The sequence below is a fragment of the Sesamum indicum genome, linkage group LG4 (assembly GCF_026168435.1).
Source record: "Sesamum indicum cultivar Baizhima isolate 11 linkage group LG4, ASM2616843v1, whole genome shotgun sequence".
NCBI lineage: Eukaryota > Viridiplantae > Streptophyta > Magnoliopsida > Lamiales > Pedaliaceae > Sesamum > Sesamum indicum.
The window spans coordinates 10,728,531-10,800,619 of NC_142660.1; the positions used below are offsets into that span (position 1 = coordinate 10,728,531).

The 72,089-nt window shown below is 37.1% G+C and overlaps 5 protein-coding genes and 1 pseudogene across 6 annotated transcripts; 5 read left to right on the forward strand and 1 right to left on the reverse strand.

The window, feature by feature from the left end:
• Positions 1-2,965: 2,965 nt before the first annotated feature.
• Positions 2,966-10,770, forward strand: LOC105160173 (polygalacturonase inhibitor (DUF639)). The gene is made up of 10 exons (XM_011077441.2): positions 2,966-3,267; positions 4,369-4,603; positions 4,833-4,919; positions 5,053-5,222; positions 5,699-5,841; positions 6,009-6,183; positions 6,257-6,839; positions 7,610-7,722; positions 9,964-10,207; positions 10,358-10,770. Exons 1-10 carry the CDS (start codon positions 3,083-3,085, stop codon positions 10,580-10,582), a joined length of 2,160 nt encoding a protein of 719 aa, XP_011075743.1. The 5' UTR covers positions 2,966-3,082; the 3' UTR covers positions 10,583-10,770.
• Positions 10,771-21,111: 10,341 nt separating this feature from the next.
• On the forward strand, positions 21,112-22,038 carry LOC148788450 (uncharacterized). Its single transcript, XM_088880086.1, has one exon. It carries the CDS (start codon positions 21,112-21,114, stop codon positions 22,036-22,038), a length of 927 nt encoding a protein of 308 aa, XP_088736212.1.
• Positions 22,039-42,648: 20,610 nt separating this feature from the next.
• On the forward strand, positions 42,649-47,594 carry LOC105160185 (peptidyl-prolyl cis-trans isomerase FKBP43-like). The gene is made up of 13 exons (XM_088880087.1): positions 42,649-42,927; positions 43,465-43,532; positions 43,954-44,189; positions 44,364-44,479; positions 44,930-45,104; positions 45,416-45,628; positions 45,747-45,893; positions 46,021-46,233; positions 46,481-46,796; positions 46,900-46,987; positions 47,081-47,122; positions 47,235-47,283; positions 47,373-47,594. The coding sequence occupies exons 1-13, from the start codon at positions 42,915-42,917 to the stop codon at positions 47,491-47,493; spliced, it is 1,797 nt and encodes a 598-aa protein (XP_088736213.1). The 5' UTR covers positions 42,649-42,914; the 3' UTR covers positions 47,494-47,594.
• Positions 47,595-51,519: 3,925 nt separating this feature from the next.
• LOC148788451 (uncharacterized) lies at positions 51,520-53,350 on the forward strand. Its single transcript, XM_088880088.1, has 3 exons — positions 51,520-51,749; positions 52,278-52,400; positions 52,501-53,350. The coding sequence occupies exons 1-3, from the start codon at positions 51,520-51,522 to the stop codon at positions 53,348-53,350; spliced, it is 1,203 nt and encodes a 400-aa protein (XP_088736214.1).
• A 2,799-nt stretch (positions 53,351-56,149) lies between these two features.
• LOC105160175 (alpha-galactosidase 1) lies at positions 56,150-63,689 on the reverse strand. 2 transcript variants are annotated; one of them, XM_011077442.3, is made up of 15 exons: positions 63,281-63,689; positions 61,604-61,662; positions 61,268-61,324; positions 60,763-60,797; positions 60,576-60,679; positions 60,430-60,505; positions 58,534-58,592; positions 58,395-58,460; positions 58,223-58,306; positions 58,062-58,126; positions 57,776-57,858; positions 57,581-57,671; positions 57,279-57,328; positions 57,043-57,183; positions 56,150-56,385 (listed from the first exon to the last, which is right to left on the reverse strand). In XM_011077442.3, exons 1-15 carry the CDS (start codon positions 63,448-63,450, stop codon positions 56,293-56,295), a joined length of 1,233 nt encoding a protein of 410 aa, XP_011075744.1. In that variant the 5' UTR covers positions 63,451-63,689; the 3' UTR covers positions 56,150-56,292. The 2 variants fall into 2 exon arrangements, with proteins under 2 accessions (XP_011075744.1, XP_020548760.1); XM_020693101.2 differs by lacking the exon at positions 61,604-61,662 and having other exon boundaries at positions 63,281-63,421.
• A 4,174-nt stretch (positions 63,690-67,863) lies between these two features.
• Positions 67,864-72,089, forward strand: part of LOC148788452 (uncharacterized) — a 7,647-nt pseudogene continuing 3,421 nt past the window's right edge.

The window sequence follows — 72,089 nt, forward strand, 5'->3', positions numbered from 1 at the left end:
GAGCAGAAAAACTTTTTTCTCTTTTTTGCAAGATAATCACCTACTCCAATAATCCAGCTCTACGATCTGCACTTCTAGAGGTGGGGGAGCGATGATGCCCCGTAAAATTATTAGACCGAACCCACCAGTAGGGAGGCAAAGCCCATAAACTAAGCATACCAGACCAACCAATCAAGAGCCTAGCCGGCCCATCAGCAAGAAGGCAAGGCTCGTCAGGAGGAAGGAAATACCCATAGGCCTACCTCTTACTTTACTAAACTGGCAGGCCGAAGAAGTAGGCTCATTTCAAGTGAACACGTCATCATACACCTGGGTGCACACGACATATGACTTGCCAACACCTTTGTATACATCATCCTATTATATCTCCAGGTAGTCCCGAGCAAATTGGTAACAAATGAGCTAGGAAATCCATAAACAACCAATTTCCAGATTTTAGACAGACATGGCAGGGTTCAGACCAACACAAGTATCTCAATCAAATATAGTCCAAATCCTAAACGGTTTATTGTGGATGATAGCCAACTCGAAGAGATTCCCAACGGCGTATAACACTCCACAACAACCCTTGTATTTTGCTCTATGCATGCCTATAAATAGAGATCTTGTGCAGTCATTTGGTAACATCATTCTTCATTCTAAAACTCACTCTCTCTCATTATTTTTCCTCGATTTTTGAGCTATTCTAAGCTTATATTTTACGCTCCACGAATACATACACCTTATCACCATTTTATACCATTATTCTCACTTTAATTCAAATTTTTTCTTTTATTTTTTTTTCATAAATCATTACTACCTTAAATATCGGAGTGCTAACCTTTTTTTGCAGAGTTAGTCCTATGATAATCTTGGGATTTTCTCAAGGATCTTTCGACTATTATGGCGTGGTAAAAAATCTGATATGCATCAATCATAAAAAACAAATCCACATATACACATTATTTTTAACACATACTTATTATCTATGTTTTCTCTCTCTAGGAGTTTCAAAGGGTAGGGTATTACCCTACCCAGGCCCATGGATTAAAATAGAGGCTCATGGTGTTGGAATAAACTTATACGGTTAAGGGCATGGCTGCAATCGGAGGTTGTTTACCGCATCGGTGATGGGCGGGATTTTTATTTATGGAGGGACCCTTGGCACCATCTAGGCGCTCTTATTCAGAGAGTTCTGCATGGACCTAGTGTTACGGGATTGCAGGAATCCAACAAGTTGTGGGCTGTCATTCACGAGGGTCAATAGCAATGACCTTATATCACTGACTTCGAATGTTTGGAGATCTTGCAGGTACTACCTGTCATTCACGGAGGTAATGACCGAATTTTGTGGCGGTTCTCGGGCAATATTGTCACCACACAAGCCCTCTATCGCTTATTTGATCCCCCGAGTCCAAAAATAGACTGGTATTCACTACTTTCTAGACCTCTTAAAATTCCTCGGCACATGTTTATTCTCTGACTCGCTATTCAGAAAAAGCTTGCTACGACGGACAAGCAATGGTTATCACATTTAGGAGGATGCGTCCTATGTACTGAGGACAACTTGGAAACACACGCATTTTTTCTTTCATTGTCAATATAGTAGACGTTGTTTGACTATTATCAGACGAACTATTCAATTTCTCTGGCCTAACAGATAGTGGAGAATGAATATTAAATGGGCTTCAAGAAAGTGGAGGGGCAAACACATTATTAACATGGCATACCGTGCGCTACTTGGGGCATACGTTTACCACATTTGGAGGGAACGCAACATGAGACGGTTCGAGCACACTTTGAGGTCGCCAGCTAGCTAGCTAGCTTAATCATAGAGGACGTCAGACTACGGATTCTTGGCAAAAATCTTCCTAGTTCTATTAGCTCTAGTGCACTTTATAGAGTATGGCATATCCCTTGGCATGTCGAGGGATAACATATCATACGAGCACTGTTGTATTATACCTCCTTTTTCTATTTATGAAATTTACCTTTCCCCAAAAAATACCCTACCCAAGCCTATAGATTAATACCTAGATTCAGACATGGACCCAACAAATATTATTAAGTCCCAGACCTATTAGAAAAATATATATTGTGTTTTGGTTGAGTCTCTACCCATCAGTACCCATGGATCTAATTATCCAATTTGAACCCAAAAAATATTTCTTTTACCCAATTCAATTACATTATTAGTTTTGAATTGATGTACATTCAAGTGAAGAAATCTAAAAAATTTAAGACATCATAACATTATTTATCGTGTAATTCTTCAACTAAGTATATTTTTTTAATCAATAAATAATCAGTTATATAAATATTTTATCATCCTAGCCTTGCTAGGTATATTTTCAATATCTTGATTGGCAATAATGCTTGCTTGAAGTGATAAAATTGAATTTTAAAATTTTATAATATTAGATTCAATTGCCATAAAATATGTAGATTTAATAATTTCATTAGATTATTTTATAAACGGTATTATAAATGATATATTATTTTAAAAAATTATCAAAAAAGTGTTATTTGTGAATTGATCACAATAATTCTGAATTTATTGATAAATTATGGTAAAAATAGAAAATAAAAAAAGAAATTTAATTTAATATTTAGTTTTTTTAACTATTTTATCTTAAATAAAAATATCAAATATTATCCAACAACATCATGAAGAAAAAAGAAAAAAAAAATTAGGTTTAAACCCTACTCAGACCCAAAATCTTGGGTTCAAAACAACGACATTGGATTTAGAGGGTCTTGAGCGGGTAGGGTAGGGTATGAGTATTATTTGATAGGATGAGTTTTTCATGCATATAAGATCCTCTCCATTGACACCGCTACTTATTTTATCTTAAAAAACAAAACAAAATATTTCAAAAATAAAATAAATATATTTTTGTATTTTGAGTATAACACGGAGGGCGAACATGGAATTTACCCCTTTTTTAATCGTAAATGTGAATTATGCACACGGATTGCGTGGTGCTTCCATCACTAGTTTAGTTTAATGTAAAGGCTGATATGTTTGGGCAAAGAGAAAAGAACATCTGTAATTTGGGTTTTCGCTTTCTCCGACGATTTTCAAATCAAATCGAAGCGATCAATGGAGACCGAAGACGCAGAAACGGCGCCAAGAAACGACAACTTGTGGTTGTTGAAATCCATTTTTTCTAAGAAGACTAAAGTCCAAGGGGACGCTGATGCCGACTCCAAACACTCGGGGAACGAGAATCTCCCCATTCCTTTCCTCTCTCCTCACGCTAATTCTGTAGTCTCGCACTGCTCCAAGTAATTGATTTCAACTTCTGGGGTTCCTTTCAATTGAGTTTCATTCTTGTGGGATTATTTGCTTTTAATTCTTTTTCAGGTTTGTGGTTTAGGATTATCTTAGGCATAAGAGCTCCATATGATTGTCGTAGTTTTTTTTTTTTATGTGAGAGGTCGAGTATAGTGTGGTTAAGAGGAAAATGGTTTTGGGATTCCATGTCTGGAGGCAATCACAAGGAATAATATGCTAAAATTTGGTAACCTATCATCTCTATGTATGTGTCCGTGTTTTTTCTTCAGTCAAGACATGCATGTAGCCCTGAAACTCTTTGCAATTGTCAGTATTCAAAATATATCAAGGTACAGTACATACATCATAATAGAGAAACTATTTTGCATGGTTAGCTGACTTCAGTTGAATGAAATAAGAAGGCTAGCGAGTTAGAGCATGTCCCTAGCAACATTAGGAACTTCCTGTTTTGTTTTCTTGTTTGGTTGCTTGTTGCCTTCTTCTGTAAATGTAAAGATCTGTTTACTTTTCACTTCTTCTATTGGCAAGTGAGTATAAGCACAAGTTTGATCCTAATTGCCTTGCTAGACTCGAGTGCGCATTTATTTGGTGTTGTGTGATGATGTTATTCCAAAATTTCCAGATCTGCTTGATATCTACATCACCTTATAATTATACCAAGCTATGTCACGTGAGAAGAAATACAATGATAATATTTATTCTGTTATTATAACTATATTAAGCTTGGTTATGCATGAAAAAGCATGTGAAACCATCTGTTATGTTGGCAAAAGAATTTTTTTTCTACATTATGCTTTATGTTGATAATATTTGATGAGGATACAATTGTTTGGAGTTTTACTTTTTGTTGTTTTCTAGAAAAAAAATATGAGTGCGAATCTTAGTTGCAAAGCCCCATAGTTTCTCTGAAGATCGTATTACTTCGTAGAACTAAGATATAAGATGGTCATGTGTCGTTCTTCTGAAGATACCTCCCCAAACTCTTGGTGCTCAGCATAAGTTCAGCTTGTAGAACAAGGTGTATTTTGCGACAAGCACAAATTCTTCCTCCTCTGAATGTTGATATGTAACTGTGTATCAACTTTTTGTAGGATCCTCGGCATATCAACCAATGAGTTACAGGACCGATTTAATGAGGAGCTACCTGATAATGTTAAGCAACCTCCGTCCTATGCTAGGAACTTTCTGGAATTCTGCTCGTTTAAAGCACTGCATCTTGCCATAACTCGGCCTAATTATTTGAATGATAAGGAATTTCGCCGTCTAACTTTTGACATGATGATTGCATGGGAGGTCCCTGGCGTTGATAGTGACCTGATAGATAAAGTAAGATGGATCTGATCCTCTTTTTCCTCTTCGAAATTATAGTCAAGTCTTTTAAAAAATGTAGTTTACATTTCCCTAGTTCTGGTGAATGAACAAAGAGAAAAAGACACGATGTGCTAATAGTTGTACTAATTAAACTTGCAATATAGGATGGTGTGGAGACTCATATTTCTGCTGCTTTCGCACTGCTCTTTCATGTTTTTATGCTGATCATGTTACGCAATTGCAGGAAACTGCTTCTTGCAGCAATCAGGACATTGAGGGTGAGGATGGTTGGTCACTGTTTTATTCCAATTCGACAAAAATGGCTGTTCAGGTGGTTTTATAATTTGAAGTTCACCTTTGATTTTACATATGACAATAATGGACTCTAGATGATATTACTGTCCTAGAATCATTTACTTCAAAAGTTCATTTATTTCTGTGAGTTATCTTCTTGAAAACTTAAGGTTGATGACAAGAAAACTGTTGGACCAGAGGCCTTTGCTCGGATAGCTCCTGCCTGTCCAGTTATTGCTGATATAACTACAGTTCAGAATCTTTTTGACGTTTTGACAAGTTCTTCAGGTCACCGACTTCATTTTCTAATATACGACAAGTACCTACGGAGTCTTGAAAAGTATGCATCACTTCTTTTAGTTAATTCCTGTAAACTCATTGATCCTTTAAATCATTTCTGTTATGGAACTTGGTCTGAGGCAAATGGCAAGTGGTTGTTGGTAGTCCCTTACCTCTGAACTTATATCCGATTTATGCAAAGAGGAATCTAATGGTTCTTTTCTCCTCAACCTTTTCATTTTGATGCATCAAAGTCATGTAATTAACTTTGTTGGTGTTTCTTCTTTTGCTCTCACTCATGCAGAGAACCTCTCTTACATGGCCTTGAAAATTTGTAATTTGCTTCAACTTAAGCACAAGAGCATCAATAAAATTCTCTCAGAGATGTTGGATATTTTTTGAAATTTACGATATGATACATGCAGTCCTTTGAGTTTTCAATGGATTAGTCGCTAGCTCTTGACAGGACTGAAGGTGATAAGGGGTGCACATGTGCTGGAACTTGTAATAATTGTTGACCACCTACTTCTCGTGTAGGATAATAAAATTTGTGCAAAATGCAATGGGGCCACAAGTTATTGCCAATCTTTCACTTGCTCAGGATGAAATTGTTATAGATGTAGATGGCACAGTTCCCACCCAACCGGTTCTGCAGCATACTGGAATGTCCGCATGGCCAGGTATGGATAGTATAGTTTCTCCTTCTGGTGCTGAATCTGCTGATTGGGTAGGTCAAATTGGTAAACATTTTTTTAAGACTAGTTTCAACTTTCAATCAGAATAAAGTTTATCATCTTGTCACTATTTCTTATATTGCTACTCAGTTTTGTTTGTCTTACCATTTTAGGGCGGTTGACATTGACAAACTATGCTCTTTACTTCGAGTCTGGCGTGGGATTATATGATAAAGCTGTAAGATATGATTTGGCAACAGAAATGAAACAAGTTATAAAGCCTGAATTAACTGGACCCTTGGGCGCTCGTCTATTTGATAAAGCTGTGATGTACAAGTCAACATCCATGTATGTTCTCTTGCTAATTTGAAATTCTGTGATAAACAATGTGATTTATCTCTTGACTATAGTCTTTGTATAGAGCAGAGCCTGTCTATTTGGAATTTCCTGAATTCAAAGGTTGCTCAAGGAGGGACTACTGGTTGGATATCTGTCTAGAGATTCTCAGAGCTCACAAGTTCACTAGGAAGTATAATATGAGAGGAACTCAGCAATCTGAAGCAATTGCTCGGGCAATTATTGGAATATTTCGATTCCGTGCAGTTAGAGAAGCCTTCAGTGTCTCATCATCCAATTACAAAACTCTGTTGTGTTTTAACTTGGCTGAGAGTATTCCTGGGGGAGATATGATAATGGAAACTCTATCAAATCGGTTGAAACTCATAAGTTCCAGTGCTGGACAACGTGATGTTGTAAGCTCTCCTAAGGGGAATAGACCAGCTGCCTATATGACTCTTATTGCACTCAAAATTGTTTCATCCAAAGAGGCAGCATTGAATAGTGAAGCTACATATGAGGGCGGAGATGTCTGTGTGGGTGAATCAGATCCATTAGAAGCTCTGCTGAAGCAGTTGAAACAAGATACTGGAATGGCTGAAGCTGCTCAAGCAACTGTTGATCAAGTGAAAGTGGAAGGGATTGATACCAACATAGCTGTGATGAAGGTTTCCTGGTTATATGCTTTGTCATTTGGGTGTTCCTAAGTCTTTCTCTTCATGCATGTAGCTGCATCATAGTGAAGATTTCTGTTCTCCAACAAAATAGGGATTAAATGATTTGGATGAAAATGATGCACTGTGACATTATTTGGAACCCTCAACCAACTCTTGGATGATTTATTGCCTGTTACACCATTATGTATTACTCTCCAAATTTATAATATTCACCTACAAATAATTGTCCTTGTTTGGCTTGATTGGTTGTTTTAGATGAGAACTTAAAAAGTGATAGTTTGATTTTATCTTTTCTGTTTTACCCTTGAAAATAGTGGTTAGGGAGAAGACTTATTTCCAGGCAGACTATTACTAGACTTAGGTTTTTGTGGGCGGAACAATCTTTTTAATTTTGGAGGTGTACTGACATGCAAAGTAGGAAATTAGGGTTGTTTGTGCCACAGAAAACCAGACTGTAAAATGTGCTGCCCCAATGACAAGAAGACGGTAAAGATTCTGCCAAATTGCCCTTTATGTATTCTACTACCTGCTTATGCGTATTTTGACTTTGTTCCTACATATGTAATCTGCAAATTAAGTTTTTACATTGTGATTCTGTTGCATGGGTTTAGATGGAATATCTGCTAGTAACTACAGTAGCTGGTTATCATTCTAGTTATCCAGAGTAACATTTTCCAAATTTTTAATTATTCTTTAAGATGACTAGTCTGCTATTTGTTCTTTCTTTTTTTCTTGATGAGTTATTCCTTGTTTATTTGTAGGAGTTGCTTTTTCCTCTGATTGAAACATATAACCGCTTGCAACGTTTGGCTTCATGGAATGATCCCTATAAATCAATGATGTTTGTGTTATTCTTCAGCTATATGATAATTAGGTATGAATTTTTTATTATTTCTTTGCTCTATGCTGCAATAATGTAACTTCCCATTTTTCTGCATGAAAGTTTAGCTACATATATATATATGTGTGTGTGTGTATCTCAATTTGAATATATTTTATACTGGTATCTGAAAGTTAAGTTGGCATCTTATGTTGTATTAAATTTCCTTACCTCAATTGAAGAAGAAACGGACAACTTTAATGAAATATAACAATGATAATGCAGTAGTGTGAGTATTACATCACATCATCATGAGATTGAAGTATGGAAAGATAATTCTTTTCTTTTGCAATCATTCTCTGTTCCTCAGCAACCTCATCATTAAATTTAGGGAGTAGAGGTGACATAATCGACATAGCTTCTCAAGCTGGTCAGGTTTTCTGGAAGGAGCCAAACTATCTCTAGCATTGAAGTGGGTGATGCCAATCTTTAAATTAATGATCTGCTTTCATTTTCAAAGCTAAGATGTCCGTTTAGTTTTGTTTTTTAACCACGTTCCCCTGTAGTCATAACTGAGCTTGCCATCCCATTGACAGAATTTTGATGTCTACTGAAACATAGAATTTAAAGCTTAATCACCTGGCGAGACATAGGTTCTCTAGCTAATGGAACACCATTAATTTGTTATTTTTATAATCTTTCCTATGTGGCTGACGAGTTGGACAAGTTATTTGCTCCTCACTGTCTTACATTTGATTATTTCCTTAAGTATTCAATGTCTAATTAAGTTTAGGTTTAACAGTCACTTATTTTCAAATGCTAACCTTTTAAATCTCCTTTAATTTTGTCATAATTATCTGTAGTTTAAGCTATTCAATTTATTATTATTGTGCAAAAATATCTCAGTTTAATTTGTAGAAATTAATTAATTTTAGTAATTCATAATTTTCGTGGTCAATGATTAATTGATAATGTTATTAATAATTTTTCCAACTTATACGGTCAAATGAATTATCAAGATCATCATCTTTTTTGTTATTTATTTTGGTATACTCGGCTCTAGTTCTGATAAATTGCTTATAGTTTAATTTTATTCAAATTCGTTTTCATACAGCCAGATATAATGTTTTCAATATAGTAAAAGTCAAAATAGATATGTGCAACTATGGTAATATATATATATATATATTTGTGTATATATTAGGTAATAAATTTGAAATGCAGCATCAATGATGCGGATGAAGTATAATACTGTAATTGACTTAGTTTGACGAAAACAATCTCATTTCAATTTTTTAACCAGTAACAAATTGAAACCATATTTTAATTGGAAAAATTTGAGAAAACATGTCAGAAATCTGCGAGTTCTCTTTTTATTCTCAACTTTGCTACTTTTTTTTTTTCACATAATATCAAAAAGCATCCGTCTTCTCCAAAGTATACTGGAGATCATATTTTTGCCTGATACTATATCCACATTTTTACATTTCAGATACTCCAAATGCATATCTGCACATATCCAGCTTGTACCCCATCCACTCCATATCTAAACTGTATCTGCTACTACAAAAAACTTTAGAAATGTGCATTGTAGCTCTACATTGTATCTCAACCATTTGTTTTGCTATCTTTTATGTAGTCTATCAAACGAGTCAATATAAATGAGGGAAACAGTTGTTGAGTATCGAACTTGGTTGTATTTGTATTTTACCTAAAAAACCTGAGCTATACAAGTTACAAGAAATAGTATTCGGGTAAGGAGGTTGCCCCTTTGGCTGCATATTCTTTGGTAATACAACATTGCAATCCTTGTCTGAATTTCCTTTCATGGGTTTTTCTACTTGCATCATTGATCTAAGGTACCAAAATCCTATAATATACATCTGAAGTTTATATTCTTTTTCTTCCTCAAACGAACTTGTTATTTTGAAGTTGGATTGATGTAATGTAATATAAAATTTCCTTTCTTGGGTCTTTGTACTTGCAATTTTGGGAAAATACTGTAAATATTCAGCAGAAACGTATCTTCTTCTCTGTCTCAAATGAGGTTTATGTTTCTGAAGTAGGATATAGTATTGAAATGATGCTTTACAATCCAAAATGATTGCAATGAAATTTAGTGATTTTCTTTTTTATTCCATTGACTGCCATACTTCATTGTTTCGTTGACCATATGATGACTTTTACAAGTTTGTTAATTTGCCTAGTCTTTACCGATTATATCTTATTATAAGTCTATTTTGTATTAAAACTGAAAATTGCATAGTATCTGACAAGTTACATTATGACTTTCAGGGACTGGATCAAGTACATTTTACCATCCATTTTCGTATTTTTGGCACTAGTCATGCTCTGGCGCAGGTATGCTTGGAAAAGGAGGCAACTGGAAGCTTTCAAAATTGTACCACCCCCTGCTAAGAATCCAGTGGAGCAGCTGTTAACATTGCAAGAAGCTGTAACTCAAGTTGAGTCTCTCATCCGAAATGGCAACATTATTCTTCTCAAAATACGAGCACTTCTATTTGCTGTTCCTCCGCAGGTATTTCTCATATACTCTCCACATTATGTGCTGCTTGATTCCGAAACTATGTTCTCAAGGCTGATAATTAGGAGTTCCCTTATTATGAATTTTACTATGAACCACTGTTGCCAACATCTAGCATAACAAATTTCATATTCTAATTTTCAGGCAACAGGGAAGGTGGCTCTGTTATTGTTTTTGACGGCTCTGGCTATTACCTTTTTGCCATTGAAATATCTTTTGTTATTAGCATTTTTGGAGTTTTTTACAAGGAACATGGCCGCGAGAAAGGAAAGCAGTGAAAGAGGGATGAGACGCGTTAGAGAATGGTGGACCAGGATACCCGCTGCGCCTGTTGAGGTTATGAAGCTCGATGACAAAAAGAGGAAATGACTGAGGGAATGTCCCAAAGAAACATATGAATCATCCATAGTTTCATATGCTTGTGAGTTGCTGCTCAGTTTTGTGTACATAACCCGAGCGCTCTCAGCTCTTGATTTAGATTCCACTTTATTGCATTTCGCTATAGCCCACTGAAAGAAGCCTCGCTCTTTCTCGCTAATGATTTCGCTTCGTTTTAATTTTGTTGCTCTGCTGCTTTACATGCTCCTGCTCATCATCACATCAAAAAAGGGTTTTGATAAATTATAGGAATAATTATACGTAGATTTCTTGTGATTTGGGAAATTACATCTAATACTTTTGATATTTGCTTTCGTCTAACAAATAAGTCTCTTTATTAGTTAAAATTCATTAAATTTACTGATTTTTACAAAAAAGAATGGTTTAGTTCAACGAGGTCTATTTTTATCATTATAAGGATAGTTTAGTTAGAATGGTGTTGTCTTCATGTGTTAATGAACGCGATGAGGTTTATTTTTATCGTTATAAGGATAGTTTAGTTCGAAAAAAAAATTTTTGACCTACAATAAGTCAGTACTAAGTCAATCGAGGATAAATATAAATTTTATTCAATCTTTTTGTTAATATCAGCAAATTCAATGAATTTTGACCAACGAGTAACTTATTAATTAGATAGAAGTAAATTTTGTAGGTGTTAGATGTAATTTTTTAAATCACATGAAATTTAATATAATTACACTAAATCTCATAGGAGGAGAGTGAATAATCCCTAAATTATATATATTAGAGAAGGAAAATTATATTTTCTCAGTCGGTCCAAGTACACACAATGCAAAATGTCATTTGGTTTTAAGAAAATCAGGAAAACGAAAAAATTATAAAATGGAAAACTGTTAATTATGCACCACCAGATACGTAAGTATATTTAAATTTTTTTATTATATTTGTTTAATGATAAAATGAAATACTAATGAAAAAGACTAAAAAATATATATTTTATGCACTTAAAATATAAGGTTAAGTATATGTGAAATATTTAGATGTGTAATAATACTTAACTGTAAATGAAATCTATATATTATAATTGTGTATGTAGGTCTTTTCTTTTTCTAATGAAACCGGAGTTCATATATTATATAATCCGAACAGACTCGCTACAAAACTGGATATAGATTTTATTAATTTGAAAAATGAAAAAAATTCTGCTAAGTGTGCTTTTTATATTAGAGCTTTGGAACGGCTATAGATCGTTTCAAAACGAGTTACTATGTATATAAAGTTGTTCCTAATAGAGTTTCAATATTTTTATATATTATTTTTCATAAATCAAAACGACCTCATATTGCTATTGGTTAGCCGTTCATAAAGTCGTCCCAACAGAAATTTCAAATAAAAATATTTTTTAAAAAATTAATAAAAATATGTACTGGACAATTTAATGTTGAAGAAAGCATCCATTGTGTGGAATAATACAATTGAAGTACATAAAATATTTGAAACTAAGGTTGATCTATGTTCGCAATATGAAATAAATTTGTATATTCATAATTGTTAGTATTACACTGATGTAACCATCATCTTATATTGTTCTACTGCATGGCTTAATCGGACTATCAAAATTTAGATCAAACTGTTATATATGATCAAATTGAGAAAAGAATACATCCAATGAAGGTCTAGACTAATTGAGCATAAATGTCGAGATTTCATATTCAAAACATAAGAGTAGTCTTTCAATTCGGTGCATAATTGAATCGGACCATATGATTTTGAATTACACTGGCAAATGTTACTAAATAGACATGGTCTTATACATATTTAAGTTCGGTATGAATCCGTGTACAGATTTTAAAATATCGTACCTGAAAATATAAGTTTTAAAATTTAAACGCATATTGTAACGGATTTTTGCACGGTTTCGGATATTAACATATTGAAACAACTTTTGTAACTACATTACCGTTCCAAATATACGAAATTCTTCTGGCAAAAAGCGTGACGTCAGCTAATATTTTTCATTCCAAAGTTACTACAAAAATAGTTCATATTAGGCCTTTTCAGAAAAATCGTTATAAATCCCACATTCTTTATAGTATGATTACGGAGGGGACATTGATCTAAAAATACCTACACAAGCAACAATTAATGCGATAAATATTATGTGAAAACGATATTTATCCAAAATTTCAAAACTTCAAATTCCCAAGGTGGCATCTCCGGGGACTGTTGTGCAACTATGCCCTTACACTCCATGCTTTTATGCTTGGAGGAAAATGCTCGATTATCTCAAGTAATTGGTGAAGGCCAGCGGTGTCGGGCGCCATTTTTGCCTGCACTGTTGCAAGAGTTGCAGCAAACGGCAGTACCTGTTATCTGTTATGGTGGAAACATGGTTAAAAATGGAGGGCAGTTCTGGACAATGTAGCAGCACAGATGCGCTGAGGTTATTTCGGCCGAGTGCGTCAACAGTATAGTGGAGTTCTTTGTTGATGGGTCCTCTTAAAATACCAAGGAATATATTCATGTTGTGGTTGGCTAGTTAAAGTCGCTTACCGACTTTGGATAAACCTTGTGTTGAAACTACAAGAAGAAACAGAGCATCCTCGTGGAAGAGAAGCAGCAGCAGTGTTTGCTGTAGTTCTGACTGTTTGATTTAAAAAGATTGAAAAAAAACATTCTTTTGAAAATTGGCCCTTTTAAATTGTTTGACAATTTGTTAGTTAAGTTAGTTGGGTCTTTGCCTTATATATTTTTCCCTTCACCCTCTCTGTAAATCGACTGAATTGCAAGTACTGCATTTAGTGTGTTTTCTTGTTCTATGCATTGTGCTTCCTTTTCTTGATTCTCAACACCTTGGTTGCAACATCATGGGTGGGTATGTGTATTACGTCTCTTGAATGCCATGATCACCTCTTTAAAATGTCAGCTACCCCCTCCCCCAATTTTAAAAATAGGTAAAAAAATTCCCTCCTATTTAATTGAACTCAGCTCACTTACCCTTTTCTTAACCTAGTATTAACGGCATCAGCATTTTGCATGACCTAACTATTATACCCATACCCTTCCGATTGTTGATGTTTTCTTAGATTGCACGAGATCTTTAAATGAAGAAATTCAACGATAAAACAAGAGCGAGCCAGAGAGAAAAAGAGCTCTTCCAAATCAAATAGAATATAGTTATGTTGGGGTCAGAAGGTCCGACCAGACTACGGCTACGGCTCCGAGTGAGGATGGCGTCCTTTTCTTCTGATTAGAAATTATGAGCTGGGGTCAGTCTCAAGCTATCGGTTCAGTACCGGACATTAGCCATCCCCTTTACGGCATTAGAGCTCAAAAAATATAGAACTACCTTGGCCTATTCCTAAGCCTATCTTGGACTCCTCTCTGTTTAGTTATCAATTACATCGATTCTTATTGATTGGAAATGATTGAAATTGTATCATTTACTAGAGATCCTAATAAGTTGTCAAAGCAAAAATGGAAGAGAGAGCAAAAATAGTTACAAGGTAAAGTTAAAGAGGGATGGAAATTAGGATTATTTTTGTGAGCAAAAAACACAACTTGAAGGGATTTTAGGGTTGATTGACAGCCAAGTGGGAAGAAAATTTGTTGGAGGAGTAAAAAATCTGCGTTGATGGTGTTTGGGTTCTTCAAGAACCAGTAAATTTTTCTTTTCTTTAAAAAAAAATTTGAAGTGGGTTTTGTTTTAATTTGTGAGAAATTAGTTTTTCAACTTTTGTTATTTGTATTGGTTAAAATTAATGTGGGGTTTTGTAGTCATAGTGACTAAATATTGTATGTTTCTTTGTCATTTTACTTAAATTGTTTACATTTGTTTGTGGAAGAAAATGAATTCCGAATCACACTATTAATTAGTGTATCCGAATTTTCCTCATTCTTAACTTGAATTTAATTGAAGGAGAACACAAAAAGCATACGTGGAGGAGAAGAATTTTTTTAGATTTTCCTCTTGAAAATGGTAGACTCAAAAGTGTGAAAAGAGAGAGAGAGTTGTTGAGAGATTTCACGCATTCTCACAATCTAAAATCGTGTGCATGTATTTGAGAATTAGAGAGAGAATTCGAGGGAAATCAATCTCCACAATCAGCAACTAACTCTCATGTAGGTAGCTTAAAATTAGAATTTTTGGATCGGGTCGCTAGGTCGGATCGCTGGGTTGAGATCGTTAAATCCCTCTTTTAAGTTATCTAAAGTGGATCCTAAGAACACAGCAAACGTAGGACTAGCCGAGAAGCCCTCGGCGATGGCCCTCCAATACTTAAGTTAGAAAAGGTGGGGTCAAAAATAAGATAGTGAGATCGAATGAGAACACAAATGTGGCGGTAAAAGTAAGTGGTGAAAATGTGTTTGAATAATCATAAATGAGGCTATTTATACTTGTACGGTACCCTCTATATGTGCGACACGTGACTCCAATGAAAACGGGTCACGTCACCCTCTGTATGAACCTGCTGCTGCCGCTGCTGCCTCTGCGCACTGAGCCCGCCTGCGCTGCCATAGGGTGCAGTCATAGGGTGCCTGTAACTTACTAAAAATAGGGGGATATTTCTGTAATTATGCAATTTTCCTGGTCAAACTCCCTTTAATCCTTAATCCTTAAAATTGAAATACTCTCACCACAAAAAGAGGTGATCTGGTCGAGCGGTTCCTCCTAGAGGCTCTAGTATATTTTATTGGGGTTTGTTTTAATTTATTAAATTAATTAATCAAGCCTAATTCTTAATTCACATAGCTTATTATTTAATCCAATTAATTATATATTTGATAGAAAATCCATGTGATTATATTAAATATACACAAGCCTAAATATAGTCGATTCATAAATTTAATTTAGTAATCAAGTTGAAACAGCTAGTTAGTCCAACTAATTAATTTTAGCCCATCTCCATTAATTAATGAATCCAATTCATTAATTAAACAAGCCCATATACTAATTAATTAATGAATCCAATCCATAAATTAATTAGTTCAACTAATTTTAAATTAATTCAATTAATTTAAAATGCTAAGCCCTATATTTAATCAATCCAATTAATTAAGTTCTTGGCTATCCATTCAATGGATTATCCCAAATAAATGATCCAATTATTTATCTTCTCGTCTCCATGAATTAATTTAATCTAATTAAATTAATTTATTTTTTCAAAATTAATTATAAATTAATTCCATCACATCCACAATGATTTGTGTGTTACCATTTAGGTTTACCCTCAACTAGACTTGGACGTGTGTGACCAACACAATGAATTAAATCTAATTTAATTAATTATTTCTAATTATCCCATAACTAGAAATGGCCCGTTACCATAGGCGGCTATCTAGCAACAGTCCATGGCACTAGGTACTAGGTGAATATTGGCGTGAGCATTTAGGCTCTGAATCCATACGAGTACAGTTCTATTGTCAACTGTCTCACAATCTTAGTCTAGGGCATGGAATTGGGCGCAGGTCCCATCCTTAACTAGGCAACTATGCTTAATACTCGAGACGCGTTTACTCTACTGACCCGATCTAGAAAACCTATCCCTGATCGATCAATCACTTTGGCCAAAAACTTTTAGAGTCTAAACCATCTAGAGCACATGGGAGAACTCACTGTCATATATTAACAGGGGATTAATCTTCAACTGGAATCCACCGTTCTCGCTACATACTCCGACTGTACTGGATAAGGCTTATGATAACCATGCCTCATCACACAGCCACCGCTCGCCATATCCAAGATACAGTCTTCGTATGCAAGCGACTACCATATTTCCTCAAGTCCGAGGATTGATCTCGTACTATTGAAACCCAGAATCCTAGTCATACCGACCAAGCCTTAAGAGGTTTCCATATGACGATTCTTGCGAGTCAGTTCAGTCAGTCGACTACCTTGCCAACTAACCTACTAAAACTGCACAAACGACCTACGCCACCTACTGATGAAATATGGCTACAATACTTTGTGCAGGTCTCTATTGTTAGAATAAGTGACCAGAAAACCAATTAGATGAGAATCGACGCCCAATTCCATGCCATAGACTAAGGTCGGAAGGTGGTCGATGGAAGGATCGTACCTGTATGAAACTCGAGAGTCTAAATGTTCACGCCAACTTTCACCTAGTCTCTAGTGCCATGGACCGTTGCTATAGGACCACCCATGGTAACAAGCGTTTTTTATTAATGGTTAATTGGATTTAATTAATTATTTGTGTTGGACACAATGCCCAAGTCTAGCTGAGGGTGAACCTAAAGAGTCACACACAAATCACTATGGAATTGATAGAATTAATTTGGAATTAATTTGAAAAGAAACGAATTATTTAATTAGATTAAATTAATTCAGGGAGAATATATAAACGATTGGATCATTTATTTTGATGGATGGATCAAGAATTAATTAATTGAATTAATTAATTTTGAGCTTAACACCTTTAAATTAATTGAATTAATTTATTAGGTTTGACTTAATTGATTGGATCAATTAATTAGTGTTTGGGCTTAGATTCATCTAATTGGATTAAATGAATCTTTGGACTTTGTTAGGCTAAAATTAATTTAATTAATTATCGTCGAATGGACTTTGATTGGGCTTGGTTTAATTTGATTAAATCAAGCCCATCAAGCCCAGTGCATACTTGTAGTCCAAGCCCATTTGAGGGAGGTTGGAGCAAGTTAAGAAGAAGTTGAAACTCCTCACCATGATGAACATGATGGAGTGGTTATTTCATCATGGTTGGAGGTTATATGCATGTGTGTGTATAGATTGCCTTGGAGGCAAACTTGATAGTTATTGAATTTTGAATTCAATTGTGTTTATTATACAAAATACACACATAATCATGTATAACCACCACCTAAGCCACAAAATTTTCTCTCTTTTCTCTCCAAAAATGTTCTCTTTCTTTGAACTACATTGAATTGGAGTCAAGTTAGAACATAAAACATTCCAAAAGTACTAAACAATAGTGTTAGTTCAGAGTTGTTTTTCTTCTTGTTCTTTATTCTATCTAGCAATAGAAAAAGAACTATATTTCTTCTTTAGTGTGGTGTGGACAAATTAAAGGAGTTCTAATTTGGATCCTGAAGTGAACGAAAGATAAACGAAAAGGGAAACAACGCATGTTGTTGCTCAACTATAAAAAAACAAAAAGGTAAAGTTTCATATTTTGTTCTATATTTTTTTTTCATCCTCAAGCCACTTTTCTAGCATGTTTATACATTTATTATTATGCTTTTGACAAACACCAAAAATTCGAAAATCTCAAAGAGAACACCCATTTGAACTGTTAAATAATTTTTTTTATTTCATGTTTCCGCTGAGTTTCCGAGCCATATCGATTCTTTCATACAAGCTAGGAGGCCAAAGCTCTAGCTATAGTTCATTAACAAGGATCATATCAAGTTGTTTTGATAGACCATGCGAGCCCTCCCTACGATTATCCAAGAGAACCAAGCTGCACGCATAGGGCGCTTTGTGAGACCAGCTTCAAGAAGACATTGAGTGAATTCACCCATTGTCTGCTCATGATCCGCAGAGTATCCATAGATTTCACTTTGGTCGAGGGTGGTGTTAAAGTCCCCCAAATGCCATCCTCTGATATTCGATTAAGGCCCTGCCATAATCCCCTTCTTGGAATAAGCTCATAGTCTCTGTACACAACTTTTAATGAATAAATTGTCGATCTACTTCCAAAACCTCAACATCAAGCTAAGAGTCATCCCATACCAACCATATACGATGCCCTAGAGTGGGATATTCCGCAAATCAAGAAAAATAAGGAGTGATAGTACCTTGAATACGCTGGGCATTACCTTGAGCAACTTGCATTTCAACTAAACCGTAGAATCCAATTTTGCTTCCTGAATTAGAGCTTTGCGGTGATCACTCTGGTAAGGGAAGTGTCGAGTGAATGCTTATCATGACACAAACCCCGAGCAAAGTCTAAACGGCTATATTGCCTAGTGATGGCATCTTGATACAATGGCTTTCCAATACCACTTGCTACCAAACTTAACCCTTCATCCGTCCAATATTCAACGGACAGATATTTCAGTTATGGGCATGTTTATGCATTACTATTCTCGATGCCTATTTCTGTAACACTATAGGTTGTCCTTGAAGAGCCATGGCCTACCATCTGTAACCTCTTCCATGACCACGGACGTTTTAAACATAATAAAGAAAAAACCCTCCGCCGTAGCTATGACCTCTTTAACAGCAGGACAAGTAGCATGAGCAAACGAATTAAAGGCTTCTTCCCCATAAAGTAGCCCACTTCCAAATTGATCCATCTCTGTGCAGCTTCCTCAACTAGTGCATGTGTTGGCCGGACACTAACCTCTCCGTTTTGAACTTGTGGTACAACATAATGCAGCGTACGACGTGTTGAATTAGAAAAACCTTTCACCAATTAAATTTGCCGCAGCCATAGCGATGAATATTTCTGGCCGTACAGATTGCCCTCTACTTTTAGAATAATTTATTATTTTTCTCTTTAAAATAATATATTATTTATCATATAATAATAATAATTTATTTGAATTATAAAATTTTTTGGTGATGCTTTTTTTTTCTTTATTAAACCACGCTTTTTTTTTCTTTATTAAACCACCCAGGATTGGAGAACCTTTCCGAAGTCCCCAACCCTTCTTTATTAAGATCAAAAAACGAGCAAATTTACAATGGGGAGTACTGTAAGATAAAAATTTATCTCTTTATATAATAATAATATATTATTTATCTGTTTATAATAATATTATTTTAATTATATATGATAAATAATATTTTTACGTATTTATATAGTAATAATTTATTATTTATCTTACTCAAATACTTATTTTAATTTAAAATGATTGTGATGGGTATACATATAATCCCCCTACAAAAAGACTGAAATGCCCTTCATTAAGGGCATTATGGTCATTTCCGCGATCGGGATCCGCGTGTTTTGTAACGGGCGGGTCGCAGAGGACCCGACCCGGGTCGCATGAACCAACGGAAGACCCGGACAATGACAACCGTTCGATCAGAATGTGAATCAGCAAGATGAGGCCACGTGGCCCAGTACTTGCCGTACAACTGTGTACTATAAGTAGACCCCGATACGCCATAAATGAGGTAACTGTTATGCATTAATTGAGATCGAACTTTGAGATCGCATACATTTCACTCGATCAACCTAACTTGAGCGTCGGAGGGTCATTGTCGGGAACGTGCCCGACGAGCTCACGGTTCGTGTTTTATTCTCAGGGGATCCGAAATCTGATTGGGAGGAGTTAATCAATCTGTGGTGAGACCGTCTCAGGAGATCGAATAATTCGACCCGGATCAGTTGGCGCCGTCTGTGGGAACATCTGAGAATTCTTTATCATTATGGAAGGTTCATCGAGGAGAAATGCTGCGGAAGAGGAGACACCCAGGAAAGGAACAGGTGCAACCATTCAAATCACTCAAGACGAGTTGCAAAGAATGATAGAGGAGGCAAGTCGAAATGCAATCGTGGAACACGAAAGGAGAACAGCGACCCCCCTGGTCAAGGAAACTGCTAGAAGGCAGTTATTTGAGAATGTGGAAGCAATAAGAGAATCAAGGGTGCAGGGGGAACAGGAACATCGGAGCAAGCGACCGGAGTCATCCGATGCAGGTTCTAGCAGCCACGGATGCATGAAGAGAAGGGAGCCCGTGATATCCCGGGCCGAAGTAGAAAGCGTGGGCAAACAAATACACAGCTTGAATAAGCAGATCGATGAGCTGAAGAAGCGAGGGGAGATTGTCTCGCAGAACAAGAACTCCCCTTTCTGTAACGACATCCTCGTTCAAACAGTCGAGCTGGAGTTCAGGGTACCCGATCTGAGGAGATATGATGGGATGAGAGACCCCCAGGAGCATGTGGCCGCCTTCGAAATGGTGATGAATCTTTACGGACAATCAGCCCCGATAATGGCAAAATTGTTTGCGACCACACTCACGGGGAAAGCTCAAGAGTGGTTCACAAACCTGCCCCGAGGAAGCATCGAATCCTACGAACAGCTCGTGCAAAAATTCAACTTCCATTTTGTGAGCAAGAAGAAACAAAAGAGGTCCGCTACACATCTATTCAACATCCGGCAGAGAGAAGATGAAGCGCTGAAAAATTTCATGGAGGTGCAAGAGTTAAGGATTGATATGCTCGTGAGCATTCTCATTCACGGACTCAGGAAGGGCTCTTTCGCTTTCGCCCTCGCATGAGATCCGCCCTTCGATGTCGAGCAATTGATGGCGCTAGCATAGAAATATATCGACGAAGAGGAGATGAATGCGATGAAAGACTCGGAACGAAGGGAGCGAGAGAACATCCCTAGGCGACCTCAAGAGGGCAGGGGAGGAGCAAACGACAAGCCTAAAACAGAGAAACGGAAGGAGCCCAAGTACGTGCCGAAGTATCACAATTACACTCCTTTAGCTATGTCTCGAGAGAAAGCCCTGATGATGGTAGAGAACGCCGACGTGCTGAAGTGGCCAAGACACACGAGATACACGAGATTCGAGCCGAACACGGAAGAGATGCGCTCGAATGGCCGGATCAGTTCGAGAAAAGGAATTCGTGCTGAAAGTGGAGGACGAAGAGGCCATCTCATTCAACAGTTCGGACAGATTGGAGGATGGTGGAGAACAGAACGACCCCATGGTCGTCAAGCTAGATATTGCGAACTTCACCGTTCACAAAGTGTTGATTGACAGCGGGAGCTCAGCGGACATAATCTTCAAAAATGTGGTAGATCGAATGGGGCTGGAGAACGCGAGGCTCGAACCCGTAAAGACCCCATTAGTCGGCTTTGGAGGAAGTGAAGTGGCCTCGCTAGGGACGATTGAGCTGCCAGTGTCCATGGGTGAGGAGCCGAAAAGAAAAACTTTGATGGTCAAATTCTTGGTGGTAGATACCCCTTTCACATACAATGTTATACTGGGTCGGCCGGGACTGAACTCATTCCGGGCGGTCATCTCCACGTACCATATGAAGATGAAATTTCCCACTGAATACGGAATCGGGGAAGTGTCATGCGACCAAAAGGAGGCTCGAAAATGCTACAACTTGTTAATAAAAGGAGAGCCGAGGTCGAAGAAGCAAAAAGTCAGGGAAGACGCAGAACCCCGACCGTACGAAGCCGAACACTTGAAGCCCAGTGAGGAATACAAGGCTATTCAGCTCGCAACAGAAGATCCCAGCAAAACGACCCGGATAGGGTCCAACATGAACGAGGGGGAGATGGCCATGATTGACTTCCTAAGGAAGAACGCGGACATGTTCGCATGGAGTCCATCGAATTTTACTGGGATTGACCCGGAGGTCATTGTACACCGATTGAATGTAGACCCGATGGCTCGACCTGTGCAGCAGAGGAAGAGGACTTTTAGTAGCGATAAGAACGATGCTATCAGGCAAGAGGTCGAAAAGCTGCTGAAAGCCGGATATGTATCGGAGGTCCAGTACGCGAATTGACTTTCTAATGTAGTACTTGTCCCGAAATCTTCAGGAAAATGGCAAATGTGTGTAGATTTCATGGACCTGAACAAGGCCTGCCCGAAAGACCCGTACCCACTACCTCGGATCGACACCATGGTGGATTCGACCGCGGGATTCGAACTCTTCTCGATGATGGATGCATACCAAGGATATCATCAGATCCAAATGGCAGAGGAGGATAGAGACAAAACTTCCTTCGTCAGAGATAAGGGGATTTATTGCTACAACATGATGCCGTTCGGACTGAAGAACGCGGATGCGACCTACCAACGATTGGTTAATAAAATGTTCGGCGATCTGCTCGGAAAAACCATGGAGGTATATGTCGATGACATGCTGGTCAAGAGTAAGAGATCGCAGGACCACATCAAGGACCTCTCTCAGGCGTTCAGTATAATGAGGTCGCATGGAATGAAGCTCAACCCGGACAAGTGTACCTTTGGAGTGACAGGGGGGAAGTTTTTGGGGTACATGATCAGTGAACGAGGAATAGAGGCAAACCCAGAAAAAATTCAAGCTATAATGGGTCTGAGATCGCCAATCTCGATCAAGGAGGTGCAGAAGCTTACGGGAAAGATCGCATCCTTAAGCAGATTCATATCTCGATCGGCTGACAGAAGCTTGCCGTTTTTCAGAGTCTTGAGGAAGCCTAAAAATTTCATGTGGACACCAGAATGCGATCAGGCTCTGCAGGAGTTGAAGGAATACCTCACAAAGCCTCCACTGCTCGCGAACCCGAAGGAAGGGGAGACTTTATTCTTATACCTAGGGGTGTCCGAAAATGCGGTCAGCTCAGTGTTGGTGAGGGAAGAGGCCAGTAATCAAAATTCGGTGTATTATGTTAGCAAAATGCTCCAGGGGGCCGAATCACGATATTCGGAGATGGAAAAACTAGCCCTCACCCTAGTTGTAACAGCTCAAAAATTGCGACCATACTTTCAATCGCACAAGGTGGTGGTATTGACGAACCACCCTCTCAAACATGTGATGTCACGACCCGAAGCATCCGGGAGACTAATTAAGTGGGCGGTTGAATTGGGACAGCACGACATTGAGTATCAGCCCAGAATGGCCCAGAAAGCGTAGGTGCTAGCGGATTTTGTGACAGAGTTAATCGGCGACCAAAAACGACCCGGAACGATCGAACAGCCTTGTTCGAAATGGATGCTGCATGTCGATGTGTCTTCCAACGCGAATAATGGAGGAGCGGGCATATTGATCCAAGGACCCGAGGGCGTCGAGATAGAAGTGGCGGCTCGCCTATCGTTCCCAGTAACAAACAATGAAGCGGAATACGAGGCATTGGTACTAGGACTGGAGCTAGCATATGAGGCAGGTGCTCGTGATCTGGAGGTTTTTACCGACTCACAACTGATCGCTATGCAGATTGAAGGAGCATACGAGACGAGAGAGAAAACCATGACACAGTTTAAAAAGATCGTGCAGCGATTGATGGGAAAGTTTAGTGGATGTTCTGTTTCACAAGTTCCCCGAGCAGAAAACGACAAAGCGGATGCTCTTTCAAAATTTGGTGCGGCAATGGATGGAATTCGGGATCGCAAAATCACAGCCCTAGTACGCGAGCAGTCGGCTCTCGCGTGTAGATCAGAAGTCCAGGTCGTCTCAACGATGGGATCTTGGATGAGCGAAATCGTAGGGTATCTTGAGGATGGTACTTTGCCTAGCGACCCGGTGGCAGCCAAAAGAGTCAAATTTCGGGCTGCTCGATTCACACTGTTGGAGGGCCAGCTATACAAGAGGACGGTGGACGGCCCTCTCTTGAAATGCTTGGATGAAGAGAGGGCCATGTACGTGATGCGTGAAATACATGAAGGAAGCTGTGGCAATCATTCAGGGGCGAGATCGCTAGCTCAGAAAGTGATGCGACAGGGGTATTTCTGGCCCACCCTAGTCGAAGATTCAAAGAACTTAGTGAGAAAATGCGAAAGCTGCCAGAAGTATGCTTCCTTAATACATCAGCCCGCGACCCCAATGGAACCAATCAAGATAGCATGCCCGTTCGACCAGTGGGGAATTGATATCGTAGGACCCTTTCCACCCGCGCAAGCTCAGAAGAAGTTCATCATCGTAGCGGTCGAATATTTCTCCAAGTGGGTCGAAGCGGAGGCAGTAGCCAAAATATCCGAGAAGGAAGTTATCAACTTCATCTGGAAGAACATCATATGCAGATTTGGTATACCCCGGATACTGATATCTGATAACGGTACGCAATTCCAAGGCAGGAAGATCACGGAATGGTGCAAGGAGCTCAAGATCGCACAACACTTCACGGCAGTCGTGAACCCTCAGGCGAACGGGCAGACCGAGGTGACGAATCGGACAATCTTGCAACATTTGAAGACGCGCCTCGAGAGCAAGGGATCATGGGTCGACGAACTGCCCGGGGTCCTGTGGGCTTACCGCACAACACCACGAACCGCCACGGGCGAGACCCCTTTCTGCCTAGTATACGGGACCGAAGCCATCATTCCAGCTGAAATCGGGGAGGAATCGCAAAGAGTCATGCAGTACGAACCCGAGACGAACCGAACTGAACGAAGCTTCGACCTCACCGTCATCGAAGAGAAGAGGGAGGCTGCATATGCCCGAATTTTACATCACAAGGGCCTAATGATGAAGAGCCACAATCGCAGAATTCGACCCCACCAATTGCAGGTGGGAGACCTTGTTTTGAAGAAAGTGGAGGCATCAAAACACGTGGGAAAGCTGGAGCCGCCCTGGGAGGGCCCTTACAAGGTGATTGAGATCAGAAAGAAGGGCACGTATAGATTGCAAGACATGCAAGGTCGCGAATTACCACGCCCTTGGAACATACAGAACTTGAAGAAGTTCTATGCCTGAAGCTAGGAGCCTGTGAAAGGCCATCAACTGCCGGATCGAACAAGGAGCCTGTGAAAGGCCATCAACTGCCGGATCGAACAAGGAGCCTGTGAAAGGCCAACTGACGGATCGAACAAGGAGCCTGTGAAAGGCCATCAACTGACGGATCGAACAGGGAGCCTGCGAAAGGCCAACGACGAGAAGACCGAGCAAGAAACTGTACGCGGAGAGTTCTAGCAGATTACCAATTGTATATTTCTAAGGTTAGGAAGATCGTATCCATGTTCAACATTGCGTTGTTAAGCATTTTTACCCACTGTAATTTACCCAAAGGGATTCATAAAACCTTATTTGTTTTCGTGCGCATATCCGTGTATGTATTTACCTCTTTATTATCGCTCGTTACTTGAATCTTCTAAGTACAAAGCGCGAACTGAAAAAGATGCGTCCAAAATGCGATCTGAAAAAGACGCACTCAAGTAAAGCGCGAACTGAAAAAGACGCGTCCAAAATGCGATCTGAAAAAGACGCACTCAAGTAAAGCGCGAACTGAAAAAGACGCGTCCAAAATGCGATCTGAAAAAGACGCACTAAAGTAAAGCGCGAACTGAAAAAGACGCGTCCAAAATGCGATCTGAAAAAGACGCACTCAAGTAAAGCGCGAACTGAAAAAGACGCGTCCAAAATGCGATCTGAAAAAGACGCACTCAAGTAAAGCGCGAACTGAAAAAGACGCGTCCAAAATGCGATCTGAAAAAGACGCACTCAAGTAAAGCGCAAATTGAAAAAGACGCGTCCAAAATGCGATCTGAAAAAGACGCACTCAAGTAAAGCGCGAACTGAAAAAGACGCGTCCAAAATGCGATCTGAAAAAGACGCACTCAAGTAAGCGCGAACTGAAAAAGACGCGTCCAAAATGCGATCTGAAAAAGACGCACTCAAGTAAAACGCGAACTGAAAAAGACGCATTGATATCACTAGTGAACTAAAAGGACGGTTGAAAAGAAGCAAGCTTCATACAATCAGAAAAACTTGCCAGGGGCAAACGGAGAAGCAAACTATGCGAGCTGCCAAAAGTTGTATTAATAAAGTGTCATGTACAGGGGTCGTCAAAATTCTCACCCCGACGTCATGTTTACAAAAATGAGGTTTCTAAGAATCTCTAGGATTTACATTTTGATCAGTCAGCTCAAATCCTATTACAAAAATAGATCGGGATAGATCAGGCATCAGCTTCCGCCTCTAGCTCATCCCTCAGGACCATAAATTCATCATCTTTCAGTTCAGGATCCGGGGGAAGGGGTTGGAGGTCGCCATCCAGCGAGATGTCTAACTTGCTGCGGTCAAAAGACTCACTAAATCCGCCAAGCTTTTCGACCTGAGACAAGCAGGTCTCATAGCCTTTGGCGAACGAGTCCGCAGACTTGATCTCGAGTGCGGTCGTGAAAGTATCGGTCTTCAGAAAGTCACGAACCGTGGACATCCTAGAGCCGGCCAAGATACGTTGATGCTCTTCGATCGGAATGCGGCCGACTTGACCCTCCTCAACCCCGCGCTTGCGGCCCTCCTCGAGTCCAGCTTCACGTCCGGCCTCGAATGCCTCTTTCTTGGCCTCCGACAGAGCCACTTCGTGCTCAGAACGGAGGATCTCTTTATCCTTCTTGGAAGCATCAAGCTCGGCTCGCAGCTTTTGGACCTCGTCACTCAGTGCCAGCAGATTATCTTCCTATTTACGCTCTTCCTCGTCTCGCTCGGCCAACTGAGCCTTAAGATTTTGCACCTTTTGGTCAGATTGAATGAAACTCCTCCGGTAATGGGTGCATTTAAGACTCAGGCTCCGGACGAAGGTCATGACCTGCAAGGTCGAAGACAAGAGATAAGAAGATCGAACTAACAGAAAACAGACCGATCAACCGAGGTGTACCTGGACCAAGGAGTGAGCCGCGAACTCCTCGAGCCGAATGGGGCTGTTCGTCACCAGCGCCCCTTGATCGCGAACGAAAATGAAGGAATTATATACGGCAAAAGTGTCGTTTCCTGCTTCGCCATAAAGGGACGAGCTCGACATGTCATCCCATTCCGGGGGCGGCACGTTACCGCGAAGAGCCGCCCGGCTCTCTTCCCAGCACGAAGCGAGCTGCGCCACTCGCAAAAACTTATCCCGATCTTCTTCAGCTCCTGTCTTGTCTGCCGCTTCCTTAGCCATCCTGCTTAGCACACGCGGGCCTTGCGATTTGGGAGGAGGGGGGTGAGAAGGCTCTGCAGGCTCCTTGCCTTTGCCTTTGTCGCTAGGTCCCAGCTTGGATTTAGGACCATGCCCTTTCTTCGGGGAAGATCGTTTCCTCTTCTTGGATCCATCCTCGGGAGGAGGACCTTGGCTCCCCTAGTCGACCCCCTGGTCACCACTAGCCTCGTCCAAATTCAATTCTAGCTCTAAGGAGTTGTAGCCAAGGTGACCATGGGCTGAAGGCGTCTCCTCGCTGTCGACCGAAATAGGCTTCTGAACAACCGGGTCCGCAACCACCAAGGCTTTCGAGGGAACCGGGGCAGGCAGGTTAGGATCCGAAGAGCCTGCGACCCCTTTTCCTTTATTCGTTGCATCCGAAGGGCTTACAATCTCCCCCCCCCCCCTTTCTCGCCTTATTCTGAGACTCGGTCCTCCGCAAAGCCGTGCGCGAGCTCATGATTATACTATCTGCAAAGGAAAAAGTGAGTACGCGCAAGCATAACAGCAGCTGCAACAATAAAACCGAAAGGAGAATCACCTAGAGACTCTTCAATATGAAGGGAGGCTGGAGAGAGCCCAGATAATTGCAAAACCTTCTCAGTGAGAAGCTTCTTGGGATCGTACTTATAGAGTGTTAAGCTCCTTATCTGATCGCCCTCCAGCCCCCTTCCACCTATTTTTGGGGCAGGTTTATACTTGGTCCACTCATTTCTAAAGGGCTAGACACCTCTAGGAGGTCGAACAAAAATGTAGCAATCTAACCAAGCTCCTACATTCGACTTCAGGGCGCTCAAATACCCGCAATCAGGCTTAGCCGAGAGATAGAAAAAACCTCGACTACCAGACCGCTTCGAAGTGGTGAAAGAATACAAACTCCAAAAATTATCAAAACTGGGTTCTAAGCCTAGAAATTGCATCATCACCACAAAGAGAACTATATGAGTGACAGAGTTAGGAGAAAGCTGCATAGGGCATAGCCCCAATTTCTTCAAAATGGCGGTCGTGGAGCCAATGGAAATCGTAACCCGGCATCAAGGTGTTTGATAGAAAAGGCGCTAAAACCTTCGGGAGGGCGATGCATACGATCGAAAGTAGCAGGGATGACAACTTCAAAGTCGGAGGGTATATGGTATTTCTCCCTAATCTTATGGACAGGAGTTCTAACCTTGCTAACTACAGTCTCCCAAGGGTTCTTGGCAAGTCGGTCTTGGAATTTAGCAAGCACAGAAGGGCCCGCTTGTTGGTCATTGAGTTTTTCAGCAGGAAACTTCTTATTTCTTTTGGGAGAGGCAGAATATGACCCGTGAGAAGACCCAGACACCGACCCAGACACCGACCCAGACCCTGACCCCGAAGACGAGCCAGACCCAGACCTAGAGGACTCAGACCCAGACTCGGAGTCGGTCGAAGAGGACTCAGAGCCAGGTCGAGACTTAGAATTCGAGCTAGAGCGAGGAGGCATCGTACCATTAAGCAGGATGGCTCTGGAAGCAGCAGATCGAATGCGAACTTGAAATTAGGAGTCCTGGTCGCTCGAAGTTTATGCGTGCGGTAGGTTGAATGTTCAAACGGATGGTGTATTTATAAGCAGACCGCTCTGGGGAAACGCGCCTGAGATTGACCGAGGGGATTCTGCCACGTGTGCGCGATCAACAGACGCGACGGTTCGACTTCCTCAAAGGCAACGAACTTGCACTTTGAAAAAGTGGGGGAGTAATGATGGGTATACATATAATCCCCCTACAAAAAGACTGAAACGCCCTTCATTAAGGACATCATGGTCATTTCCGCGACCGGGATCCGCGTGTTTTGTAACGGGCGGGTCGCAGAGGACCCGACCCGGGTCGCATGAACCAACGGAAGACCCGGACAATGACAACCGTTCGATCAGAATGTGAATCAGCAAGATGAGGCCACGTGGCCCAGTACTTGCCGTACAACTGTGTACTATAAATAGACCCCGATACGCCATAAATGAGGTAACTGTTATGCATTAATTGAGATCGAACTTTGAGATCGCATACATTTCACTCGATCAACCTAACTTGAGTGTCGGAGGGTCATTGTCGGGGACGTGCCCGACGAGCTCACGGTTCGTGTTTTATTCTCAGGGGATCCGAAATTTGATTGGGAGGAGTTAGTCAATCTGTGGTGAGACCGTCTCAAGAGATCAAATAATTCGACCCGAATCGGATTATATACTTAAGCTTTGATATATGTACTTAACGGTGAGGTCGTTTTACTTGACGGGAATGGTTTCCATTTCCAAGTTTAAATAATAATTACAGTGAATAAAAAAGTAATAAAGTGGATGTGGTGTGGTGGTATCGTAGATTCGTAATACCCTCTTACGGTATTGATTGGGTTTCAAAGAGAGGACCTAAGTGTGATATCTCTTAAATTTGAGAGATTAAATTTAAACAAGTGGCATAATAAAAAATTATATTGATTTATCCTATATATCTATATGATGGTTGATCACAGTTAAGTCAATTTTGATCAAATATTAAATTTTTAATTGTGAAGAAAAAATCTCATTGGTTAGAAATCTTATTTATTTTAAATTAAAATTTAAATGTGTATTTAATCCAAAAAGAAATCAATATTTATGATTGGAGTTTATTTATAATAGATTCTATCTTCAAAATTGGGATACTAATTCAATATGTATTTATTTTAAATAAATTCAATTTTTAAGGATTTCTTTTATCATACACAAATGTTTATCTTGTCATGAATATTTTATTCTGATTTTAATGATATACTTTTCAGTCACAATTTTTTTTTATAATTTTTTATTGGTTCATTAGAACTGAAAAAGAGATTTTTTAATTTCATTCAAATTAATATTTTTTTCTTTTTCTTAGTTTTTTTTCATTGGATTTAATTTTGAATATTTTATTGTTATTTATGTTTGACAAATCATATGCCTCTGTTATGTGTAAAAACTTGAGAATACATTTTACCATCTTCTCTCATACAAATATTTCTCTTCCTCAGTGAAATGGTTTTGTGAATCACAGCTCTACCAAAATTTTAAAATTAATATAAATTACAGGTTCGTAAGTTTGAATATATTTCAAAAAAAAAAAAAAAAGGCATTGTGGGGCTTCATCCTCAGGAGGCCAAGGGGTCCGCTATAAACGATAAAGACCACATGAATTAATAGAAAATCGTAATTCAGCACTAATAATTTTCTGTCGAACATCATCAAGAATAGTACTAGCAAAAGTACATGCATCACGGTACACGTTCTCGAACTGATGTCAATTGCACTCCATTCAAATGTGATAGACTAGAGAAGCAAGTAATGCTCTATAGGCTGCATTAACGACATGTTTCCCTCTCCATCACGTCGAAGCCCATGTAACATCAGTAGACCAAGAACGATTAGGCCAAGGAACCCGCATATGACGTTCGAATCTCAGCGAGACAGTGGCAAGAATAGCAGCATCGAAAGAATAGATAGTTGTACGTCTCCAGATGAATGATCTTTTTATATTCTTTTGCTTTTTGATGTCCAATTTTACATCACTTATGTGTGTGTGTGTATATATATATATATATTTGTTTTAGTTAATATTTTTTCTTCATCGTTTAGTATCATTTTTTACTTTTTTTATGGAGAATTTGCATTAATCGTTTTTATATTTACTTCTTTATAGTTTTGTAGTTTTATAATTTATTTATTTGCTCTTATTATTATTTTTTGAGAATTTACTAAAACATTCATGATTTTTTTTTAATTGTCTTTTTTTTCCTTCATGGTTCATATAATAATTTCGTTTGTTTCATTAATTAATGATTATTTTTCTATTTAAATATTTACCTTTATTTACAATAATCCGTTCATATTATTTTTTTTTTTTCTGATTTGGTAATTTATTTCTGTCACATAATTATGATTTTTCTAATAGCATATTTTTATCTAATAGCAGTTCATCAATTAGAAAAAATTAACTAAATCTTGCATTTATTGCCCTCTTTTTCAGGTATGAATATATAGTCCTTTATATTTTGGGAAAATTGTATGAAATTTACCTGTGTTTTTAAAATTTAGCTAAAAACCCTCTATGTTAAAAGAATAGGCAAAAAACTCCCTGTGTTTTCTAAATTGTTGCATACCTTCCTGTTCCGTTAGATAAACCCTAACGGTGTTAATTTTTAGCTAAATTGACCGTTATACCCTTCTTATAATAATCATTGATATTTGAATGTAAAAAATAAACGGTCCAGATCTTAAGTAATTTAAATATATTTTTTATTTATATATACATTATATATATCGTATATATATGATATATACTATTTCTTCCAAATCTTCTCTCTATGATTCCATTGTCGTCTGAAAGAATTTTCGACCATGGCTGATACCATTGGAATCCTCTCCTCAAGACGAACATATTCATACCATCAATTTGAACTTTTATTGACCAGAGAGACTGGACTTCGAGCACGACCGTCAAAGTTTCTTGGCTTCGATTCGTAATCGTCTGAATGAATTCTGGCTTGGACCACCACCACTAGACTCGCCTCGACGTGAAGATTCGAACGAGACCAAACCTTGCTCATTTTCATCAAGTTTTTGCTGAAATCCAAAAATTTTAAATTTATTTCTGTCGTGATGTTTGTTGCGTCGATTCGCCGCTGTCTGGATGAATCACGGCCTGAGACTACCACCGTTTGACTCATCTCGTCGGCGTTGGAGAAGATGATGGAGAAGAATTGATAAATAAAAATTAACTAAAATTATTTAATTTAACAAAATTTAAAAATAATAAAAAATATTAAATGTTTAATTTAAATATATATTAATAATTTAAATATAATATTTTATATAAGTTAAAAAAAATTGATATAATTTTTAAGTATTTTTATATTTATTTAGTATATTTCATAAACAAATATTAAAATATATTTAAATTAAATAATAATTTAGTAAAGTATTTAATTTAATAAAATTTAAAAATAATAAAAAAAAGTAAATGTTTAATTTTAATATATATTAATAGTTTTAATATAATATTTTATATAAGTTAAAAAAATTGATATAAATTTTAGGTATTTTTATATTTATTTAGTATATTTTATAAATAAATATTAAAATATATTTAAATTAAATAATAGTTTTATTTAATTAATAATATAACATTTTATAAAAGTTAAAACTCTGATGAATTTTAGGATTGTTATATTGATTTAGTATATTTTATAGATAAATATGAAAATATATCAAATTAAATAATAATTTAATTTAATTAATAAAATATAATATTATAAATGATTTTTATTTATATTCAAATAAAATGGACAAATTAGAAATTTGCTCATAAAATTCTATTTTCGTATAGTATGTTTGTGAGGGGATATTAAGTTGTATATGTAGTGAAAGGAGAAGGGTATTTTTGACAATTGTACTGCCAAAAAAGTTGAAATAGGGTTAAAAAAAGTCCCTACTCTCATTTCCACCGCGTGTATAGCACCTTCCGTCAGTTTTGGACGGAGGGGGTCTTTTTGCAGGGTTTCAAAATTCACAAGATCTTTTATGCCTATTTATTTAACACAAGTAACTTTTGTACAATTTTAGCATAACACAAGGGGGTATTGTGCAATTTTCCCTAATATTTTGGCTAAATACTTTATGTGTTTTTCAAGTTTTTTTCATTAAATTTTATGTTTATTTATTTAAAAATCTGATTGAATGATATGTATAGCCTAAAATTTGTTGTGATATTTTTTCCACCAAATTTTAGTATTTAATGAAGGAATCAAGTACTTGTGAACCAATTGTTGTGGCAATGTGATTGGTAGAAGTCTATAATATCAAGTGCTTGAAACCGATGGCTGTCAAACCAAGATATGAAATTTATGAAAGTTTAGTTTTATTTCGAAAGCATGTTGAGTCTGGTTAAAAGCATGTGATATGACTATTGGGTGTTTATCATAAAAGGTTAAAATGGTGATCACTAATTGAGCTTAAGGACCAAAATCGCTATTACAGTAAAACCTCTATAAATTAATAACCTTGGGACCATGAGATTTTATTAATTTAGAAAGATATTAATATATCGATAAATTAATATTTTATTAACTAAAAGAGAAAATTTTTAAATTTAGCAAATTTAGTACATATGTATTGAAAATAAATGAATTCATATATGTTTCATTGATTATATTCATGCATGAACCAATTCTTTGTAACTAATTAAATATATTCATGTATAATATCAATTTATTGTATACAATTAGCTATTGTATTCATGGGCGCATGTATCAATTCATTGGAATTACTTAAATATACATGTTTATATTAATTCGTAGCACATAAATAACTATTATAGCCAATTAAATATATTCATGCATGATGAATGAAACATATACTATATAAATCTCAATATCAAAATAAAATAATTCATAACACCCATCCTGTCTTCTCATCCAAAAGGCATCGCAAAATCATCCATGAATGATCAAATGCGTAAAGCATTACACATTTCATATTTTAGCAAATTACCATAATATTTATAATTGTAATATTTACGAATTATTAATTTAGAGTCTTAATGGGACCTAATATTTATAAAGGAATTTTTTGAAAAATTATTATCTTATTATCTTATCGAATTTGATGATTTTTTACAAAGGCCCAAGTCGGGACCGAAAGATTTTATTATTTTAGAGAGTTTATTAATTTATAGAGTATTAATTTATAGATGTTTTACTGTATTTTGAAAAATTATGGACTAAAATCGCTACAAATAACGTTAGATGATCATAATTGCCGTCCCTTAAAGATACAAGACCAAAACTATAATTAGAATTTACAACTTGTATTACCATGTCATCAAATTTACTAAATGCCTCAATTTAGGTGCTAACGTGCCTGATGAAGTAGATTTTTCAGCCAAATCAGTTTGAAAAGACTAAAAATATCATAATTTTTTTAAGTTACAGGAGCAAATTATAAATTTATTTTTAAAAATGACCAAAATACCAACCCCTAACTTACAGGACTAAAATTAACTTTTTCCTAATTGGTTAAGACAAAAAAAAAAAATTATTATCTTAGAGTATCTATGATAATCAATGAGCATGAATTCAACTACTAATTTGTTTTATTATGTGTATTATTGCTATTATATGTTAATTTTATACCATTTTGAAGTTCTTATTGTATTGTATTGTTAGCAAATAATAAGAAACGTTTATATCTCTTTAATTACTTATTTATTAGTTTCAGTATAGTCAAACGAGAATAGAAATAGCAGAGTTATTTTTTTCATTTTTTTCATTTTCCGCACGGAATAAGAGGTTATTTTTTATGAAAAAAATAAAATTGAGATGGTAAATTTACAAAAAAAAAAAAAAAAAAGATGTCAAAGTGTAATAAATAATCATTTCTATGAAAATAATTTAGATTTGGATAAATTTACAGCCGTTTATCTTCATCCGAAATATTCGTCATTTTCTTTTTTGAGAAATTACATTTTACTTTATTTAATATAGATAAAGTTTATATAATTTATAGTTATCAAAGAGATTTGCAAGATTTTTTGAAATATATTAGTTAATTACCATATGAAAATTTAAATTATTTATCAATAAATCATTCTTACATTATAAATTTTTTAAATTATCTATTTTATTTATTTTGTTATATACATGATTCTCCCATGCCTTTGATAGCCTTTTTAAATTTTATTGTGCTACTAAAATATATTTTCTATTTTTATTTAAACTTAGATAAATGTATGATTATTTATCTTTACACAAATCACCCGTTCGATTTTTCTTGGATAAATATTAGTAATATAAGCTGATTTTTTTTTTATATCTACTAATGTTTTAAAAATTATATTTTATTGTCACATAAAATTAGTTTCTATTTTCTATTTAAGTTTTGATAAGTGTACCATTGATTATCTTTCTTTAAAAGATTAACACATTTATACGATTACTTAGTAGAATAATTCTAATTTATTTTTATACGTGTCTGACTTGCGGTGGATGTTCCATAAGATGCGTGCAAGGAGCGCAACGTTCCAAGATTAAATGTGCCTAATACCGAGACCGCCTTCTTCCTTGGGATGGCAAATTTCCTCCCAAGCGACTGGTGCCCTCCTAGAGTTCCATAGAAAATTCCTACAAAGTCGGTGAATTTTCTCGATGACCGCCGCTGAAAGAGGAAAAACTTGGAGGCAAAAGCACTCCACGCCCTGAATAACCAAACGGATAAGTTCCAGTCGGCCTGCATAAGATAAGGTTTTGGACTTCCACTTCAAAATGCAGTTGGCAATTTGATCCACAAGCGGTGAGTAGTTATTGACTGAAAGCCTATGTGCCGCTAGTGGAATGCTAAGGTATCGGATTGGCATCTCTCCTCTCGCAAACTTTTTCCTAGCGAGAATCTCGTCAAGCTCCTCATTCCGGACGCCCGCTGTAAAAATACATGACTTGGAGGTATTGACGGAAAGGCCGGATGCGTCCCTAAACTCTTGCAGGCACTCCATCAAGACATGGATAGATGGAAGGTCTCCTCGAGAGAAAAGCATCAGGTCGTCGGCAAAGAGGAGGTGCGTGATTTTCAACTTCTCGCATTTCGGGTGATAATTGAAGTCTGAGCTGGAAGTCTTCCTCTTGACCATTCGAGAGAAGTATTCCATGCTAAGAAGGAAGAGGGCCGGTGACATCGGGTCTCCTTACCTTAGGCCTTTCTTCCCCAGAAAAAACTTGTGAAGGGAACCATTCAAAACCATTGAAAAGGATCAAGTGCAGACGCATTCCATAATTTAAGATATAAACCGTTGGGGGAAACCACACCCGTGGAGTACTCGGGAAGAAATGTCCACAAGACTGAATCAAACACCTTGTGGAGGTCGATGTTGATAGTACATCGAGGTGAAATCCATTTCCTCGTGTACTGTCGTACCATTTCTTGGGCCAGGAAAATATTGTCTGTTATATTGCGGCCTCCAACAAACGCAGCCTGGCAGCAGTCTATTAAGTGCTCCAATGCGAGGGCGAGCCGGTCTGAGATAATTTTTGTGATGGCCTTGTAGATAACATTGCAGAAAATTGGTCGGTAGTCGGCAACAGAGGTGGAATGCTCTAATTTGGGCACGAGAGCAATGATGGTGTGGTTGAGTTGCCGTAGCATCCATCCACTCCTAAAGAAATCCAAAACGGCCCTGCATACTTGATCACCCACCACATTCCATGCTTTCTTGAAAAAGCATTAGGAATATCCATTGGGGCCGGGTGCCTTTTAGTCGTTAATATTGAAGATGGCTTCCTTGACCTCCTGTACTGTGACTTCCCTACAAAGTTCCTCGGTAAGCTCGGAGGAGAGTTTGGGGCCCCAATCGAACACACCGTCATCGACTGAGATGGTGTGAGCCTCGGTGCCCAAGAGTGATGTGTAGTAATCAACGAACTCTTAGGCAATATCATCAGCAGCAGTGATAATAGTTCCGCCAGCTCTAGTGACTGCCATCATGATGGAGTTTCTAGCAGCGTTCCTTTTCACCATATCGTGGAAGAATTTGGTGTTTCAGTCCCCCTCTTTGAGGTAATGGATTTTGGCTTTCTGGTAGAAGAAGTGCCATTCGGCCTCAACAAGGAAAACGACCTTCCTCCTGAGATCTCCCAAAGAGTCCCGTAGCGCTACATCTCTCGGATTGCTTTCAAGCTGGTTCTGAGCATCTTGCAATGCAAGGTCAGCCTCTTTGGCCCTGGTGGAGATATGGTTGTAGTGTTGTGTTTTGAAAGCTTTCACTGCACCCTTTGAGTGATTTCAGGCTCTTAAAAAGGATGAATTGTGGCGTTCCTTCCACACTCAAGTTCCATCATTGTTCAACAGTAGTGAAGAAGTCGGATAGTCTGCCCACATATTGAAAAAGTGAAACGGTTTTGGCTTAGTGGGTGAATGGTCGAAGATAGTGACAATACTCTGGGAGTGGTCTGATAGGCATCCCGGTAGGTTGAGTGGGCACCGCAATGTAAACCGGCCTCGAGCCATTCGTAGGGTTGCTTTCGTTGTTGGAATACCATGTGTAATAGCAACCCATTGTGGGGGCGTCAAGTAATCCAAGTGTTACGCAGCAGTCCACGAAATCTTTGAGTTCATACCAAGTCGGGGCCACTCCAAGCTGCTTCTCCTTGGGAGATTTCACACAATTGAAATCGCCCATTATGAGCCATGGCATGCTTATCGTCTGTCCCAAATCTGTAAGCTTCTCCCACATACTCCTTCTATTGACAAGAGAATATAGGCCATATGTAAACAAGATATAGAAGGAGAATTAAGAAGACTTATTCGTGGCACGGTAGTGGATCACTTGCGGCGAGATATTCTTCGGTTGAAGGTCGATGACTATCGGGTTCCAAACCACAAGGATGCGTCCACCGGCAATGGTGTCAAAGTTGTTGATTTGGCACCATCCCGGAAATGAGCGGCTAAGAAAAGTCGGAATCTTTGATATTGCAAGCTTTGTCTTCAAAATGCCCAAGAGGCAAAGCTGATTATGCTTGATGAGGTGGGCTACCCCATTGTGTTTGAGAAGCCGATTGAAGCCCCTCACGTTCCAGAAATCGATCTTCATGGGGATCGGTAGGGGGGGGGGAGACTCCCCTCCTGCCTGCTTCTTCGATTTACTGAAGGCCACTGCAATCTCATTGGTCTTTATCCCCGGCATTGCATGTTGAGTGGTCGTTGGGGAATCAGTTGATGAGCTATCTAAGTCTGTCGGTAAGGGGACCTCCCTATCTTGAAGTTTGAGCGAATAAGGTGCTTTCGTGCTCACCCGTCCCTTATCCACCTTGCTAGCCGATGGTGATATTGGTTGGTGTCCCTCTACTGCCGGCTTGGCTGTTGTATCTATAGTTTTGCCCTTGTTTCTCCTATGGACCATAGTCTACTCAGTGGTCTGTGGTTTCTTTGCTTCTGCCTGCTTGGCAGGTGCAGTAGAAGGGGCAGCTACAGTAGCCACGGCCCGTAGATGTGCGCCTTGGCATGTCTCCTGTAGGTGGCCGAATCTGTGGCAGTCAGTGCAAAACTTGGGGGTGAACTCGTATACGACCGGTTGCTTCCGGGTTATGCCGTTTGGCATAATAAACTCCACTTGGTCGTCGAGCTTTTTGGATGCATCAACCTCTACCAGTATTATGGCATACGATACCCATTCCATTTTCGTTGTAAGGGAATCCATGGCAATGGGACTGCCAATCCTAGAATCAATCTTGCAAAGTGCGTTAGGATGCCAACACTCAAGGGGGAGTGATGGAAGGGTGGCCTAAACCGGTGTTAGGCTGATATCGTCCTCTTTAAATTCGAAGCAATCCGGCATGTGCTTCAGAAGTAGGGGACGTCCATATACAAAGTATGGTCCACCAGCCAAAATCCGCTGCCTATCCTCCTCTCGGGCAAAACGGAAAATTAACCAACCGCTCTCGTGCTGTTGGAAGCTGGATCCCCAAGATTGGGACAGTGCACTGATTGCCTTTAGTCCCAGGAACTTGCCGGCAATGTAGCCGACGAAGTAGAAACCTAGTTTGCTTCGGACGTCAAGCACGTCACTGGGCCCCAAGGTGAGAGGACCATCGTCAACCGCGAACTTGTTGAGTTTGTTTTCTTCGGTGAGCTTGCGGTTGGTGAGGAATAGCCCCGCTAGGCAGTTTTCTTGGCCGCATTTTCAGCAGCAGTATCTTTAGTCGGATGTTGTGCTTCCAGCCGGGAGGCAACTGAATTTGGTGCATCATTCTTAGTGAAGGAGGGAGTAACCTCCACGGTAGAATTGAAATCACTAAAAGCAGCCTTACCGGAAGTGGTGGCATCAGATTGCTGGACGGCCGGTTTGCTAGCTGGCTGTTGCACTGTTTTAGCGGTTTTGATGGGTTCGGTTGCTGTCGATAGCTGACTGGAGGGCTGGCCAGTAGCAACATTTTCAGCAGGTTTCTTGAATTTCTTGGTCTTAGCCATGGTAGGGAATTGCTGCAGAAAATTACAGCACCAAAAGTGGTGACTGCTGCAGAAAATTCAAAATGGCTGCAGGTAGTTAGTGAAACTGTAGGCTGTGAAGCAGCAGGGCAGTAAATGCAGCACCCAAAAATTCAAAATTCAAAATTCAAATGGACTCTCTTACCACAGGAAAGTTGAATGTGGCCGAAGAAGATGGTGAAAAATGCACAACAAGGCAGCAGATGGCTGCAACTTGCAACAGATTTACAAAACGCAGTAGAAACTGTTTCTTGCAGTAGATCCAAAAATTCAAAATTCAAAATTCAAATGGACTCTCCTACCATAGGAAAGTTGAATGTGTCCGAAGAAGATGGTGGAAAATGCACAACAAGGCAGCAGATGGCTGCAACTTGCAACAGATTTACAAAACGCAGTAGAAACTGTTTCTTGCAGTAGATCCAAAAATTCAAAATTCAAAATTCAAATGGAGCCTCCTACCACCGGAAAGTTGAATTTGGCCGAAGAAGATGGTGGAAAGTGCACAGCAGGGTAGCAGATGGCTGCAACTTGCAGCAGATTTACAAAACGCAGCAGAAATGTTTCTTGCAGTAGATCCAAAAATTCAAAATTCAAAATCCAAATGGACCCTCCTACCACCGAAAAGTTGAATTTGGCCGAAGAAGATGGTGGAAAGTGCACAGCAGGGCAGCAGATGGCTGCAATTTGCAGCGTATTTACAAAACGCAGCAGAAACTATTTCTTGCAGTAGATCCAAAAATTTAAAATTCAAAATTCAAATGGACCCTTCTTCCACTGAAAAGTTGAATTTGGCCGGAGAAGATGGTGGAAAATGCACAGCAGATGGCTGCAACTTGCAGCAGATTTACGAAACGCAGCAGAAGCTATTTCTTGCAGTAGATTTACACCAAAACAACAAGTAAATGTAGGCAGTGACAGAAACTTTTTCTCACCGTCAATGGAGGGTTTGCAGCCGGCAAGACAGCTTCAAAACTCGAGAATCGATCGTTAGAAACGAAGAGCATCACAAGAAAATGTGTTTTATCGGTCCAAAATTTGCAAAAATTTGAAGAAGATTCATAAAGGAGCAAATCGAAGTTGAGGCACTTTAGAGAGAATGGGGAGAATTCTTTCTAGAGAAAGAAACACTCTTGACCTCACATTCTAATTTATTTTTATGTTCATTATACATTGGTTTTTATATACTTATTAATACTTTAATTTTCGATTTTAGATTTTTATCATTTCCTAAATTTTATATTTTAAATTTTGAATAATTTATATATTTTATTTAAAATTACATTAACTACAATTACGATATTTTTTTCTTATCCAACATCTTTTACATGTTACATGAGCTATTATCATTACACTTTATCTTCGAAATTAAAGAAAAAAAAATCTCATCTAAAAAAAAACTCATTTCATCTCATTTTCCCAAACTGAAATAGAATGAGATGAAATGAGATCACAAATACTCACAGTTCTAAGCTCTCATTTTCAGTCTTTTCTTAGGGTAAATTACAACCATCTCTCAAATTTGGCATGAATATAAATACTTTTTCGCCCTTTGAAAAATTATTAATATCCCCCTGATTTTAACGTTTATCTAAGAATTAGCCTAATTTGTTGGATTTTCATCTATTTTCTGTAGTGAACTGACCGAAATAATCTTGTAGATTAAGAATAATAATTTTATTTATTTTTTAATTTTTTTATGGACTAAGTGGATAATTTATAATTTTTTTAAAAATTTTCATCCACCCAGTTTGATTTTTTTTATAATTTTTATTTTTTCTAAAAAAATAAAAAGATTACATTAAGAGCAAAGTTATCAATATCATAACTTCATCAAATATTAGGGGGGTATTTGTAGATTTTTAAATGATAAGGAGGTAATTATAATAATGGGGTAAAATGCACTTTGGCCCCCCTAAATTATTCATCGTGTAATATTTACCACTTAAACTAACAAATGTAACATTAACCTCCTTGGTTGGACAAAAATACTCCTCATGCCTTGAACAATTTTATTATTTTCTATATATTTTAGTATTTTACACATTAAATCATCACCAAATGTTTTCTAATTAATTTTTTAATAAGTGAAGAATTTATTTAAAAGTGGAGTTAAATTAATACATATATACTAGATACAAAAATAAATATAATATAACCAACAAGTCATATATACTTCTTAAAAGAAATTGGCAAATATATATATGCTTAACCAAAAGTTTTTAACATTTTTAGAAAAAAAATGAATTAATATATTTTATCATATTTTTTAAAGAAAATATATTATAAAACTATATTTAATTATTTATTTTTATATAAAAGAATAAATAGTTAATAACTTAATTTTATCATTAAATCAATAAAATCTTTTGATGAAATTTTTTTGTGTATTTATTGTACTCATTTATTAGTTAACTTCGAGTTTATAAAAAAAATAAAACTAAAACTATTTAACTCACTAGTTATATTTTATTTTTTTATAAATAAAAGATAGTTTTTTCAATTAAGAAAGTTTAATTAATCTTACAATGCAAAATTACTAAAAAAAAAAATTCTTTCAACTAAATATATATATATATATATATATAATATAAGGACAATATTGTCTAAAAATTTTAATTATATGAGGTAAGTGTTATATTTATTAGTTTAGGGGGTAATTGCTGCATGACAAATAATTTAAAGAAACAAAGTGTATTTTTACCATAATTATAGCAAATTGAGAGCAGATTGTTGTCAATTTACCCATTTTCTTTAAGTTAATACTGTGGAATAAAGTGACCGTACAAATGTATTTCTTATCTAAAGTCTTCATAATTATCTTTATATTTTTTCTTTTAAGAAAGAAAAAATCCACATTTTGTAGGAATAGAACTCATTTTTCAACAACAATATTTATATATATAATGTAGATTTAAAAAGGAATGTATGATTAGAAGGAGAGGTTTTACGTAACAACAACAGAAATTGGTAGAGCAGTAATTAGAGTATATGTGAGAGAAATACAGGGAAAAATACAAGCAACCTTCTTTTAATAAATGAGCAAATTATCTTATTATAAAAAAATAAATAGTGATTACCTCATTGTATTTTTTAAAATACAATAATTTAACCTCCTATGGTTTTTAAAATGAAGCAATTTATCGCCCTATATAAGGAGGTAAATTGCTTCACTTTAAAAATTATAGGGAGGTAAATTGCTATATCTTTTTCATAGGGAGGTAATGTGTTCATTTTCAGTATCACATAGAGATAAATTACTATTAACACGAGAAAGACATGATAGGAAAATTCTAATTTACTTTTCGCCGGTTAAAATTAATTCTGTCATAAGTATAATATATATATATATATAGATATGGTGTTTTGATGTATAACTTAAAAAAAAAATTAATAAGTTATATGATTAAGTACATTATACTAATTCATATTACATAATTAGTTCAATTTGAATAAAAAAATTAAAAAATAATGGTAAGATACAGTTGACATGTTATTATTTTGGTATTTTCCAAAATTAGTTTGGTTAAGAATATTGGGAGATACGAACGGTGTTCCTCTCCCGCGCTTGCTTCCAAGTTCCATGTAAGAGCATTAAGGCAGAGATTCATAGAGACAACTCTGCCGCTCGGAAAGGAATTCGAGATCATACCCATCTTCCCTTTCCTTTTTCCCAAACATAAATACCCACTTTGAAGGTTTTCTGTTCTGAGAAATTTCTCTCTTCCTCAACTCATTTTGGGCGAGAAGGCTAAGAGTAAGACCAGCAGTTCCAACTTCATATCCACTACTATGGCTTTTTGGGGTATGTCATTTCAGTTTCTTGTCTCTTTTTATTCTTCGCATGATGACTTCTGGGTTATTCCAATGAAGTAATGGTTGAAGATAAGAGTTTCATCAGTCGTTAGTGAATAAGTTTCAATTTTAATATGAGTTAAAAGAACAAATTTTGAAGAAAGAAGATGTCTGTGTATGTTAGTCTCACTGCTCAAAGAAAAGAGTTACTTTTCGTGTGGATTTTCATGACTTTTGAGTGTTTGTGTCGGACTGTTCCAGTTTTGAGTTTTGTCTAAGAAGCTTGAAGACTAAATTACATCCCTTGCTTTCCCGTTTCAGAAACCTATGAATATGTATTATTTGTTTTTGTGACTTTTATATACCTTTGTGTGTTTGTTTCACTGGTTGTCTGAATTTTCTTGACTTCCAAACAATCAGCGAAACAAACACTCCTGAACGTTTTGAGTTATGCATAACTCAAGACTAAATTTACATAGATTTCTTTCCCGTTGCAGAAACCCATAAATGTTTATTTGTTTGTATGACTTTATATATCTTTGTGAAGAAGTTGAGGTGAAGCCTGGGAAACGTGTCCTTTCTAGCACAAATGGTAAAAGACTTCGAATTACTCAGGTTAGACCCATCACTCATCCCCGCCTGGAACAAAAATTGAACCGTTCTTTGTTATATTTTTTTGATTGTTGTGTGTGATGGAGCATGATATCTTATTCAATACTGTATAGAGCAAATCTGAAATATTCTTTGTTATATTTGTTTCATTCTCGAGTGTAATATGATAGTACTTGATAACATATTGAATAGTGTTCAGAACAAAATTGAATTGTTTCTTTTTATATTTTTGTTTGATTCTTGTGTTCGTTAAACAGCACAAAATTGAACCATTTTTTTGTTATAGTTGTTTGATTTTTGTGTGATAGAACTTGATACCATATTCCATACTATTTAAAACAAAATTGAATTCTTCTTTCTTATATTTGTTTGATTGTTGGGTGTGATTGAACTTGATATCATGTTGAATACTTTTGTTTCTTAGGCATCTTTGGGAATTGGTAATGCGGCGGAAAAGACCATTGTCCAATGTAGAATTGGGAGGAAGAACAGGCCAATTATCCTCTGCGCTTTGGTGCCGTATATAGCTGAGTCATGCTGTTTGGAGTTGGAATTTGACGAGGTACACGATATGATCTTCTCAGTGATTGGCCAACGGAGTATTCACCTGACGGGTTATTTTGTCCATGACAATAAACCTATTTTTCTAGACAGTGATGTGTATCCTTCTCATTTTTAATTATTTTATTTAAATTGTTTGTTTTCTTTATCCCATTAAATTAGCATATTCAGATCCAATCGTGACTATATAGAGCTAGCATACATTAATTAGTTACTAACGAGTCATATTCATAGTTTGTTATGTTCCTATATTTGAACACAATATGGAATTAGTACTGAAGATACTGAAGGGGATTCTTATAACTCTGAAGATGATGAATATGAAGGCAGTTGTATTGATGACAGCGAGCTACCAGTTCCGGCACCTTCCCGGATATTCTCTCACCAAGGTTTGTTTATTTTCTTTATGTTGTATCTTCGTTATGTGCTTAATTCTTTTAGTATTATTATTATGATTTCTTATAGATATTTTGTAGGTTTAGTCTCATATTCATAATATTAGTTGGACAACTTTCTTTATAAATACTTTTATATTTAAGACAACCTATGTTCAATTAAATATTATTGTAATTCTTTTATTCATTTTATATAAGACCTAGTAGGTTAAGGTATCTAATAATAAATAATAGAATGAATGTGATTCTCTGTGAGGAACAATTTGTCAATGTAACTGCAAGCTGGGCATGATATAAAAATTTGGAACACTATGTTGGTATCCCAAAATTTTTTAGTGTTATTTGGTGCTTGAGCATGCATGTTAACAGGATTGATTGTTTGGTATATCCAATATTACTTGGACCATAATCTGTTTAATTTAAGCATTGACATAATGTTGTTAGGGAAAAAGAACACCGAGGAACTTAGGTCTAAACGGCTTAACAAGAAACTTGACGTTGAGTTTAATCAAAGTGATGAGTTGAATGAGAGCAAAGACGAAGATACTGGCAATCAGGGTTGTGAACCGAAGGAAAACAAAGATGTAGTTGAGGCAAGCTTGTGTCAACAACAAGAAAGGTAATGTGGACAACGGATTATAGCATTGTAGTATTTTTCTTATGTAGATTATTTTTATTAATTTTATGTTCTTTGTTCAAAACAATAATTTCTTTAACTTTGTTATGTTCCGTTCACAATCAAATTCAACAATTTCTTCTTTATTGGTGTAATTTTACTTTCTTTTTGAACTATTCACCAAGATGAAAAGCTGTAAATTCAACAGTTTCTTCTGTATTTGTGTAATTTTATCTTCTTTTTGAACTATTCACCAAGATGAAAAGCGCATTATAAGTCTAATCCTTATCGTGATGCATTTTGTATTATGATAGAGATACAAAAATAGGTGATCAAAAAGAAATTCCCCAACAGATGGAGTCCCAAGAAGTTGTTGATGATGATGCTAAAGATCGGGAACGAGAAAATGGTGAAAGCAAGATGGAATGGTGTTTCGTGATAGTGTCAAGAATAGCAATATTATTGGAGAGGACAGAACACACACAGCTCACATCACTTGCACTCATATTCAGCCAAATGACTCTATGTAAGAATGGACTTCCCTTTGAACTCAAAACAGAAAAAGGTTCTGTAGTTAATCGTAATATTGTTCATTTTGTTACCATATCTTAACATGCTATACTATTTATTTACTGATTTTTGAAGGTTTGTGTGGAGTGATAAAGACCAATCATCGGAGGAGATGATGGTGATTACTGATAGTGTAAAAAATAAAGTTGTTATTGGAGAGGATGGAACACAGTTATCACAGAACATGTCTGATCATATTCAACCAAATGAGTCTAAAAATGTGTAAGAATGCCTTTCCCTTTGAATTCAAAATAGAAAAGGTTTGAATTGTTTTCTTGCGTAATATAACATTTTATTACAAGCAATCTTTTGTCTTTAAGCAAATTTCTTACAACCTATATGTAAACAGGGATGATGATCTAGACCATGTCCTTGGTGTTGTTAGCTATGAAAATGTCTCGGAATCAAAGGTGAATGATATAGTTTCATTGATGGGATCTTCAATTGAAGATGAGGCTGGAAATTTAAAAAATGCAATTGAAGTCGTAACGATAAAGCAAGGACTTGATATTTCTAACAAGAAGGATAGTCCAACACATCATGATGAAACAATGATTGATGCGTGAGTATTCTTTTATCTTTGCTAGAGATGCTAAAGTTTCAATTTCTCTCCAACATCTTAAGATTTTAAGTGAGTGATCTTTAAATAATCTTGAGTCGCTCATGAGCAAACCTAGAGTATAGAGAGCGTGATATATTAGTTTTTGTCAAGCACAAGTTTCAGTCGAGGAGCCAAGTTTGTTGAATTTGATCTCATCTCTTTTTGTACTTTCAATGCTGTCATTTGATTGTAACTTGTAACATTGCAGTGATACTAATACTGTACCTAACTCACTTCCCATGGATACTCAATCCAAGAAGAGGACTTTGGAGAAAAAGAAAACACCTGAGCATAAAAAAAGCAAACCCGAAGTTGAAGGTAGTTCTGGTACAAACATATGGAATGCAATTCAGAATGAGGGGAAGGTAGTTGTGTATGAGCCAAATGAAGAAAAGACGGTCGTATACAAGCAGGATGATGTAACTGAAAAGCAATGTGAAGCACATTCTTTATCAAATGGGTTGATTATTGAAGAACTGACTAAGAGAGATCCTAATGGAAAATTAGCTCTGCGTGGAAGAAAGGTATGTTCCTGTTGTCGACATAACGACTGATACATGAGCTTTTTGTGTTTTTGATTTCAATGTTCAAAGATTTCGTTTGTACTTATATTTTCTTGGAGTTTAGGTCAAAATTCATTTCACTGGAATGTTGAAGGAAACTGGAGTAGTCTTTGAGACTAGTGTTGGCAAAAATCCCTGCAAATTTCGCCTTGGTAAATTTTGCGATGAATGAATCCTATCATGTATTTTGACATACTGTATTGGTGAAGGTGATTGATCTGTTAACCTTTTCTTTTTTGAACTAGGTGATGAAAAAATAATTGATGGTTGTAACATGGGCATTGATGGTATGAAATAGGATCTTCGTATCTCATATTAACTACATAAATCACATTTCTTCATTTTTAGTGTTTATTCAATTTTATAAGATAATTACTAATATATTTGCACATAATTAAGGTATGCGTCTTGGTGATAAGAGGAGACTTATAATTCCACCATCTCTTGGGTAAGCTTTTACCACTTATAACTATAAATAACTCTGGATTTATAAATTTTTTGTATTTACATCTGCTACTTGTGTTTAATGTGGTGTAGTTTTGGAGAACAAGGATTTGGAACAAGTGTACCTCCAAACTCATGGCTGGTGTATGAGATTGAATTGGTTGGCGTGCAACGTCGACATGACATGTCCATTGTTTCCAAATACAAGCATTAGATGTTTTTGATAGTATGAACATTTGATTGAGAAGTCTGCATAATATGAACAGTACTGATTTAAGAACCTTGTCTTATTTCCTGAATGATTTCTATTCCTACTGTTACTGGTGTTCTACCTTTTACTGAGAAGAAAGGCCCTTGGATACTGCAACTTGTTTTTTGCATGATGTGGTAGTAAGTGGTAACACAGATTTAAAGGGCTGCAGAACCAATGCAACAGGCTCTTGGAAGGCATTAGATACATGGCATCGATTCATGAGAATTCAGGAAATATTGATCTTCATACTGTGAATTAGGGGATGCTGCGTGAGATCTGCTTATCACTTGAGAGCTATGCAAGCTGATATACACTTTCAGATTCTCAGGTCACTACAAGGAAGTGATTGAATTTTCTGATTTAACTTCACTTTGCGAATCATTTCTGTCACAGAATCTGGAATTGATTGCTTACAGATTGCAATATGCAAGTTGAATACGTTTATCAATTTGATTACTGTGGAGCAATCTGATAGCAAATTGTGGTTTACTGATTAGTTCAATATTTGAATATAGTAACGGGAATGATTCTATGAATGTGGTTGGCTATTAACTTTGAAACAGAGTGCTTTAATTTGCAGCAGATTGGATATAAAACGGTCGACCAACACTAGTTTAGTTTGATGACTTAAAAAGTGCTGTCGATTTAGAGATATATCTACAGATAGGTGCCGCTGTGGTAATGGAAGTGCGGCAGTTGCAGGGCTGGTGAAACATACAGTGGCGTGCAGCTCATAACAGGGAAGTGTGCATTTGTTCTAGCTATGCAATTAATTGTTTAGATTGCATTTCAACAGTTTGATCAACTCTCACAGCAAAGTGATGTGTGAAACTGTTTTATTGGAAGAAGAAGTGCAGCAGGATGTGGTTATTAACCTTACATTTATGCAGTTGGAGATGATTGCTTGAAGACTCATGACATGCGAGAAGCTTTGTAACAAGTTAGTAATGCAAGTTGGAGGAGGAGCGGATTGCAGCTGCAAGCGTGGATGTTGTAGCAGAGGAGCAGTGAAACGGCTGAATCAGGGAAGTTTCTTGTTTATAAATTTCCATCTTGTAGTTTCCTAGAACGTTGAACCTTCTTGCATTATTCGTGGATGTTGTAGCAGAGGAGCAGCGCAATGGCTGAATCGGGGAAGTTTCTTGTTTATAAATTTCCATCTTGTAGTTTCTTAGTACGTTGAACCGTCTTGTATTATTAATGACCACGAGGACTTTCTTCGTATTCTCAGTTGCTTGGAATTTACATTCCATAATTTAATTTATTTGTAATTTTAGTTTTATTATTTTACGACTCAAGAGATTTAGTCCCACAAGTCTAATAAAGTTGAAATTTACGTCCCATTACTGGGAGAGAAAGTCCCCCCTTGAGAAGCAGAAGAAGGGGAAGTCAGCCTCGAAGGTTGTCCCAACTTGCCCAAGTAGTTCTCCCGTAAGTTGGACCAACTTTACTGGAATGAGATTATAACTGCCCATGTGAACCGCCCTTACTTAGTGAAAAGTTCAAGCCTTAGAAGCATGCTTTGGGAGAGGTTTGGAATAAGTCTTGTATGAGTCCTTTAATGGAGTCCCTCTTATTGTTGAGGCGCTTCCGATAGCAGGCTTTTCTTTTTATGATTACTAATAATATCTCCGCCTCCCCGTTGGTGTGACCCTTTCAAGTGGATAAGGGCATGAGCCAGAGGGCTCATTATGTCGGGAAGCGCAGTTGAATGTGAGATTTATCTCGATTGGCTTGATCAAACTAATCTAAGATGCAGTAGCCCAAGTCCATTTCCATTACATTGTTTACGGAAAGAGCTCGAGCAATGCATAGGCACGTGCTCCTTTCATTAACAATTTAACGAAGATGGTTAATGAGACGTAAATTGCAATATTTTTGGACTTTTGCAGGTAAATCTACTGAGTCGTAAAACAACAAAACTAAAATTATAAATGGAACAAGTTATATATCGTAAATTACAATTTTTCCAAATAATTTATAAATTAATGGATATCTCGTAGTACATCCAATGAACAATATATTTTTTTATTTCAAAACAATTTATAAATTAATTTTAAGAAAATTTAATTTTGAAAAAATCTAATTTAACCAAAATAAAAAAATTAACCAAAATCATAAATTAGCCAAAAAATATTGCAGAGCATCCGATCGGCCGCACAGACGGCCACGCAAAACCACAACCAATCACAATAAAAGCAAAATGAAACCGAAACCAGCAACTGGGCGTTTGAACAAGATTTTGCAAACCAATAAAAGAAATCACTTCATTTAATGGAAGACCCAGTTCGTTGCTTCACCGAAGAGATCATAATAATCACACACACCGCCACCAATTGCCAACCTCCAAGATTGAGTTTCAGTCTTGGGCGGTGTGGCAAAGACGATGGTCCAACAGAGTCACTATCAGGCGGAGGCGACTGTAGGAAGTGAGGGACCGAGAGTTGAGAGAGAAATTTCTTTTTCCACCGTGAGAGAGTTTGAGAGAGAATTTTCTTTGGTAGAGAATTAGTTTAAATTGGTAAACGGATCTTCGGATATTTTTTTGGGTGAACAACAATTTACTGATATTGAAAATGAGCAAGTTACTTCTTCTATAAAAAAAAAATATAGTAATTTATTCTCTTATACTTTTTAAACTAAAGCAATTTACCTCTTTATATAGGAAGGTAAATTGCTTCATTTTAAAAAGCACAGGGGGGGAAATTATTTTATTTTAAAAAATAGGAAATAAATTGCTATTTATTTTTTTATAAGAGGGTGATTTGCTCATTTACGATATCACAAAAGAATTGCTTGAAATTTTTCGATATTTATTTGTCGATTACTCAATCCACACCCAAACTATTTTAATTTAGTGGGCCTAGGTCATGTTTGGTTCTTGATTTAAAATTATGGACCTGAATTTGGGTTTAAAATTGTAATAAAAGGCTTAGGTCTAGGTATTATTTACCTATTGAAAGCCTTAATTGGAGTTGGGTGCGATGGGATATTTGATTTCGTAAGACAAGATACAGCAGGCCTTTACCCGGTGGTCGAAGGGTTTGAATTTTGAATTTTTAGTGGCCGGAGGATTTGAATTTTGAATTTTTGAATGCTGCATAACTGCCCTGTTGCTGCCATTATTCTGCAGCAGTTTCTGCAGCCGTTTCACACTCACTGCCTGCTATGGCCAAAACCAATAAGTTAAGGAAACCTGTTGCGGTTGCTGCTGCCGGCCTACACTCCGACCAGCCATCGACAAAAGCCGCAGCTGTCAAAACAGGTGCAACTGCCCGACAGCCGGCCAAGCAACAACATGACGCCATCACCACTTTCGCAGATGGTGCAGCCGTTTCACATCCACTGCCTCCTATGGCCAAAACCAAGAAGTTAAGCAAACCTGCAGCAGATGTTGCTGCTGGTCAGCACTCCGCCCAGCTGTCGGCAGGAGCTGAGGCCGTCAAATCATCTGCAACTGACCGTCAGCTGGCCGACCGACAAGCCAACGCCAACCCCAATTCCGGTAAGGTTAATCCTTCGGGTTTTAGTGTTTTTATCTCGGGTATGGAGGCTTCCCCCTCCTTTATCACTAAGAACGATGCCCCGAATGCAACTGCTTCCCGACCGAATGATAACAACCGACAACAAATACTCCACTGTAAATGCCGGCAAGAAAACTGTCTCATTTACAGGATTATTCAGCAGCAACCGTAAGCTCACTGGCGATAACAAACTCTCCAAGTTTGCGGTTGATGATGGTCCCCTCACCTTGAGGCCTAATGATTTGCTTGATGTCCGATTGAAACTGGGTTTCTGCCTCGTTGGCTACATTGTCGGCAAGTTCCCAGGACTTAAGGCGATCCGTGCACTGTCCCAATCTGATCCAGTTTCCAACAGCACGAGATCGGTTGGTTAATCTTCCATTTTGCGCGTGAGGAGGATAGACAATGGATTTTGTCCGGTGGACCCTACTTCGTTTATAGATGTCCCCTACTTCTTAAGCACATGCCGGATTGCTTTGAATTTAAAGATGATGATATTAGCCTAACACCGATTTGGGCCACCCTCCCATCACTCCCCCTTGAGTGCTGGTACCCTAATGCGCTCGGGAAGATTGGTTTTAGGATTGGCAATCCTATTGCCATGGATTCCCTTACGATGAAAATGGAAAGGGTATCATATGCCAGAATACTGGTAGAGGTGGATGCTTCCAAAAAGATCGTCGATCAAGTGGAGTTCGTTATGCCAAACGGCATAACCCGAAGATCCCTTACCAACAGACTCAGATAGCTCATCAACGGATTCCCCGACGAGCACTCAACATGCAATGCCGGGGATAAAAACCAACGAGACTGCAGTGGCGTTCAGTAAACCGAAGAAGCAGGCAGGAGGGGAGTCTCCCCCTCGATCCCTATGAAGATCGGTTTCTGGAACATGAGGGGCTTCAACCGGCCTCTCAAATACAATGGGGTAGCCCACCTCATCAAGCATAACCAGCGTTGCCTCTTGGGTATTTTGGAGACAAAGCTTGCAGCATCAAAGATTCCGATATTTCTTAGCCGCTCATTTCCGGGATAGTGCCAAGCCATCAACTTTGACACCATTGCCGGTGGACGCATCCTTGTGGTTTGGAACCCGGCAGTCATAGACCTTCAACTGGAGGATATCTCGCTGCAAGTGATCCACTGCCGTGCAACGAATAAGTCTTCTCAATTCTCCTTCTATATCTCATTTACTTATGGCCTATATTCTGTAATCAATAGAAGGAGTATGTGGGAGAAGCTTACAGATTTGGGACAGACGATAAGCATGCCATGGCTCATTATGGGCGATTTCAATTGTGTGAAATCTCCTGAGGAGAAGCAGCTTGGAGTGGCCCCGACTTGGTATGAACTCAAAGATTTCGTGGACTGTTGCGTAACCGCTTGGATTGCTTGACGTCCCCACAACGGGTTGGTATTACACATGGTATTCAAACAACGAAAGCAACCCTGTATGGTGCAAACTTGATCGGGTCCTCTACAACAACGAATGGCTCGAGACCGGTCTACATTGCGGCGCCCACTTCAACCCACTGGGATGCCTATTAGACCACTCCCCGGGTATTGTCACTATCTTCGACCATTCACCCACTGAGTCAAAACCGTTTCGCTTTTTCAATATGTGGGCACACCATCCGGACTTCTTGACTACTGCTGAACAACGATGGAACTTGAATATGGAGGGAACGCCACAATTCATTCTTTGCAAGAGACTAAAATTACCCAAAGGTCCACTGAAAGCTTTCAACACGCAACACTACAGCCACATCTCCAACAGGGCCAAAGAGGCTGACCTTGCATTGCAAGATGCTCAGAACCAGCTTGAAAGCAATCCGGGAGATGTAGCGTTACGGGGACTCTTTGGGAGATCTCAGGAGGAAGGCCGTTTTTCCTTGCCGAGGCCAAAGGATACTTCTTCTACCAGAAAGCCAAAATCCATTACCTCAAAGAGGAAGGACCTAAACACCAAATTCTTCCACGATATGGTGAAAAGAAACGTTGCTAGACACTTCATCACGGCAGTCACTAGAGCTGACGGGACTATAATTACTGCTGCCGAGGATATTGCCCAAAAGTTCGTTGATTACTATACATCACTATTGGGCACCGAGGCTCATACCATCTCAGTCGATGATGGTGTGTTCGATTGGGGCCCCAAACTCTCCTCCGAACTTACCGAGGAACTTTGTAGGGAAGTCACAGCACGGGAGGTCAAGGAAGCCATCTTCAATATTAACGACAACAAGGCACCCAACCCCAATGGATATTCCTCATGCTTTTTCAAGAAGGCATAGAATGTGGTGGGTAATCAAGTATGCAAGGCCATTTTGGATTTCTTTAGGAGTGGACGTATGAAATGGCAACTCAACCAAACCATCATTGCTCTCGTGCCCAAATCAGAACATTCCACCTCTGCTGCTGACTACCGATCGATTTCGTGCTGCAATGTCATCTACAAGGCCATCACAAAAATTATCTCGGACCGGCTCGCCCCTGCATTAGAACACTTAATAGACCACTGCCAGGCTGTGTTTGTTGGAGACCGCAATATAACAGACAATATTTTCCTGGCCCAAGAAATGGTATGGTAGTACTCGAGGAAACGAATTTCACCTCGATGTACTATCAACATCGACCTCCGAAAGGCGTTTGATTCGGTGTTGTGGGCATTTCTCTCCCGAGTACTCCACGGGTATGGTTTCTCCCAATGGTTTATATTTTGGATTATGGAATGCGTCTGCATTCCATCATTTTCAGTGGCTTTGAATGGTTCCCTTCACGGGTTTTTTCCAGGGAAAAAAGGCCTAAGGCAAGGAGACCCGATGTCGCCGGCCCTCTTCCATCTTAGTATGGAATACTTCTCTCGACTGGTCAAGAGGAAGACTTCCAGCTCAGACTTCAGCTATCACTCAAAATGCGAGAAGTTGAAAATCACGCACCTCCTCTTTGCCGACGACCTGATGCTTTTTTCTCAAGGAGACCTTCCATCTTTCATGCCTTGATGGAATGCCTGCAAGAGTTTAGAGACGCATCCGGCCTTTCCGTCAATACCTCTAAGTCATGTATTTTTACAACGGGCATCTAGAATGAGGAGCTTGATGAGATTCTCGCCATGATAAGGTTTGCGAGAGGAGAGATGCCAATCCGTTACCTTGGCATTCCACCACAAAGGCTTTCAGTCAACAACTACTCACCGCTTGTGGATTAAATTGCCAACTGCATTTCGAAGTGGAAGTCCAAAACCTTATCTTATGCAGGCCGACTGAAACTTATTCGTTCGGTTATTCAGGGCGTGGAGTGCTTTTGCCTCCAAGTTTTCCCTCTTCCAGCGGCGGTCATCGAGAAAATTCACCGACTTTGTAGGAATTTTCTATGGAACTCTAGGAGGGCACCAGTCGCTTGGGAGGAAATTTGCCACCCTAAGGAAGAATGCGGTCTCGGTATTAGGCACATTCACTATTGGAATGATGCGCTCCTTGCACGCATCCTATGGAACATCCACCGCAAGACAGACACGTTGTGGGTGCAGTGGGTCAACGGTGTCTACCTTAGGGTGCTTCGATATGGGACTGACAACCGAAGAAGGGGGATTTCCCACTCCTTCAACGGATTGCTGATATCCGCAATAGGGTAATCACTGCTTTTGGATCATCGATGGCAGCAATTGAACATATGACGGGATGGGCTACCACCAAGGGTCTCCAAACGTCGAAAGCATATGAGTACTTCAGGTCGAAACTTACGAGACAACCTTGGAAAGCAACTATCTAGAAGGCTTTCATCCCACAGAAGTACTCATTTATTATGTGGCTTGGCTTGCGCGGGAGATTAGCTACAAGGGACAGACTTGGGTTCCTCCATGAGGAGGATTTGTGTTCACTTTGCATCAACACCAAAGAATCGGCCAAACACCTTTCCTTTGAGTGTCCGTTCAGCATCTACGTTTCGTCACATATCCAACAATGGTTTGAGATTAACCGACGTATGTCAACCCTACACAATGCGGTGAAATGGCTCAAGAAGGAGAAAACCGGATCCTCCGTTCATAACGAAGCGCGACACTTAGCTTTGGGATGCACGATCTACACCCTTTAGAGGCATTGCAATTAAGTCATCTTTGAGGGCATAAAACCCAGTCCGGATGGGCTTATTATTTCAGTCAAGATCACAGTGTATAGGCTCCTCTTAACACTTTTTCCACACTGTTTAATTGCTCTTTAAACTTTAGTGTGGGTCCTTTTGTATCTCTCCGGGTATGCCCGGAGTATTCTGTAAATATTACTGGATTAATGAAAACTTACATTTCACCCAAAAAAAAAAAAAAAAAAGATACAGCGGCAACAAATGATTTGACAATGTTGAGGGATTCCAAGAGATTTCATTATGATAAGGTGACATCCATTGTTTTAGGCCGGCATACCACTTCTCACAATTGAGTTTTGATTTGGGTCGAAGTCGTTAGTCCCATCGAGCTCCCTTAAAATAGTGCTTGAGACTTGAGAAAAGAACAGGTTGTTAGGTTCGTTGGGAGGTCTCCAGCTAAACCCTTTCGATGCTTAAATTAGTACTGAGGTCGAGACAGAAAAAGCGATTTGAATGTATTTAATGCGGTTTTTGGTGTAATAATATCTTATCATAAATGAAGTATAAATGGTGTATTTATAGATTCTGAAAGAGTCGACTTACCTATGCCACATGTCATGATCTCACTTTATGTATTGTCATGTGAATCAATGGGTCTCAATAGCGAGTTATTGGAATCAAATCGCTGAACGGGTCGAGAGGTCGTGGATTTTTAGCATAACTCTATAACAAGTACTAATTTTTAAAGATATTTATATCATTTTTCAGGTAGATATAATATACCCCTATCAAGTTTAGAGAGTGGTTGCGGCAATCCACAATGTTGCTTCAACAAATGGATGGAAGTGGTAGGATGGAGATGAGGCGCTCTTCGTTCTCGTTATACTAGATTGGATCTAATCTTTTATTGGGATTAGAAAAAAAAACAAATTAATGATATTTTTTATTGAAATGTGATAGTTTTGATAAAACTTAATCTCATGAGCGATATAAAGTATAACATCCACACAAGGCCAAATGAACACCCACGTTAATAATAATACCAGAATGTCAATGAAACCATCAACATTTAATTTATTAATAAGTCATTCATTATTATTAAAATGCAAGTCGTTGGGAGGGAGGAAGAAGAGAAGTTGGATCTTTGGCTCCCTCAAGAAATTGGCTTCAAAACGTACATCTTACAGGCATGTGAATCCACTGTTGCTGTCAAATTTCCTACAAATCTTGTCTCAAGGCTCTTGTGCTACAAAAGGAAAACATATGAAAATTTTGTGGTCATTTGACAAACATGGAGCTTCAAGATAAACTATTTAGAGTGCATTTTGCTAAGTTTGTAAGCATTTCAATAAATTTTTTTTAAATAGTATTTGATATTTTTCTTTTTTGGAAGGAGCCCATATAAAAAAATAATAAAGTATTAGAAACTTATAACTTCTTTAGAAAAAGAAAGGAAAAAATGCAAGCAACTCCCTTATAATATTCCAAATCAGCAAATTAACTCCTATAAAAATCATAATGGTTTATCTTTTTGTGTTTTTAAAAATGCAGCAATTTACCCTCTTGTCTAAGAAGGTAATTGCTTCATTTTGAAAAACACAGGGGGGGTAACTTGCTTTTTTTTATATATATATATATAAAGAGTAATTTGCTCATTTACAATATTACATGGAGGTAAATTACATTAAACCTGAATAAAAAATAATAAATTTTCACTTATTTTTAAAATTTTAACAAACTTTTTCAATTTTTGATTGCATTCGTTATAAATTTATTACTGCTAACATCCTGTAGCTCCGTATTTACTATTTTATCCAAATACTTGAAAAGCATATTTTTAAAATAAACTAAGATGTTTAAAATAAATTTTGGCATACACCCTCTTAATTGGAACTGCGTTTACCTCCCACAGGTCTCTGGCTATAACAGAAGTGTCGGAAGGGATCCCTATGTCATCCCAGTGAGCGGTAATGGAAGTAGGCCAAGATCCTCGATTCAACAGCAGTACTGCTACTCTATAGTGTGAAAGAGGGCCTGCCCACACCTGTTCAAATTCATGTACCGTAACGATCATACATCCATCCATCCTTACCATCAAACATAACGCATCACCATAAACAGTTGTATCATCGGATTTACCTCCCAATCACCTTCCATCCTAACCTTTTTAGCCTGAACACCTAGTTTATCTGTCATGAAGATTATGATTTCTAACTTCAGTAAATCATCACAAGATCCAAATTAAAGACGTCAAGACCACAAGCAACCCTACATGATATTACAAACGAGCAAATTATTCCTCTGCGAGAAAAAAAAATAGCAATTTATCTCTCTATTTAGGGTTAAATTGTTATTTTAATTCATAAGGATAATTTACTCGTTTGCAATATTACATAAGAGTAAATTGCATTAAACCCTGTATATATGGGTGACGGGGTTACCTTGATTAACGGCTATCACTTCCTTATTTGCGATGATTTCCATTGTGTCTTTAGTTATGTTTCTGACATCACAACCTATGAGGAGGGGAGCCTGAAAATAAGATTGATGAATCAAAAATGGAGTAAGAATAAGGTGGTGGAGAGCTTCAAGAGGCAACAAACATATATCCTTGAGAGATAGAGAGAGTGAGAGACCTTCGAAATCGCCCATATGCTGAAGTGAGCTATATATTCGTCTTTGGTCATTCCTCCATTTCCGACCTCAAGCATGTCGGGATCTGTCAGAAACCACCATTCCGAGAGGACATTTAACGACCCCTTGTTGATGGTGCATGTAGAGACATATGTGTACTATAATTACAATACTATGGAGTGTCGGGTACTTATAATGTTTCATAAAATAAGAAATGTTTGTGTAATTAGAAGAGGTAGGTGCATGTCCATGTATTTACCAAAACTTAAAAAGTATGGAAAAACTAACCATTCCAACCACCAGGCCTAGCAAAGTCTGCATAAACTTCATTTTGATCTGCTCGAGAGACCATGCTGTCGGACGATCAAAATTGCAGTGATTGGATTCATCTGTTAATGACTTTAGAAAACAAAAACATATATGTCTGGAAACGATGGATGTAATTATACCTATCCCATGTATCAGAAATGTCGTTAGCAGTTCTCCAGCTATTTCCGACAGTATAACCCCACAAGGCCGGGTGCATGTCGCCCCTAGTACAAGTACAAAAATCATTAAGAAACGACAGAAATGAAACTCGTGTAAATAGAAAAATACAGTTACATTGAGAAAAGCAATCACCATTCACATAGTGAGAAGAAGATCGGGCGGCCGGCTTTCATCAAAGCTCTAGTCATGACGGGATATCTGCACGACGAGAATATAAGCTGAATACAAAGGCTCTGCTAAACTCACTGCGAATCTCATATAGATTTATTACCGGAGGGTTGGCCTCAGTCCGCCGTTGTTACAGTTGTCATACTTCAAATAATCAATTCCCTGCAGGCAAACAATGTAACTAAAACACATTTGTTCATGCATAGGTCTAAACTTAATTTCCACAATTTATTTATTGATTTGGAACGTGTTAATCTTGTTTTGTCTGCGTATAATTTGTATCAATCAGTTCCGTAATATGGTAAATGAGCAAAAACATTTTCTTGTTGTCAATCTCCCTTATGTTTTAGAAGGGGAATTGACACTTTTCGTCCCATAACCTAGAGCCTTTTCATTTTTGGTCTTGTTGGTTATGAAATCTCACTTTTAGTCCTGTAATTATAAAGAATAGCACTTTTGATCGCATGACACATTTAGTTGGATAATTTAATAGAACATGCCACGTGCTTAGCACGTGATAGCTAAAGTCTTTACACTTTTGGTCCCGTATGTTACAGGATTTTCACTTTTGGCCCAATATGTTAAAAAAGTTTCACTTTTGAACCCATAACTTTAAAAGTAGCATTTTTGGTCTCAAGCTTAACAACCATGTGGCCGTTTTCATTAAACATTTAACGTAAATGTGTCATGGGACCAAAACTGCTAATCTTTTCAAGTTACAGGGTCAAATATGAGAATTCTGTAATCAATTAAATCAAAAGTGAAAAGACTCTAAATTACGGTATGAAAAATGCAATTTTTTCGTTTTAAAAAATAAAGCAAATTACCTAGTGATGGCAACGTGGGTTAAACCAGACCCAAGACCCGCGCGGCGCCGTGAAACCCGGTCCCGTACCCCATCTGCCCCGTCCCCTTAAAAATCGGCCCTAACACCGGCCCGCTCCTGACCCGCACGTTTTAAATTTTTATTTTTTTATTTAAGTAAAATAAATTTAAATTTATTAATTTAATATAGTTTTTTATCTACAATGAATTATATAATACAAAGAATACATTCAACTAATGTTTTTATTTTTTCATTAAGTAATATTAGTTTAGATTTAAATGCTTTAACATAGTTTTTAATCTAAAATTAATTGTATAAGACAAAGTATACACACAACTAAATTTTTATTAAGTAATGTCATTTTAAATTTAATAATTTAACATATATTTTTAATCTAAAATAAATGATATAATACAAAGAGTACAATTTAAAATAATTTTTTATTATTTCAATAACTAACATAATTTATATTTAGGTTAACATAATTTTTTATATACAATAGAATTGTATAATAAAAACAAAACATTCATCTAATTTTTTAATTTCCAATAAGTAATATATCAATTTAAATTAACATAGTTTTATCTGAAATGAATTATATAATACAAATACTACATTCAACTAATTTTTTCAATAAGTACTACTAAATATCATTGTAAATTTAGGAAATTTACTATAGTTTTTTATTCTAAAATAATTTATATAATACAAATAATACATTCAACTATTTTATTTTGATATTTCATATATAGAGTTGGATATATACGAAGCTATTTAAAAATTTACCTATAATATCATAATTCTCTATTAATAATGTATTACATATAAATAAATACATAATAAAAAATATTTAAAAAATAGACCGGGGCGGGTTCAGAGCGAGTCCAATAAAAAACCCATAACCCGCCCGAAATCCGATAATATAAATACCAAACCCAACCCATTCGAGATGGGTACGTATCCGATGCGGGTCCTAAAAAATCAGGTCTGGCTGTCATCCCCAAAATTATCCCCTTATCGATGGTTTAAATAGGGGTAATTTATTTCCATTATTACAGTGAATAATTTGCTTTCTTTTTTTTTCATAGAGAAATTTTTACTCCTTTATCATATCACACATCGTAAATTGCAATTTCTCCCATAAAAATAAAATAACAAAAGAAGAATGAGTACCCATAAAGCAAAGGTTTTGGCATCCTGCTCCTCGTGCCCAAGTGAACCAGGCATTTTCTTGCTACAAGTGTAAAACCTGGAACGGAAACGAAGCAAGTGAATGAAAAGACGATTAGGAATCTGAGTAGATTATGTATTATGTATACCCGGCATCTGAGTAGATTCCCAACTTGAGTCCTTTGGTGTGGACGTAGTCGGCCAAGGCCTTAATGCCCGAAGGAAACGTGGAGTTCTTAGGCACCAGCGCGCCCTGAAATTCGGTACAAATCAACTCAATAAATGAACAAACACAAATATTTGTAACAAATATTAGCATGGACACGAAAAATGAACCTTTTCGTCACGAGATATTTCAGCCCAGCAATCATCTAATTAAGATCCCAAGTCATCAGTTTGTGAGTCAGATATGTGATCAAAAAAAGTAAAAGATGCTAATAAACATTACAATGAGTTTATCTACAAATTTATTATAGTTATAAATAATTTATCATTATTTACACTTGATTTTAACGCTCAGTTTAATTTTTTACTCTCTGATAGGTTTTTATCCATTTTCGTGGTGAAATGATCAGAATGCCTTTGTGAACTATGAATTATAATTTTACTTATTTTTTACAATTTTTCATCCACCTCATCCAATTTTTTTAATAATTTTTAGATTTTTTTAAATAAAATATAACAAGGGCAAAGTTGACAATTTCAAACCTCCATTTAAGAATTACATAATTTTATCAAAGATTAGAGATATTAATAATCTTCAAACAACAAAAAATTATTTGAAAACTCGTCGTAATTTACCTCAAATGATAAATATTGTGTAGGGTACATAGAAATGTACCTATATTGACATACTTATATCCCATGCTGGCAAGACCGGTCGAGACAAGAGCATCAGCTGACAAACAAAATAATGGGAAATATTATGTGAACTTATTTTCATTTGTATTACAAATAAAAGGACAAATAAATCATGCAAATATATATAAATCGAGGATTAAATACAATTTATATCCTGTATTAATAAAAAAATACAAAAAAAATGAAGTATAATTTATCTTCTCGTGATTTTAAAAATAATAGGGTGAATTGCACTTTATTTTTTTATAGGGATTTATTTGTATTTTCTCATTAATATAAGGGTAATATTGCATTTAACCCATATATGGATGATTACCTGTTTCTTTGATGATCTTTTCGTCAATCATACAATTAAAGTGATTCCAACTATTCCACCTGAAAGAGATTTGTACACTACAACAATTAATATTGGTGAAAATATTAAGCGGATATTTTGAAATTGTCATTCAAAATATATGATATAAAAATATTTTTTATTTCACCACTATATAATTATTAATTAATAATAAAAATATTATGTATAAAGTCATCGTTGCAGATAATCAATGAGATATTTACGGTGACAACAAATAATTATTATTAATATGCAATTATTATTAATCTTGGTGTAATATTTTAAGTTTCTAATATTTATTTATCGTGTAATATTTTAACCATGTATTTCTTTTTAAATAATGAAATAATTAGTTATATGAATATAGCATGGGTGTATTTTCCAATATCTTGATAGTCAATAATGTTTGTTTGAAGACTAAGTCATAAAATTAAATTTTAAAATTTTATAATATTGAATTCTTGATTGCTATTAAATATGTAGATTTAATATCTTGATAAGATTATTTTGTAAATAATATAATAAATGATATAATATTTAAAAGTTCTACCAAAAAAGAGTTATTTGTGAATTTATTGATAAATTATGAGTAAAAGTAAAAATAAAAAGGAAAAAATTAACTTAATTAGTATGATTTTGCAAAATAAATGAGTTAAAAAATCTTGGTTTGGGTCTGACCCGACCCAAAAATTGGGTCTTGGATGTTGGGTTTTGAGAACTATGGGTCTTTAGTGGGTTCACTGAATTAAATAGGGTTTGGGTATAAACTAATTTGTTTGGGTCTTTGTTGGGCCTGGCCTTGACCCTACCCATTGACAAGCCTAATTCCTAGAAATGTAAGTATAAATGCGGAAAAAATTTAAAGGAAAGTGTAATTTTATATTTTTAGAGGGGGTTTAAGTGTAATTAACCACATCTATTTATACTTATAAAATGGGGTTTAATTATTTACCCCCATATGTTAATGGAAAAGTGCAAAAAATGTCATGTGAAAAACAAAGCGTCATTTACCCCCATGTGATACTAAAAACGATGCAATTTACCCTAAATAAGTTGCACTTTATTTTTTCACAAGGATTTTTTTGCACTTTTCCATTAACACTGGGGATAAATTATATTTAATCCAAAATAAAAAACAAAAATGATTACTTATTAAAACATCTCCCTCATCAGATATCAATCTCTAAAAATTAAAAATCATCATGTTATGTATAATAATAATAATAATAAGGAAAAAGTATTATTTTAGTCTTCTAGTATGCCTAATTTTAATTTTAATCCGATAACTATGTCAATTTTTGTTTAGGTCCAGTAACTTACGAAATTAATTACTTTTAGTCATCTAGTAGATTTTCAGACAATTTTACCCCTATGCAATTTTTGAAAGACAGTTTTAGTCCATATGCACTCATAGGGGTAAAATTGTCCGAAAATCTGCCAGATGACTAAAAAAAAAGAATTTCATAAGTTACTGGACCTAAACAAAAATGGACATAGTTATCGGACTAAAATTAAAATTAGGCATATTTAGCGGACTAAAATAATACTTTTTCCTAATAATAATAAAAAAGAAATTAACCTCATACAAACTGTTGTACATTATTATATGATAGCAAAATCAAATTGCAAGCAAGCTTCCAAACAAAAGAATAGAATTACCCCATTGGAGGAGTGGAGGCGAGGCCATTGGCAAGCAGGTTGCGTCTGCTTGAGCTCTCATCATCATATGATGAAGAAGGAGCTGTAGCAGCTTCCGCCCGTATGCCGGTAATTACGATCACCACTGACATTAATACCCATGAAAACGTATTGAGTGAAGATGCCTCCATATATATGACTAAGTTATAAGACAATTAACAGACGACAACGAAGCTACTGCCTTATGAAATGAGTCAGTATTGGAGATTTTTTGTATATATATAGAAGAAGAGATGGGAATGGATATGGAGATGTGATGCAAATTTAAAGTGAAGATAAGTAGTAGTAATTGGTATTGGGTTCTTAATTTCTGGTGCTATCTCTCTTGTCTTGCTCTGTTTTGTGCTAATGGGAGTTATTGTCTTTCTACCTGCAAAAGTTATGAAGATGCTGCTGCTGCATCCCATTAACTGACAATAACTCTAATTAGTGGACGTTACTATCCTTCACTCACCCAAATCTTATATATTTACCCCACGTGATATATTGAAAATGAGCACATTAGAGCCCGTTTGGTTGTATTTTTATTTTTATTTTCAGTTTTCAACAATTGGAAACGTGTAGAAATGCTTTATTGATTTTTATGAGAAAATTAAGAATATATTTGGATTAGTTGTTTCCAAATATAGGTATATAGGTGTGAGAAAGTTGAATATAGATATATGTATTTTTGATGTGACAGATAACCAAATTGATTGAATAAGTGAAATTATAAAATAATCAAAGTGAGTCTTGTCATTTGAAACAAGAAAAGATATGCTGACAAGATACTACAAGTATGACAAACTCATGTGACCTATAATTTCAAAAAATTGAGAATTAAAATAGGAATGCATTCTCAATGAAAATGGCTTGACCAAACAAAATCCCAACTACCCAAATAGTGAAAAGTGGAAAGAATCTCATTGAAAACACAACCAAACGGGCTCTTACTCTTTTATAAAAAAATTATAACAATTTACTCCCCTATACTTTTTTTAAAATGAAGCATTGACCTCTTTATATAGGGAGGTAAATTTGCTTCATTTTAAAAAATATAGAGAAGTAAAATAATTGTTGTACTTTAAAAAATAAAGGAAGATAAATTATTATTTAATTTTTTATAAGGGGATAATTTGCTCATTTGCGATATCAAATGGGTGTTGATTGCATTTTTTCCTATATTTATGAATGTACAATTAGAAAAAATGACAAATGTATGAGAATTGGTGTGTGATTTTGGTAACGAATTTCCCTTTGGTGGTTCCTTTCGTTGCACTGCTTAGCTGCGTACTTTTTTAATGGGTTAGTGGGTTTGGCGCAATACTTTTTACAGAAACGGAAACAAGCAATATAATGTAGACGTCCAAGTGTTTGTACAATGGACAATATTTAGAAATCAGATGTAAAGAAACTGACCCAATCTCCACAACTGGCAGATTCCTTCACCACAATCATCAAACAATTATTGCATGTTCGATTTTTATCTAATTTCTGGCCAAAAGAGTTTTCTTTTTTTAAAAAAAAACAAAAATTTCATTAAATTTACAATAATTATTATTATATGTCATTGATTTGAAAATTTTCTATTTTTCTAATTTATGGCGAGGAACTGAATTGCAATATAAGAATAAAAAGTATAGAAAAAGGAAAGAAAATTATAAAAATAATATGAAAAAAAATCACACACGGGAGAAAACTAATTTAAAGTGAATTGAAAAGATAGGGACTATTTAAAAATTAAAATCAAAGGAGTAAAGAGAATTTAACCTAGAATGCTCTGAGTAACTAAAGTTGTGAAAGAATCGAGTACGGCCTGAGAACTTGGCGGAAGCATAAAATAAAAGTGATTTAAATAATTTAAATCAGATCAAAGGGATGTTCCCTTTGATATTCCCTACTTTTCAGTGTTAAAACGTACAAATATAACAAAAAAATAAGGTAAATTACAACGACCTCCCTTAAGGTTTAGTATAATTATGAATATCCCCTCATTATTTAAAAATTACCAATATCTCCTAATTTTAACGGCCGTCTAAAAATTAACCCAACCAGTCCATCTATTTCTCTTGTGGTGAACTGACCAAAATGCCCTTGTGGATTAAGAATTATAATTTTATTTGTTTTTTAGATTTTTTTAGTTTTTTTTATGGATTAAGTGGATAATTTTTTTATAGTTTTTAAAACTTTTCATTCCTCCTCGTGATTTTTTACAAATTTTTAATTTCTTTTAGAAAAATAAAAAACTATTGTAAGGGCAAAGTTGACAATTTCATACCTCCACTCAAGGATTACATAATTTCATTAAATATCAGGGGGTATATGTAATTTCTTAACAATGAGGGGGTATTTGTGATTATACCAAACCTCAAGGGAGGTTGTTATAATTTACTAAAAAGATAAACATGCATTTATAAGTGGCTTTGAAAAGATTCGAAAAGGTATGAAAAGCCTAACCACGGGTTTTACCTTGAGGTCCTAACAACTCACCAAGAGGTGTTGGTCAGTGCATTTCCCCAAGGACTTCGTGGAGGCCCTCTCTTTGAGTCTGTAGCTAAGAAACCAACCACTAACTTCTTAGACGTATTTGTCAGAATAGGTGTAGAAGTGCAACAACTTTGCTGGCCGATCACTGGATGGCAAGCACACGGCCAGGCGAGTGCACAGCCTGGCCAGCGCTCCTGCCAACGTGCGTTCTGGCAAGCTACCTGCGCACGCTGTGCGCAGTATCTGAATGGGGCGAGTGTGCGGCAGGCAGGGACACCTACGCATGCACGCGCCTGGCTGATGGCCAGCTGGAATGATTTTTCTATTTTGTTTTCAAAACTTTACTTTTCTAATTTTTTTTATGTAAATTTTCTGAAATAGTTAATTTTAGTGAGTTTAATTTTTGTTCAGAGTTGGTATTTTTCAAAATTAAATTATTAAAATTAATTTGAATGAATGTTTCAAACAAAAAATAATTATTGCATGGGTTGCAGTTATATCTATATTTAAGCTGCATTATTTTTATATATAATTCCTTAGGTTGGATACGTAATTAATCTTATGATATTGGATGTCATATGATGAGCATGATTACTTGAACTATTTACGTGCTACTTGTGTTAATTGGATCAACATGAATGATCACATAGCCCATTAAACCTTGTGGATGGTTTTTGTTTTTGTTTGATTGAGGCCTGTGCGCCTCTTATTTTTTTTTATCTCATCGTTTTTAGCCTGAATTGTAAAAGCTTGCTTTCTATGTATAATGTACTCCCCTCAACATCTGATTGGGGTTTCTTTTTAAGTTGTAATGAGAGTAGAATAGGTGGAGATGATTTACTTCTTTTTTGAATTGTAAAGAGCAAATCCATACAATGGAGGCCTATGGAGGAGGTCATGAGCTAGGCCCATGGAGATCCATGGAGAAGAGGCCCGGATGAAGGATCCCACAATGGACTTGTGATCATCTAACAGGGGCGTGCTAGGCTTTTATTTTCCATGCGATGCGTTGTTAATGCTTTAATATTTGGAATATTGAGCATGCAAATTATTAATGTGTGATGAGGTCTTGAGCATAATTAAAATCAACTCTCACTTGGTTGGACCAAGTTAAATATTAGACCGTAATAAATGAAAATAAACAAAGGGTTGTTTTTCCATGCCTTCCATCCACAATGATGTAGTGAGGAAGTTAATTTCATCCATGTGTGGTCTCACAAGTCGCAGTACGTACAGACTAATATAAAGCTCCACTATAATTGTGAACTAAGTGAATACACTTCTATTTCCCTATCTCACGAGTCGTGAGAGCCGATAGGTTGTGCTATGATTCGGTTGCCGGGTCGCGTCTAACATTAAGCAAAGTGATTCACTTGGAGTCCTCGGAATCACTCAAAGACGGCGAGGCAAAATATCTTTGGGATCTCATTGGACGAGAATGATATTGGATACCTCCTATAAGGTTATTGCATGTGAATCGTAAAAGTGGGACATGAAGAATTTCACTTGTAGACCTCAAGCCGACTAGGATGTTTTCCGAAAACCCCACCATTTTAGAGAGTGAGGGCTTTTGTAGAACTAGGGGAAGGTTAATGACTGAAGTCCAAGTCCTTAACTTGAATTAAATATTATAATAGTTTGCTTATTTTTTGCTTTTACATTTTATGTAGATAATGTCTAAGAATCCTTTGACCGTGATACTAGAAAATAGTAAGTATAATGGAACAAATTATACTGACTGGCTGCATAGTTTGAGGATAGTCCTCGACTATGAGAACCAAGGATACATCATGGATAAGTCGCTTCCTTAGACATTGTCGGTTGGGTCCTCATCTAACGAGCATGTCACGTTTGAAAGATGGCATGCAGACCACCATAAAGTCCGAAGGATCATACTGGCTTCCATGTCTAACGACATACATAAGCAGTAAGATGGGTTGGACGATGTCGCCTTAATTCTACAATGCATGAAAGAGATTTATGCGATTCCAGATGGGCATACTAGGTATGTCGTCACTAAATAGTTCTATAGAACCAAGATTACTGAAGAGTCCTCTGTGCAAGAGCATGAAATCAAGATGCTATCCCTAGTAGTAAAGCTTGAGGACCTAAAAGCTGGGCTTAACAATGGCACGTGCATTGATGTGATCCTTTAGTCACTTCCTTCATCTTTCGATCTATTTATTGTCAACTTCAATATGAACGGGCTTGAGAAGTCCATCGATGAGTTGATCAATATGTTGGTGAAATATAGGCAACGTCTAAGAAATCTATGCCGTTGGTAATGCTAAGGGAGGCTTCAACCTCTAAGGTGAAAGGCAAGAGAGCCAGACGTTGGAAGAGAAAAAAGGGTAAGACAAAGGCGAAGGCTGTCATCTCAGATAAAGACGCTAAGAGCGCCCCCGTTCCTCTAGTCAGAAGGGGCACAGGAAAAAGGAAGAAAGGTACTCAGCAACAGTAAAGGGCAAACGATATCTGTGTCTATTGCCGTGAGAAAAGACACTGGAAGAGGGATTGTTCCAAACTCCCTCCAAAGTAAGATATGTTTGTTGTTGAGGTTAACATGGTTATTGATTCTGCTTCATGGGTATTGGATACCGATGTGGTGCTCACATCTGCAATGACTTGCAGGTGTAGGAAAGAAAAAGCTAAGTAAAGACGAGTTGGTCCTTAGGCTTGGCGATGGCAAGGCTGTTATTAGTGATCGTGTTAGGCTAGAATTCAAGGATTGTTATTTTGTACCTAGATGATAAAGAAACATCTTTTTCATTTTGTTGTTAGACAATGTTGGTTTTGAGCTTTTTATTAATAAAAATTATTTTTATTCGACGAAAGAGGTATTTATCATCTGCTGGATAAATTAAATAATGGCCTTTACATCCTGCAATGATCTTATTCGATCATTACTGCTTGAAACAAACGTAAATTAGATAATCTTGAAAATACACAGATTTGGCGTGCAAGGCTAGGTCACATCTCTCAAGCTAGGATAAAGAGATTGTGGACTCAAAGAGTCTAGAAATTGACAATTTGCACAACCTACCAGGTTGTGAGTCCTGTCTGAAAGGAAAAATGACTAGGACGCCCTTTGTTGGACAAAGTAAGCTTGCTAATAGTTTATTTGATTTGATCCATACCGACATCTCTGGGCCACTAATAATAAGGCCAGAGGAGGGTTCTCCTACTTCATAACATTTAACGATGATTATTCACGGTATTGTTATGTTTACATGATGAGGTACAAATTTGAGGCCTTTGTGAGGTTTAAAAAATTCAGATTTGAAGTTGAGAACCAAACTGATTGCAAAATTAAAATCCTTTGGTCAGACCGAGGTGGAGTGCATCTAAGTGGTGAGTTTCTAGATTATCTAAAGGAAAACAGTATAGCCTCTCAGTGGACACCTCTCCGGACGTCTCAGTTGAACGGTGTGGCTTAAAGGAGGAATTGGACTCTGTTAGACATGGTCCAATCCATGATGACTTTTATCAAACTTCCCTTGTCCTTCTGGAGTTATTTCATTATGATGGCGGTTAAGTTATTAAGCATAGCTCCATGCAAGAAAGTGGCCCAGACGCCATATCAGATATGGCACAACAAGCTTGCTTCCTACAAGTACTTGAGAGTGTGGGGGTGGCCTTGCATACGTCAAGAGGCTAGTGGGAGACAATCTAGATTCGAGGTCTAGTTAGTGCAGGTTCAAGTCATCCTAAAGAAACTACAGGGCCTTATTTTTATGACCGCTCTGAGTAAAAGGTATTTGTCTCAGGGAATGCAGTGTTCTTGCAAAGAGGTTTTCCAATAGATACCTGAAGCGATGAGTTGCTCCTCGAGGAATCAAGTGAGGCACCTCAGTTGAATGTAGGAACATTGTCTGCGTCTACTGTTTCCACTAATAATGCTCCAATTCTCCATAGGTCAGCTAGAGTGCCAAATCTTGTGACAGTTATGGATTTCATTGTAATAGGAGAAGAGTAGAAGGTTTTCTATCTCCAAAGATCCATCTATGGCTTAAAGCAAACTTCCCGAAGTTGGAACATATGTTTTGATGAACTGATACAGGGCTATGATTTGTTTAAGAATGACTTTGACCCTTGTGTATATAAGGTTAGTGGAAGCTTTGTTACGTTCCTAGTGCTTTATTTGGATGACATTTTGCTCATTGAAAACTATGTCAAAATGTTGGGGACACTAAAGCATCGTTATCCGCTCAATTCTCCATGAAGGACTTGAGTGAGGCTTCCTACATCCTTTGAAAACTCATATATTGAGAATGTTAGGAATGACCTAAAACTCATATATTGAGAAAGTCTTGAAAAGGTTCAAGATAAAACGAGGTTTCCTTCCGATGAGACATGGGGTTAAGCTATTCATGAAGCACTCTCCTAAGAGTGATGAGGAGCTTAAAAGGATGTTGGACGTCCCATGCGTCGGCCATAGGCAACATTTAGTATGTTGGTGCAGTGCACTAGGCCTGACGTCGCTTACGCTTTGAGTGTAACGAGCAAATAGCAGGCATGTGCCAGGGAGGCAATTGGACTGTAGTCAAGACCATACTTAAGTATCTGAAAAGGACTAAAGATATATTTTTGGTCTAGGCGGTGGAGAGTAGATACTGAAAGTCTACAGCGATGCTAGCTTCCATTTTGGCGATGATGATGCCAATCACAGTCAGGATTTGTATTCAAGCTTAACGGTGGTGTGGTGGCTTGGAAGAGTTCCAAGTAGGATACCACAACTAATTCCAACACGAAAGCTGAATACGTAGCGGTTTCAAAAGCGACTAAGTGGTGGTTTAGATGAAAATCTACATCTAAGAGTTGAGTGTGGTGCCTAGCATTGCCGAACCAATAGTTATCTTCCGTGATAACAACGGGACTATAGCCCAAGCCAAGGAACCGAGATCTCATTACTGATCTAAACATATTCTTAGATGGTACATTCTACTTAGAGGGATGGTGGGAAGAGGTGACGTTCGGATTGACCGAGTCAACTTATTAGAAACACAACAGATCCGCTGATCCAGCCCGTGTCATAGATCGCTCATGCACAGCATCTTGGGAAGATGGGTTTAAGGCAAATGAGTGATTAGCTTTAGGCCAAGTGGGAGATTATTAGAATAGGTGACCAGAAAGCTAATCAAATTAGGATTTTGTATAATATTTCTAACAATTTTTATGTAATATATAATATTTATATTTTGAATAAAAGTAACATCCAAACTATGGCTTGATTATTTGTTGTGTTAATATTTACTTCAATGCCATAAACCAAACGGATAAATCGAAGGGGTCGAGCTACACATTGGTTGACAACCATGAAACCAACCCTTGTGGATTGGTCTAAAACGTTCCAAGTCGAGGACCTCGAGATAGGGCATTAAGTGTACTAAAGAGAATTGCACTAAGTACGGCAGCCGTGTTTTGCTGGCAGGAGAAGTAGGTCGTTTATCCAGTTTTAGTAGGTTGGTTGGCAAGGTAGTCGACTAACTGAATTGACTTGCCGAAATCATTATATGGAGGCCTCCTAAGCCTTGGTCGGTATGATCGGGATTCCCAACTCAGATAGTATGGGATTAGTCCTCGGACTTGAGGAACCATGACAATCACATGCACATGATGACTGTAGCTAAGATTTGGCAAACAAAGTCGGCTTCTAAAGATATGGACATTATAAACATTATCTAGTGCAATTAGAATGTGTAGTGAGGACGATGCTTTCCAAGAAAGAATTTGTCCCCTATCAGTATCATGACTGTAGCATCTCCTATATGCTCTAACGCACATTTTTATAAAAATCTGTGGCCAGAGTGACTGAATAATTGGGATAGGGTTCCTTGTTATAATTCGGTAGGGTAAATAGCTGATCTTGAGTTATTAAGTATAAATGCCTACTCCAGGATGAGAATCGGTGCTCAATTTCATTGCCTAGACTAAGGTGGGAGACGGTTGATGGAAGGACCTTAGTCGTATGAATTCGGTTGCCTAAATGTTCATCTATATTCACCTAGTTTCTAGCGTTATGGACTGTTGCTAGACGGCCACCCACGGTAATGGGCTATTTCTGATTATGTGATACTCGAAAATGATTAATTATATTAGATTTAATTAATGGTGTTGGGAATACTCCCAAGTAAAGCTGAGGTTGACCTAAAGTGTCATACCCTGACACTATAATGGGGTGGAATTAAATCTAAAAGAGTTAGATTAATTTAATTAGATTAAATTAATTTTGGAGAGGATAAATGATTGGATCATTTATTTAGACGAATTTATTGGATGGATGACGGGAAGTTTAATTAATTAG

Excerpts from the sequence above, each read along its gene's own strand:
- LOC105160173 (XM_011077441.2), top strand. The coding sequence starts at position 3,083 with ATGGAGACCGAAGACGCAGAAACGGCGCCAAGAAACGACAACTTGTGG. Across the intron at positions 3,268-4,368 it reads GTAGTCTCGCACTGCTCCAA|GATCCTCGGCATATCAACCA; the intron begins GTAATTGATTTC and ends AACTTTTTGTAG. Across the intron at positions 5,223-5,698 it reads TACCTACGGAGTCTTGAAAA|GATAATAAAATTTGTGCAAA; the intron begins GTATGCATCACT and ends CTTCTCGTGTAG.
- LOC148788451 (XM_088880088.1), top strand. The coding sequence starts at position 51,520 with ATGCCGGATTGCTTTGAATTTAAAGATGATGATATTAGCCTAACACCG. Across the intron at positions 51,750-52,277 it reads AAGATCGTCGATCAAGTGGA|AAGGAGTATGTGGGAGAAGC; the intron begins GTTCGTTATGCC and ends TGTAATCAATAG. Across the intron at positions 52,401-52,500 it reads CTTGGAGTGGCCCCGACTTG|CAACCCTGTATGGTGCAAAC; the intron begins GTATGAACTCAA and ends AAACAACGAAAG.
- LOC105160185 (XM_088880087.1), top strand. Across the intron at positions 44,190-44,363 it reads ATTTTTCTAGACAGTGATGT|TACTGAAGATACTGAAGGGG; the intron begins GTATCCTTCTCA and ends ATATGGAATTAG. Across the intron at positions 46,234-46,480 it reads GATGAAACAATGATTGATGC|TGATACTAATACTGTACCTA; the intron begins GTGAGTATTCTT and ends GTAACATTGCAG.
- LOC105160175 (XM_011077442.3), bottom strand. The coding sequence starts at position 63,450 with ATGGAGGCATCTTCACTCAATACGTTTTCATGGGTATTAATGTCAGTG. Across the intron at positions 58,127-58,222 it reads ATTTCTGATACATGGGATAG|CATGGTCTCTCGAGCAGATC; the intron begins GTATAATTACAT and ends ATCGTCCGACAG. Across the intron at positions 57,859-58,061 it reads TAGGCCTGGTGGTTGGAATG|ATCCCGACATGCTTGAGGTC; the intron begins GTTAGTTTTTCC and ends GGTTTCTGACAG.
- LOC148788450 (XM_088880086.1), top strand. The coding sequence starts at position 21,112 with ATGGCCGGATCAGTTCGAGAAAAGGAATTCGTGCTGAAAGTGGAGGAC.